Genomic DNA, 72,089 nt, shown 5'->3' on the forward strand with positions numbered 1-72,089 from the left:
TTGCATCAATGGCCTGGCCATTCATGATACATATTTAAAATACAGAAATGCTTTCTTTGGTGTTAAATGCAGGTAGGAAGGTAACTAAGATTGCAAAAAATTTCGTGAAGTATGTCAGCATTTTACTGTGTGTATATACATATTTCTCTACATCAATCATTTATCGATAACTAGTGACACAAGAGGTCAATGGGCCACATCGCTCAACTGTTGAGGAACAATAGGTATGATATAATCAGCTTACTGGAGTCATAATACAAACTATCTAGACAATGTGGTATAATACATGTAGATCCTGTATAAATAAAAATCAAAAATCAATAATTCTATGTTTATTAACTTTAGTCCCTTTTCTAAAAGGATGATTTTATAGTAACATCACATGAGCATTGTAGCTCTCAAAAAGATCTTAAACAATTGTTTATGTATGGAATATAAAGCTACATCAAATCTGAACCCCTTGTGAGACTCAATCGTCCAGGAATCATCCAGAAGCCAAAGTCTAAACAATATAAAAAATCATCTGGCTAATAAGTTTCTGAGAAGAAGATTATTAAAGATTTACTCTTAATATTCCTATATAAAAACTCCACACCCTTTGTTGTCCCACTCCATCCCCAGAAATTATGATTTTTACAAATTTGAATTTACACTACCTGAGGATGCTTCCAAACAAGCTTCAGCTTTCCTTGATGATTACTTTCTGAAAAAAAGATTTTAAGAGATTTACTCTATATATTTCTATTTAGAAATTCGATCCCCAATTGTGGCCCCACTCTAACCCTGGGGGTAATGATTTTTGCAACTTTAAATATAAACTACCTGAGAATGAATGCTTCCCCACAAGTTTCAGTTTTCCTGGCTGAGTAGTTTCTGAGAAGAAGATTTTTATTAAAGATTTACTGTATGTTAAAAGTCGACCCCCATTGTGGCCCCCTAACCCTGGTGGTTATGATTTTTACAAGTTTGAATTTACACTACCTGAGGATGCTTTCACATAAGTTTTGGCTTTCCTGGCCTAACAGTTTTTGATAAGAAGATTTTTAAAGATTTACTCTATATATTCCTATGTAATTAGTCGACCCCCTATTGTGGCCCCATCCTCCCACCGGGGGTCATGATTTTCACAACTTTGAATCAACATTACCTGAGGATGCTTTCAAACAAGTTTCAGTTTCCTGGCCAAATGGTTCTTGAAAAGAAGATTTTTGAAAATTTCTCGTACTTTTTAATTATTTCTTAATTATCTCCCCTTGTAAGAGGGCTTGGTCTCTAATTTTAACAACTTTGAAACCCCTTAGGCTAAGGATGCTGGGTGCAAAGTTTGGTTGAAATTGGCCCTGTGGTTCTTGAGAAGATGTTGAAAATGTGAAAAGTTTACAGACGGACAGACCGGCAGCCGGATGACAGACAAAATATGATCAGAATAGCTCACTTGAGCTTTCAGCTCAGGTGAGCTAAAAAAAGTAGGTAAATTTTGATTATTGTTTGGACGTTACAAATAATAAGCGGCACATCATACTTATACCTGAGGGTTACCATATAATGACTTCAACTAATTTTTCTAATCTACAATTAGTCCGTACAAGTCCGTTCAGTTTGTCCACTAAGTGTAGCCTTAGTTTCTATTTATGGAGAAATAACCAAGTAAAAGTAAACACAAACAGAAGTTAACGAACGATGTTAAAATCATTTTTTATGGATTTTTGAATTCAAGTTGACATTGTATTGCCAACAATGCATTTGAAAGCAGCTTTCAAGAATTAAAAGAATAAGTACATTTATACGTAAACAAGTCGTTTGGGTCTGTAGTTCAGACCTATATTAATCACAACCGATTTTCTTAAAACATCAATAAAAGAATATCCAGTTAATGTAAATACATTATCAAAGTTTTACATTGCTCGTTTAACCATTATTCAAACCATTTCAGAAAAAAACATCAGCAATGGTTTACACCAGAATTTGAGCCATAGCTTTCAGATGCTTGAGGAAATGAAAGTTTTTGAAGTAGTTCAATTACATGTATCTAGTAATAAACGATGAGCCTTGTCATTGCAAACTTACATGGTTGATTTAACAATGTATATGAATAATGGAGCTTTAAATAAGTTGTTTAATGTCAACTATCTGGATACTAGGGCAGATTTGTGCTTTTGCGGCTGTTTTAAGTGGGTCAGACTCTTATAGCTGGTAACACTATTACTGGTATTCACCCATGGTTTAATGTAACTATTGATGTGTAGCATAGAGGTTGCTTTAGATACGGACCTTGATCTTTTTTAGTTGTTCAAAGCAGATTTTAATGTTGTAACTGGTTACATAGTGAGTGGGATACAACACTTAAAGACCGGACCTTGGGTATAAATAGCAGCCAATCACGAAAATGGAGGAAATTTCAATTTTCTTGCCACCTTTCACTTCAGAGAAGACATTTTTGAATTTAAACTTTAATCAACAGAAAGCAATAAATAAATTTTGCTACAGAGCCAAAGTCCACTGAAAGGCATCTTTTGGCAGAAAAAAATAAACAATTGATGCTATATTCCTTCAGAAATTCCCATTTGAAATTATGAAGTGATCAAGAAATTCAAATTTCCTGAGAATGATTGACAGATGAGAGAACCGGCATTTTGTCTACATTTCTACCGGAAAAGCTCATTGCTATAGACGCGTATAAATGGCTGTCAGCATGTCTTACCTTAAATCTAAATACATGTACGCAAGATAATCCGTTTTATTGGTTTATTACTCTGATATCACTCTGCTGATCATAAATAAAGAGAACACGAGGAACATACACATGCTGCAATGATAGTTTTCCCTGCCATTTTACTCCTATAGTATATCAAGTTTCTTTCTCAACTATAAAAGCAGCCTGCCTTTGTTGATATCCACAGACAGACTATTAACTGCATGTAAAACACATAATTTAGAATAGAATCATTTTCAAAAAACACTGGGATTACTTCCAGTAATAACTGATCTATGCATGGCACGTTTATTTGGATTAGCAGGTCACAATCTTGCATGGTGTAAATAGTGGGCCATCCAATCACTGCTAATGCTATTCACTCAGTCTTGAAATTGGGTGTGAAAATCTTTTAAAGATTTAAACTGGCATTGGAAAACCCCTCTGTGGCACAGCATCGTTCAGACTTGCAATGTAGTGTCTGTGTAAACAATGGAGACATCCCTCAGCATTCCAGAGCTGACCTGTCTTGGAGTGAATATTTCTCCAAACCGTTCTTGCGTATCATCACTTTTTATAGGTTCATCAGAATGTCTTCTATATTCCAATCAAAATGTTGAAAACGTTGTAATTGCCTAATATCCTCAGTGAGCCTAATTACTCCTTTCGATGTTTTTCCGCCATAATTTAATTTTGGAGGGAACTTTATTGGGGCAGATGCGATTCAAAAGGAAACTCCTTATATACATAACTTTTGTACATCAATCATAAAATACAACAGTTATATCGTATTTCATTGAAAAATCTAATAAATAAATTGGATAAAGAAAACATCTCTATGCAAGTATAAAAATTCAGAGTAAATAATCATGATCAAGGTAAATAACATAAACTTCTATGGAACCTCTTTCACAAGTTCCCAGAGTTGGTGTCTGATTTATTGACATTTGGCGGGAGGGACTCCCCACAAACCCTGTGCAGCTAAAACTGACATAGGAGTGATTGATTGTAATGTTGACCCTAATGAAGTAAAAATGTGAACTAAATTTGATTTTGTAACACACCTTAAAATATTTTGATGTGAGAATGTTTTAAGCAATCAAAATTAAAACCATTAATTTACACTTCCTTTTGGCACCTTTGAAAAAAAAAGGTTTATACATATTATATAGATTATAGAGAGGGGATATATATGGAAGAGACAAATGGCTGTTCTACATTGAAAGAGACTTGACTGTACATCTGTACCCATAGTTCCATACATTAGAACTGTATGTGTATTCAAAAACTAACAAACTTTAAAAGTCTCTGTTTTTTCTTTACAATAATATGAATAATTGTAGAGTGTATTAAACAATCACTGCAGTGAAATCTTTTCAGTTTCGTCTGCTACAAAGGAGCACGTGTAGGATGCAAGCGAATGCTGATAACAAGTTCTAACTTTAAACTGCTTCTGAGTTAGCCCTGCCCCTCTTGCCATATCGGCTTAATTGCTGTAGGGGTGTAAAATTTTCTAGGTCACTCTCGGCCTTTAAGACGACTAAGAGAAAAAAATATAAAAGTCTAATTTCTATGTTTGGAACAGACAACACACACAAGTTCTCTGCCCTCAACACAGAGAGGACACTTCAAAGAACAACAACGTGCAAGTAATTGTCCATATTATTATTTGTTCTATTTATAGTACCAGAAAGCCTGTCAAAACAAAGTGAACATAGTCCCAGCTTTGTGCTTTTAATGCCCCGTAGTTAAGCACTCTGTTTACTCTTATGTCCAGCCTTTGTAAAACAGTTTTCTTGCTACAAAGGTACACTGAATATTAAACGTTTTGATTAATTATAATTAAAATGTACAGCACTTCTTAATTTGGATACATTTTATTTTCATCCTGTTTATGTATTTATTTGTTGAAGGAATGTTAATGAATTATGATCAAACCATTTAATTATCTTGTATTTATTCAGATAACCTTTTTAAATTTTTTATTTATTATATCACTTATTTCTTTGTTTATCTATTCATTAATTCATTCATTTCATCTATGCATAATTTGTGAAGAAATTCAATGAGACAGAAAAATTTGCAATATAATGCTTCAGGCTTTTAATGTAATTGCAGTTTTATCATTCTTTAGAACAGACAACACAAACGACTTCTCGTCCCTCGACGTATGGTGGGCACTTCAGTGTACCACATCTAGCCTCAACTGGATAAAATAGATATCCATTTTTATTAGCATGTCCTCCATGCACGGTGTCTGGATGACTGTCCACACAGGTGTAGGTAGATCCGGCTTTATAACCATGGTAACCAGCCATTAGGTAGCCTTGATACTCTAGCTTCCATCCCGCGTAGCACGTCTTTCTTGCTACAGGATATTTATATTTATATTGTTTATAAACTCGTATCCATAAAATGTGAAGCAAAAAATGTATTTGATTAATAATTAAAAGTCCCACAAGTTCCCAGTGAGAGCTACACTTTTAAGTTAATTTAATAGATTTTCGTTTCATTTTATGCGTTATAAATTACATTAAAGAAGCTTGGTTTTATTCCATAATATATTGACGTTTCATATATTAAACTAGAACAAGCAATCCGTCACATTTCGTGTTAGCTTTTTCTTTTTTTCTTTTTTTTTTTTTTTCTTTTTTTTTTTTTGCATATACATGAATATTTCTCACCTGGGAACATTTGAACAACGGACCGTTTACGAACCAAGCAAACCACACAAGGGACATCATGCTGATAAAGTGTCTTCATGTAGGCTGGGACTGTGTCTGTCTGGTACTCTCCACCATACATGTACGCTTTGTCTCCATCTGTTCCATCCTTGTAAATTCCCCACTCTGGATTCTTTGGTAGGCAAAGTGGATTTACAGCAGCCCCAGTGTGATCATACCATGACCCTCCGACATAACCTTTCAATATATAATTTTTGATAATATAATATTTAATTGTTTCAAATGTGTGATTTCATAGCTGCCAACATAATCAATAGAAAAGAATTATGAAGTGCTTTGTCCCTCACAACACGTTTCTCAACATCTGTAACAAGATGGCAATTTTAATAAAACTTTTGTAGAAATTTATATTACCCGAGATAACCTGTTCAGCATTTGAAGGGCATGTCTTTTTCCCCCATCTTGTGTAAACGATACTACTGTTCTGGATTTCTAAAATCACATACAAAAAAAGGGAAAAAAAATTTATATCAATTGCCAGACATAATATTATATACTTTTTATAATTACCTTTAAGAAATGACAAAATTTTACACACAAGAAAAAATTGAAAAACAAAAATCTTGCATTTAAATTCTACCTTGAATCGTTTTTATATCGGCCACTTGTTTTTCTTTTACTTCTTTTAAGGCTTTCCTAACATCATTAGAGAAGCCTTCAAAATCCCGCCTCAAAGACTTTACTTGATACATTCCTAGAGCAGACGACAGTTGTCCTGTCAGATAGCCCTGTAGCAGGTCTTTACAACTTTCTTTGTTAGTCTCAACATAGACTACGACACAGAAGACCAGCAATATTTGAAACACCATCCTGTCTACAATAGAGAAAGAGGAATGCCTTCAAAATGGACACGTCATTTAATTAATTTTAGTCAATCAAAATATAGTGGTAAATTAAAACTTTTGATCTTAAGATACGATTTTTTAAAAAAAGAATTAACTTCTGTCAGATTTGTGATCGCCGGCTTTAAAATAATATAAATAAGTTAACTTATATTCTCTATATAACGAAATCTTCATTTACTACTTTTGACTTCTTATATATTAAAAACAATGCATATCAGCACTCAGAGCCAAAGCGACAAAAGCTAAATCTATGCAAAAAATATGAACAAAAATTCATTAACTACGAACCTTGTGATAAAAGATGACCTAAACGCACATAAAACATGATTAATATGATTTTTACCGTATTTATATTATTTTAAAGCAGGTGTTCAGAAAACTGACTCTTCAAATCAACCCACGCGTTTTACCAAAGCAATTAAAATGATACTGTACACTTTTTCAAAAATTGTTAAATAAATGTGATATTGGTGTCTATTACAAAATAACACACGTTTGGGTGAATATTATCATTTAGACTAAAAAAGGGCTCCTTAAAATAGTGAAATCATCCAACATCGGATGCAAGATAAAATAAAGTACGAAATGTGATCTTCCCTGCACACAACTAAAATGAATAAATTATAGACAACATATGCATAAAATAAAATCGTAAATCAAATTAAGGGATTGTATTTTGTCCTGATCATGCTTTTAATTTAGTAAACATGTTGCCGTAATGAAATATTGCAGAGCATAAATCAGCTTATTTTACGAATGAGAATGATAATTATAATTTTGATTCTTACTGATCAGATACAAGCAATTGCAAAAATTTAATGTAGCAGTGAAAATGTGGAATGTGTTTGTTGGTTGGTTTCTTTTTTAGAAAATCAAAATTTTAGAGATCCTTTTTATTACGTCTATCGTTGTTTCTAATATTCTAACAAAGTATGTATCTCTCACAGCTGATATTTTATAGACAGTTCAGCGTTATTCATATTAGGAAATGGTACATTTATTATTCTAGCTATTACAATTGTTCAACATTTGATCAGCTTGTGAATAGTTTCAAACTAAAACTGTTCAAATATTCATGTTTGAAAAAAAAATAAAGCCTAATTGCTTTACCATAATTTCAAAAATATTTCAAACTTAAGAATCAATGACATTTATATAACAGATAATACTGCGCATTTTATCGCAGTTGGGGTCTTTTTCTGTCTTTATGCTAATTTAAGTCTTATATAGACAGGTATTAGAACTGCTTTTAATTTTTTTTTTTAAATTAAAAAATGATAGAGTGTGGCTTATGAATGATTATTTTAAAAAATTAAGAAAAATTATTTCTCCTGTCCTTTAAACATTTATACATGTCAAATCACAGTTGTTAGTATATAAAACCTATTATTTCTATCAAAAGTTTGCAAGAAAACATGGCAACAAAAAAAAGTCATTCAAACTGAATTATTTGCAGTCCATGTACCATGTTTCAGCTGTTTGTCGAATAAGATATCAAAAATCAAGAAGAAAATTATGATGAACATATTGTAGCATATTTTATACCTGATAAATATGAAAAAAAATTCCAAACACCACAATATTCTCTTGACATCATGGGGTCATGAACATTCTAGAAATTGTGTTCATATATTATCTATTAGAAGTATGGTGTATGTGCATATAAAAAAGAGTACTGTTTTCCCACACGATAAAATTATTATAATGGTTGAATCCAAAAATTAAAATCTAATGAACTTGGTTTCCAAAAACTTAAAAGATGTTATTGTATTGGTCACATATATAGGCGGGCATTGGGAATTAGATCTATACAAGAGAAAATTATTCCTAAGCATAGAAGAAGATCTCTGGCTTTTTTCTGACCATTCATTAATATTTTGATTGTGTGTACCAAATTTATCATTTTGTCTTGAGATGGAAGTTCTATTTTTTGTTTAAACAGAAACAAAGCTCTCAGATAAACAATTGAGTGACAGGGGTCTAGACAAAAAAAATTTGTTGATTATGAAACCTAGTGAAACCAGAAGATTCAAGTATATCTCTCGATCTTGAATCAAATTTTCTATGCATTGGTTTACCACCAACCAATTGTCCAAATATACTACAATGGGAATGTTGCGTGTTCTGAGGTAAGTAACTACCACTGATACCATTTTGATAAGCACTCTTGGTGTCGATGTCGAACCAAAACAGAGCGTTGTCCATTGGTAATACTTATTTTGTACACAAAGCCTTAAAAATTTTCGTGTTTTAAAAAATTAGTATGTGTAAAAAAGCATCTGTTAAATCGATTGAAATTGCCCATTGGTTTCACTACATTCAAAGCTTTGTTGAAGGTTTCTTGAAATACCGGTTGACAGGTCTCAAATTTATCATGGGTCTCATTTTTCCGCATTTCTTTAGTACAAGGAAACATATACTGTAAAAACTTGATAGCTTCTCTTGGTGTAATAAAATTCCAATTGCATTTTTGCTTAATAATTCTTCTACCTCTTTTATCAAAACATAATTTGTGCAGTTGCAATTGAGGTTTTTTTTTCATTCTTATAAACATAGGTTTCTAAAGAAATTCTAGTTTGTACCTTCTTTAATTACTGACAAGACCCAATTTAATTCAAATTTTCCCAGAAAAATTTGATACGACCTTCAACGGATATCTTGGGGAACATTGCTAATATGTTTACCTGTTCTAGACTGCAGTCAATTACTTGTCTTCTTTGGGATTCGAAAGGAATTCATTCTGTCAACAGATGTAGCCGCTGAAGTGGCTTAAGAATTGTCATCCCTTTGTTTATAATCATAAGATTGCGTGCTGAAATTTGATCTTTGAATAGTTTGTCCTCTATTATGGACAACAGATGTTTTTGGTATCTTGAAAGTTCTTGATTTCACTTGTAGTTTCTGAAAATTTTCTCTTTTGATTTCTTTCATTCCATTAAAGATGGAATTAAATCTGTGAAAGAGTCTTTCTGTTCTTTTCGTTTTTTTAGCTTTTCATCTGACTTCTTAACATATCAGCGGTAGACTCAAATGATTAAGGGCTCCAGTTCTGCCAATCTGACCTTTAGCTTTTGTGAACATTGAGAAAATATCTTTGATTGACTGTACTGTATCAATGTCTTGACTAGATATAGAGTTTAACAAAGTTCCACGAGTTTATTGCATATATGCTATGGCAATGTACTTATACCGGCAGCTATCTGTTCTTGATAAGCTAAAGTTACGAAGCTCTCCAAAGGTTGTGTAACTAAATTTCTGACCCACTGGAACTACCCCTTTGTCAAAAAATAGCATGTCCTCTGTCGTCATCAGGTGAACACCTCTTGCTTTTTTTCTTTGAAGAGTGGATTTGTACATCAGTGTACCCATAGTTTGTTGGCCGACTTGTTGAAATTCGTCTGGTAACAGTAATTAATCTCAGTTTCAATAAAAGGTTCTGGATGCTCACTATTATTGTCGACTTGATTTAACTTCCAATGGTATTTGAGAGACAACTTCAACAAAACACAGAAAAACAAACTACTCTGGCAGCATGCTCATCATGCTGTGCACAGACGTTAGCGGCGGAAATCTTTGTTTACACTGGTTTTGAAATATACCCGCACTGAATACATTTTAAAAATATATTTCAGCGTAAAAAAAATATGTCTATCATAAACAATTAAAATGAATTTACATGAATTATTTATTGTTATATTTATAGGAAATCTATTGCTTTTATTTTTTTTCTTAAGTTTTTATGCCTCCAAATATTCATTTGACAAGGAAGGTAACTGATATTATCAAAGATTGGAAGAATATACTTGTCTACAATTGTTTAACGCAAGCTTTCCCCACTGATTTTTTTTTATCAATAAAGATTAAAAATATTCTTTTTATTAATCAAAAGTACTAATTCTCACCAAAAACAATGTATTGGATGTTAAAGCTCATAGTTTGGTACATGGTTTCAATGATTTATATAAGCGGATGAAATATATATCTTCCCGTCCAAATAACCCCTTAAATAATTTTTTGAAAAAAAATCATCACCATTGTGGGTCAAAACGGAATGCAAGAAAATTATTATAATGGGAAAACAGAAAAATCGTGAAAATTGATGTGCGACGTATGCTTATTTGTAAGGAATGAAGTTACAATATGTAGTGTTACAAGATTTATATGCTTACACAAACTTTCTTTTCAGAGGAACTGAAATATTCTGTACTTCTTTACAATTTTCAACAGTTGTAAAATTGACATTATTTTTTAAAAAGAATGCTATGTGAATAAAACAATAAAATATTCATAATTCAATATATCCTTCATTCAATTTAATTCAAATTGAATTCTTTATTTCTTTAAGCTTTACAGCTTATTAGTATAACATATGTATAACATGAGGTGGTAGTGTATTTACAGGAGAACGTGTGTACGTACAAAGAATAACATATACTACCTCATGATTTAACTTATATAAAATTAACTATATCTTTTAAAAAAAAGTCATTGAGACAGTAAAACATTGGAGAAATATTGCTTCATGCTTTTAATGTAAATGCAATTTATCTATTCTTTAGAACAGACAACACAAACGACTTCTCGTCCCTCGACATATGGTGGGCACTTCAGTGTACCACACCTAGCCTCTACTGGATAAAATAGATATCCATTTTTATTAGCATGGCCTCCATGCACGGTGTCTGGATGACTGTCGACACAAGTGTAGGTAAATCCAGCTTTATAACCATGATAACCAGCCATGAGGTATCCATGGTACTCCAGCTTCCATCCTGTGTAGCACGATTTTCTTGCTGAAATATATTTTATTTAATTATACAAAATAACTTTCAAGATGTCTTAAAGGTCTTTCAAAGTGAGGTTAAACAATAAACCAAAGATTCACCATGCCTACTTTGTTTTGGTTTTCTTTTCCTTTCTGTGTCACTTATATTTATGTTTTTTTCTTACCGGGAAACATTTGCACAACAGATCGCCTGCGAACTAAACAAACAACGCATGGGACATCATGCTGATAAAGTGTCTTCATGTAGGATGGGACTGTGTTCGTCTCGTACTCCCCGCCAAAGATGTACGCTTTCCCTCCGTCGGTTCCATCTCTGTAAATACCCCACTCAGGATTTTTTGGTAGGCAAAGTGGATGAACCGCTGCGCCTGTGTGCGTGTACCATGATCCACCAACGTAACCTAATAATATCTCATTTTAATTTTGTTTTGAATCTGCTATTTTGCATGGGTTTTATTTCAAAAAGTCTTAATTTTCTCAAAAATAGTTCAATAATCGTAAACTTGACAAAATTGCTGAATGAAATTGCAGTTTAATCCAAACTTTTTTTTTTAAGTTTTGGTTTCCTTTAAATGAAGACCTAAAAAAAAAATGTTAACAATCTTTATTTTAGTTGACTTTAAGTATCAATTTGTGTTTTATTTTACTCACAGTATAAATAAAAAAGTCAACATTTCTTTTTAATTTTTTCCCAATAGAATAAATGCCAAACCATTTTTCTTCGATATTTTATTAAATGTTGATGACAAAGGATTATATTTGATATGGTCATAGAGGATATCTATATTTTGTGATTTTATATTTGCTTTATCCAACGAGTTGAAATGGTGTATATATTAGCGAGGCTTGTCGAGCGAATATAACCATTTCAATGAGTTGGAAAAAGCCAATATTAAATCACACAATCATAGATGTTCTATTTATCTCATAAAATTTGATTTATATTATAAAGTTTTTGAGACAGTCCCTCATATGACCCGAATTATGATGTTATTATGACCTTGCACAATACAATTTATTACGTCAATTCGGAGATAAATCTAACTGTTTTAATGCAGAGTTTCACTGAAATAAACCTTAAAATATATTATTAGCTCTACATAATTTTTCTTAGAGCTTAATCACCTGATAAAAATAGAAATACTGATCAGTCTCAGAAGACTCGAATAATCAAGTTTGTTGACATACACAAAGTTGCGAATGCTCGGTAGTTTGAATTGAGTCGATTTTAAACGAGGAACAGTTGTTTATGTTTTAAAAAACAAACGCTAGCCTAATGACTCGAAATTGAAAATATTGAATAAGGATACTTACTAATGGTTGAATAAAAGTCCTAAGAAACATTAATTCGGTAAGTTCTTGTATACAAACATAACTAAAGCGTTCTGTTTTCATCGCTTGTTCAGAATGAACTCCTTGATAGCTAACGTGATTTGCAGTTTTATAAAATACATAGTGGCGTTTGAAGCAAATTGAAAGGGGGGGGCTAACTTATCATTAATCTTCGCAAACTAAAAAAAAAGGTCTTCGGGTACGTTTTTGTTTTACTTTGCAAAAAAGGGGGGACCGACCTCCTCCCCCCGGTTCCGCCGCCTATACTACACAGTTTTGTGTTTTCCTTCATAGTTGTAATTTAAAGTTTTGACAAAATCTTATCAAAATGATATATCATTTTTGGTAGTAGGTATAGTTATGTTGAAAGTACTAGCAAATCTTCGAAAATAGGTCACTGAGGGGCTGTGTCAAAAATAGTTTCGACTGGAAGTTTTGATAAAGCAACACCCGTTTGATAAAGCATAGGTTTACCACACGGATAATATACACCACACGTATGAGATAAATGTATCTGCCCCAAATTTTAACCAATTTTTAAATGGCATTGTATAAAAATTAAATCTTCATTAAACATTATGCAGAGGATGCCTATTAATTTAGTCTTGATATCAGTCATCTGTAAGTCTATGACGTCACCTAAATGGGACGATTCCGCCAATACTGCTAACAAATGAAAATATTGTCATCTTTCCTTCATATTTTTCCGTTGGCAATATTGAGCACCGGTCTAATCAAGTAGTTTGCTCCAAAAACATAATATATCAAAATAAGACGATCTTTATGACGTCATTTCTACATAATGACGTCAATAGGGTGGTAACCTTTTGCATAATTTTTTCTATAGAATGAGTTTATGTTAACAATAATCCAAGTGGCAAGCGATGAGTGCGTGCTATGATCGTTGTGACGTCAGGGACCAGGCAAAATTTATAATTATGATGGGACCGGTACAAAACAAAATATTCATTTTAAAAATTGACATGTCCCATGGCTTTCACATTGAAAAAAATATGTGTACCATGCCTGTAGGCTTAAAAAAAGTTACTGCCCCATGAATATCCATCTTCATATTCATGAGACTGTAAGCTTAAATATTGGAGCGAGAAATGCATAATACAGCATGTAGTGCTATTCAGCAAAATAACAATAATTATAAAAGTTTAGTAGATTACCATATTACCCGATAAAACCTGTTCAGCATTTGAAGGACATGTCTTTTTCCCCCATCTAACGTAAACGATACTACTGTTTTGGACTTCTAAAATCACATGCAAAAAAGGAGAAAACGAATTTTAATCAATTATTAATTCAAAAGATGAAAAGGCTATTTATAATATAATTAATAGAAAATGACAAATTTAAAAATTAAATTGTAATAAATTATTACATCTCGTATTTGAATTTTACCTTGAATCAGTTGCATATCAGCCACTTGTTTTTCTTTAACCTCCTTTAAGGCTTTCTTAACTTCAATAGAGAAGCTTTCGAACTCCCGCCTCAAAGCCTCTACTTGGTATGCTCCTAGAGCAGACGACAGTTGCCCCGTCAAATAGCCTTGCAGCATATCTTTACAACTTTCCTTGCTAGTCTCAGCACTGACTACGACTGAGAGCGTTAGAAATATTAGAAAATCCATAGTCTGTCTACAATATAGAAAAAAGACTGCATTCTTACTGGACATTATGTCATATAATTGTTCGTTAATCGGACCTTTTATGAAGTTGCACATTCTATTGTATTTTATTCTTTGGATAACAAAAACGTTTCTGTAATGTTTGTTAACCAAAAACATTTTCTTTGTAAATCGTATTATATTGAGAAAAATTAAAATGTTCGATACTTGTCCTTATAGTTCCTTAATGAATTGCGGTAATGGTTTTATGTAATGTTTTATCAAAATGTTTAAGTAAGGTTGCTCTTCCAACTATCTTCAAAAGAAATTGCCTTTAAGCAGGTTGCATTAAAAACCGCGATATTTTGTTTTGGCTCAACTTTACAATGATCGTTCATTTATTGCAAAACAAATCAAAAGAGAAACAAAGGCACATTTATAAAAGGAAACTTTTTTCCTCAAGATACGATTAAAGATATTGTGATGAAATAAGCAACAGCTAAATCTTAATTATATTTACTTCTTTTATATAAATTATGGTTGTTTACTACTTTGTTTTATATCCGGAACATTTTCCTGTAAAGTAAAAAAAAAACATTCAGAAACAAAGCGATTAAAGCAAATCTATTCTAAAATAAGAATTGCATGCAATTCTTAAATCAGTTACTAATTGATAAAAAAAAAATTACTTTTAGCATCTCAAAATTGATTAAATACTATTTTAAGGACATAATTATATGATTTTTAGACGTGCAGTCAAACACTGATACCTCAATTCAATCTACACGTTTTAATAAAATAACTGAAATGATATTGTACACCATTTCTTACTATTTAGAGGGTATTATGCATGATAGTAATAAGATTCCTTAAATAACAATCATGTATTAAGGAGAATTGAACATTTTAAAACACACTGAATGTTTAGTACACTGTTTATGTTTTAGGGTAAATCAGTAATATTTTTACCTAAAGCGTTCTGGTCCCCTCAAATCCTTTTGATCATCCCAATCACAGCTGACATTTTATATACAGTTCCACACGGAGTGATGTGGGTTTTTTGTCATATTATTCAGTTTTGGAAGTGGTACATACATTAGTATAGCTGTTGCAGTTTGTTTTAACATTTTCAACAAGCTTTTGGGTGTTTTTAAAAAAAAGCTGTTCAAATAATGTTATTTGATAAAAAAAAAAAATATCATAAATCATAGCCTTATTGTTGTACCATAATTTCATATATATTCCAAACTTATGAATCTGTGGTATGGAACAGTTTGCACTGCACATACTAATAAGAGTTTTGATTTTTTTTTAATTCACAGTAAAGAAATTTAATGCATCAGTGTTTACCCCAATAAATTAATAGTTTGAAAATTTCGGAATAAAATAATGTGAAATTTTTCAACATTTCGTCTGATATGTCTTTTCAACAAGAGTACAGATAATTTTTTTAAAAAGCACTGATTGAAATTTTACCTGTGACAAAACCTCAAAACCATAGAATAGCGCTTTTCAGCTCAAGCTCCATATACTAGTAACTGAAAACTTTTTTGTGATTGACATTAGTGGTTGGTAATAGTCACGAATAAATACACTGAAAATGTGCAGAATTATCATTGCAGAACAAACCAGAGTCGTTGGAACGTTAGTGTCTGAATTGCTCTTACGACAGGTTGTACTGACTTTACATTCGCTATTCATTTTATCCTTAATATTGCTTTAAATCATTGGCAATCAGTATAAACAGTTATTTTAACATAATTTTTTAAATGCTATAAGTGTATCGTCATTTCCATCGACAATAGGTAACTCATTCTAAAGTAGAGAGTTGGAATATACATAAAACTTAAACCGTGAATTTTTGCAATGATTTGTTAAGAATTTTAACGGGGACTCAAGAAAACTTTGCTTTATCCAAGAATTCGCTATATCCGTGTTCGTACTAAACGAGTTTTACTGTACAGTATAGTAAACTAATATCATATTAGATATATAATGTTGACTTTATATCTCTTTGCCTCAAACAGAAGGAAAAGTTACCGACAAGAAATGAGTTGTTTTTGTGTAATATTGTTTTCTAAACATAATTTTATCAATAAAGGTATGAATGCAATATGAACATAAGGAACACACATTGTCAACGTCATTCTTTATTTTGGTGGAATATCAAAATAGATGATAAAAAACTAAAAATTCATATATAATTGTAGCCAAATGTTCGTTAATTATAAAATTGTTTCAATAATGGTCAGGATACTGACCACTCGTGCACTTTTATATCATAAGTGTAGGCCGTATCATTGATGATTACTACAACGCTTGAACAGACGAACATATGCTGTTTTATTTAATAACAGTAGATTATTTTAACGAGGCCGAGTACAATTTGAGTACGCATGCTTTCGTGCAGCGTTTTATTTGCATTGTGCAGTCATCTTTTTGCTTGGCTGGCGCCATGGCGTTATGGTTTAAACTGCATATATTTAGCGAATTTTTTCGAAAATAATTCGTTTGAGGTGTGAATTGACATTATAATGTAGAATAACCATAAATGCCTTGAAGCATAGGATATATTTGGGCTCGGGTCGAAAACGTAAAGAGGGTTCTGTCGCGTTTTCTTGGACCGGCTAAATATAGCTGAATACGGTATTTCAAGACAATAACCACATATTCTATATCTATGACCCTTAATATGTAATGTTTTATAGATTTTTGGGAGTTGATTTTAATCAACTCTCCTATGCAGTTACTCTGGCAAACCGAAAGTGAAACATTGTTTGGACCTAAGCACAAATCATCACCGCTGACAAGATTTAGTTCTTGAAAATAATCGATAAATTCGATGTAATGTATATTGAAGCATTGGTTTTTAAGAAACTTATTTATGAATGCCTTGAAAATAGTCAGATGTTAAATAGTACGAACAATTTAGATATTTTTTGCAGTCGTTTGTATTCATACGCCAAAGTTCAATAAAGTCTCGTTCAACCATCGGCTGTCTACGTAAATTTAGATAATTTTTGCAGTGGTATGTATTCATACGCCAGAGTTCAATAAAGTCTCGTTCAACCATCGGCTGTCTACGTAAATCTCCGACAAGCAGAGATTCATTCTATATTTAGATGTCGCTTCGTCAAGCTATCTCGTGACCTGGTGTACACTATTCTCTTGCTTGTTGGAGATAAACGGAGACAGCCGAGCAAATGGTTGAACGAGACTAGAGTTCATTATTGCTTGGATCCATACAATTTTTTGAATATTTCATTTACTTATACATAGTTTGATGGAATCCATTCTATCTTTCATACGGGGTTTCTCTTAAAATTCTAGTCGGAAAAGTCCGAGAATTCATATTATAAAAATGTGCATAATTCAAACACAGATTATTAACTACTTGCCAAGCAAAGTAAAATGTCGTTGATTTTAAAATGAATAATAATCGATAAAATCAACTCCCGTCAGTACTTCAGTACTTTGATTATTATTATTAATAAATGGCTTAATGTTTAATAATACTATAAAGATCACCTTTTCCAACTTTCCCAAATAAAAATAGCCATTGTCTGACAAATCGGGCTTGGGCATACACGAAAGACCCCTAGAACAAACCAAGAGGTTAATGGGTTTTTTTTTAATTTGATCATATCATTTGATGCCTTTTAGCAATAAATTTCAAATGTGGAACGGAGAAAAAATCCTAGGGGAGAAGTTTAAATAAAAAAATGTGCTAAATTGATACCCTTTAAAGCCAAATCCCATAGGGTCTTATGTTAATCATCAACAAACTTTGAGGTGACCCCCTTAACAAGCGCTATGGTAAATCTGAAAATATTAATTATATCAACAGAAGTTCCGGTAAAAAAATCATTTAAAAATCTAGGATAGAACAAATTAGACCCGGTCTCGTTAAGGGATATTTATTGGTTGTGATTAGCTTTAAACTAACAATTTTCTTATTAATATGTTTATGCAAAAATTATGCTTATACATAGACACTTTTTGTCTTTGTTTATTGCTCTATCATTGTAATATGCCATATTTTCATCTTGTTAAAGCATAAGCTACTTTAAAGTACATTTTATGAATACACAATAACTATCCAGCAGAGAAGAAAATCGTTTCATAAAATGTACTATGCTTCAAAAGGCCACGCAGTACACCATATGCTACAGTAGACTAATATTAAAATACAACGAGTATTGATCAAATCTTCATTAAACGCGATGGTGAAAGTTTTTTATATCACAAATGTGACCATTTTTGGTCACTACTTTTTTGCACGTTAGATTATAGTAGATATTACAAAATTTTACTCATCTTACTCATCAATTATCAATATAACAACTTAACAATTTATTTAAAGTAAACTATGTATATTATGATTATTGTCGATCTGAACGTTACAGAAAGGTACAACAAGCGGTCCTGTCAAAGAGACTTTTGAGAATAAAGGGGATGCACGAACTTATACGTAAAGATCTTGTTTAACTCGATTGCTTAGAGTTTTGCTTGTAGTTTATAACTGTATAAATTACAACTGATTTTCTTGAAAAATAGAGGAAATCAATATTCGGCGAATGTAAATATATTATTAAATAATTACATAACTCGTTTGTACATTATTTATACAATTTCAGATAAACATCATTTTAATCAACATCTTTTAATGACGCCAAATAAAAAAGGAACGTTGACATTAAAGGAAATACATTGTCTTGATGCTATAGATTATGGGCATGCACTCCATAGTAATAAAACTAAGGAAAATTGCACGCAAATTATTTATATACTTTTGTCTCTGTCATATTTACGTTAACAAAGTGTGAATTGAAACCTTTTTTAATTTTGTGAACTTGGAATGGTAAATTTAGAGGAATGTAAATTTAAGCCAAAGGTTTCGGATACTGCAAGAGGTTTAAGTTTTTGGAGCAGTTATCCAGTGAATTTGAAAGAGCCATAGTTTCCAGATACTTGTTGAGGTTGTTGAAATCATGTTTTTTGTGCAATTGATCTTTTTTTTTTAAATCTTGCAATGATGATTTAACACTGCATAAAAGGTGAAGGACTAGCTACACATATGCAGTTTGATCTCAATTATCAGGATGCTATGGCAGGTTTATGTTTTTGCAGCAGTTGTTAAAGGATTAGAGTCTTATGGATGTAAATATTGGTCATGGCTTATTCAATCCTGAACGATTAATTTAACTATGAATGAATCACATAACCATAGTTTTAGATACAGCGCTTGATCTCGATCATCCAGCTTCTAAGGCAAATTAAAGTTTTTGGAGCTGTACAAAGCTGGTTGAATATTTGAATTGGTTAAATTTATCCTAGCAATTGGGATAAAACACTAGTGACGACTGAGGGAACGGATAAAAAATAGTTATTTATTGTTTGAAACGGACAGTATACACGAGTTCTCGTCCCTAGCTTTACATATGTTATATTACATAGTGACACATGATCATTTGTTGTATGAAAAACGACAATAACAAGGTTAACTGTCAACCATCTCGAATATCCATAAAGCGAAATACAAATTCAAAGCGGAGCAATGTATGTTTATTGTTTGGAACACACAGCACAAACAATTTCTCTTCCTTCGACATAAGGTGGACACTTCAGAGAACCACATCGAGCCTCTACCTGGTACACCAGGTAACCGTCCATATTATTACCAGATCCATTAATAGTGTCTGGAACACTGTCAAAACAAGTGTAAGTAGTCCCAGCTTTGTGTTTATGATACCCTGCCATTAGGTATCCCGTATACTCTAATATCCAGCCCTTGTAACAGGTTTTTCTTGCTGCAACGGTACAAGAAATATTAAACATATTGATTTAATTTACAATATTTAATTTTTTTGTAAATACAAAAATTTACAAGGGGTTGCAGGAGGTTATTTTGATTTGTTTTGGAGTGGGGTTTGTTCAGGGTTTTTTTCTCGTTTTCTTTCTTTTTTTATAAGTTGGTTGGTTGGGATTTCCTGTGTCTGTGTACCTCCACTTATTAACCACTGAGTACAATAACCAGAATTTTTGCAGTCAATAAGGAAAAAATACGTAGATGTGCATGCTACATGTAGTAGTATATTCTGATTTTTATCATTTTTTTTTCCTATAGGGTTGATTAATTATTAAGTTTATCTTGTTTAACGTTGGGACCTCACCTGAGGCCTGTTCAACAGAGAGAGCGCTCGCGAGCGCTCGCCAAAATTCCCTATACCCGCAACACAAATTTTGGCGAGCGCTCGCAAGCGCTCGCTCTGTTGAACTCGCCTCTGGAAACATCTTAACTACAGATCTATTCTGCGTCAAACACACGGCACAGGGGACATCGTAATTGTGGACTGATCCCATGCTGCTGCCAGCTGTTTCAAATTCCGCGCCAAATATATACGATTTATATTCACTGACTCCATCCTGATAAATCCCCCACTCTGGGTCTCTGGCCAAACAGAGAGGATTGACGACAGCTCCGGGATTGTCAAACCATGACCCACCGACATAACCTTTCAGACATGTTGTTTTCTCATTATGTCGTTTACCGAGTTTATTTTATCAAATCAAACTTAATAAATATGCACGATTTTATTTGATAAAATAAAACTCAGTAAACCACAATTATATATATTAAGCAATTTCTTTTTGAAGTACTTCAATTGTCGAGATTCTTTGTTCATCATAGCAAGACTAGCGTCAAAAAACGTATCAAACCGCCTGAATTACGTTTAAATTTTGTACAATTCGATGTCATTTTAATAGTCAAATGATTGTTTTTATCTAAAATTAATTGTAAAAAATTAATTTATAAGCAACGAATTCAATTTATATTAGTTTTATACGATATAAAATGGCTTTTCTAAAAACTGCTTCGCGGTTCATAAACCGTAAAATGTCCCGAACAACTGTATATTGTATAAAACTGATAAATATTGAATTCATTCCTTAAATAATGTCATCATTTGCTAATTGTCAAAAAATGGACGGTTTTGAACAATTAAGGCTTTTCTAAAAACTGCTTCGCGGTTCATAAACCGTAAAATGTCCCGAACAACTGTATATTGTATAGAACTGATAAATATTGAATTCATTCCTTAAATAATGTCATCATTTGCTAATTGTCAAAAAATGGACGTCATGCGCGGATCCAGAAAAATTTTCCAGGGGGGGTCCGAAGGATAATTGTGTTTGCCAGGGGGGGTCCGAGGCATATTTTCGCGATAATTTTACTATGTAAATTTAATAAATTTTCATTTTCCAGGGGGGGTCGGGACCCCCCCGACCCCCCCCCCCCCCCTCTAGATCCGCGCATGGACGTGTTCATTGCTTTGCATCGCGTAGTAATAAACAGTCTGCATTACTTGAAAAGTTGGTATGTGTCAAATTATTGAATAACGTACTCTGTTTAGACACAAAGGGGTTTTGCACATAATGTTAAAATATCAATGATTTGAATTTTACTTGCAATAATTTAATACAAAATGTAAATACACGTATAAGTAATACGGGATCATTCTTTGACTTTTACTGAAGAGATGAAGAAGCAAATGTTAGCTCTGCATCTTTAAATGCAAATACATTATAATTATCTGAAGCGTTTAGTAATTAGTAATGTATAGGTTGCTTAAATTACCTGAATAAACCTGTTCTGCATCAGACGGACAAGTCTTCTTACCCCATCTTGTGTACACAGCACCACTTTTTCCATAAGTACTGATTAGGATATCTAAATAGATGACAGTCAAGTATAACGATACATTATTTTAATTCATTGTTGCCAATCATCTTGCATTGTTGTTTATTCTTAGACGGTTATGGGTCAACCTTTTACATTTGAAATAATTTTTATTTGTTGAATTCAAATGTAATGATATGATATGGTACAATAAAATATATTCACATTCATAATGAGTATTTTTATGTTCTGTTGATCGAAAAGCAATTTAATTTTAGCAACAAAAAAAGGTAACATATTTTTCAGGTGTATTATTAAAAAGAATTGTCAATTATTAAAGAATAAGCATCTAGTAAGAAGTTTCACTGGAATATGAACTTGGTTGGTAACGTGATCACGTGAAGCCCGAAGTGCTTCTCAGAAGATTTGTTGACGTACCAAATGAATGTTTTTATTGTATGCAACCGTCAAACGATGAGCGCGCGCGGGATATAAAGAACATTGTTATACTTTCATGTTAAATACTGAAATCTGATTGGTTAAGACGCAGTTAATAATATTTACTATTACCCTCAGCATTAGCAACGCACTTGGCAACGGGTAACATTAAAAAATATTACATGCGCGAAAATTATGCGCGTACGGTTCGCTGTATAGTTCACGTTATTCCTATATAAAAGCAGTAAAATTTTCTTCAAAATTTTAAAAAAGACATTCAGTATAACAAAATAAATAGTGCCTGTTTGGGAGGATAACAGTTGAAATTGACACCCCTCGAAAACCATTGTCAACCTCCGCTTCGCGTCGGTTGACAATGGTTTTCTCGGGGTGTCAATTTCAACTGTTACCCTCCCAAACAGGCACTATTTATATATTGTATGTTAGCGGGTTATGTAATTTTTCTCTGCAATGAACGCTACCTTTATAACCGCATGAATCATCAAAGAAAGAATTTTATTATTTATATTAACATCTTTCTTTAAACTAATTAATAAATTAATTATGAAAAGTTAGTAAAATTCACTAAATTACTGTTAATGTACATAAGTACGTTAGCTAAAAGAAACAGCTAAGTTGTCTCCTGTGAGACTTTGAGTCTGACATCATCATCATTATTTCGTGCAGTCCGTGATTTTTCCTAGGTCGCAGTTACCTCCGACCAATCGATAAACAGGGCCTGTCAATTTCAGGCCTGGCAATTTCTTGTCAGTTTCAGCCGCTGTAGATTTCGACCAATCATAAACGGGCGTGTAGATTTCAATCTGGCTGTTGGCTTCGACCAATCGATAAACAGGGCCTGTCAATTTCAATCCTGGTAATATCTTGTCAGTTTCAGCCGCTGTAGATTTCGACCAATCGATAAACGGGGCGTGTAGATTTCAATCTGACTGTATCTATAGAGCTATAAATTAACTATAAGTTTAATTTCCATAAGAAAAAGAGGGAATAATATTTGGTAGATGTAAATATTAGTAGTTGAGTCAGTGATGTCCTGGCGAGCAATGTAATCAAAAAACCATGTGTTGATTGTGGAATAATTTATTTTTATTAATATAAATATGCTATGTATTTTAAGAAATGAAAACCTATACTTGTTGGAATACTTTGAAAAGAACATGCTCTTTTTATAAACTATCGAAAATATGAAAATTAACGTACATGCCAATTGAACTCATCTTTTTTTTCAGATTGTCAAGCTCCTCCATTTTTATAAGATGTCATGTGCTTTTCTTTCTTTATGTTCTTCATGGAATTCCTACCTTGCTTCTTTTTATAATCAGCTTCCGTTTTTTCTTTGAAATCGTCCATAGATTTCTCGATTACGTCAGCAAAACTTTTGAATTCCCGCCTCAGAGCCTCCACTTGGCACGCTCCTAGAGCAGACGACAGTTGTCCGGACAGATAACTCTGTAATAATTCCTTATAACTCCCAGTGGTTATATCCGCCTGTGCCTCGACCAATAACATCAAAAGGAAAATGAAACTCATTCTTCGTCTACAAATTTGTTAAGTTTACTTATTTGAAAACAGTTACACTGCATTTTTATCAAATATAAAAGTATACTAAATAGAGGGGGAAAAGTAAAGTGTACAAATTGTGTAAAATGTCGCTTTATAAGGTAGATGAGCACATTTCATTTGATAAAAAAAAAAATAACTGTTGAAATGCTGTTTTATTCAATGAAAGTGTAGGAAACATTTGTTTTTCAAAATAATGCATTCCAGTGGGTTTCCAAACAATACAGTAAAGCTAAAATATTGTTTTCTAGGAAAAAAAACAATCAAAAAAGGCTCTTCTTCAGAATAGATTTAATAAAAACTAATGAATAATCAATCATATCAGACAGCAAATTTGATTTAACATAAAGATGTGTCATTGCTACAATTAAGTTGACTTACCTTTCTTGAAATGATTCAAATAAAAGCCTCCAATAGCTTTCCGTTCAAATATATTTATATCATTTGGTGCGTGCTCCGAAATAACAGCGTAAAGTTAATTTTCATACCATGTTATAATTAAAAAACGACATGAACATATTACATCAAAACGATATTTTGTATCATATTTTATTTTAATCTCTCGACATTGCGTGCAATATAAGAGTGCAACTCTGGCAAATAAAAACGTGTGACTAAGACAACTCGAATTTTTACAATGTTCTGATGATTCCAGACGAGCAGGGACGGAGGTGAGTTCAGTACTTTGATCAACTACTACGGTGTATTTCCCAGTCAATACAGTCAAAAATAAGAACTGAATTCCTTGATGTTAAAACGTTATATTAATGTTGGTTGGGATTTTTTTTTGTCTTAACAGAGGTACAACTTTTTAAAAGTAAATGCTTTTACCAAAACAATAAGGAAAAGATCATCTGAACAATAGATTAGTACACATATATATTTATTTCTTTTCAATCTATTTAAAATGTGACAAAATGCTTTCATATTCATATTGCACCATCTAAAACAATAAAATAAAGCTGAAAAACTTTCGTGGCTTAAACAACATAAAATCAATGGCACCAACCACACATACACTGAATGATTAAGAAACACTGGTACAGCTGTACATGCAATGGAATAAGACTTCACATCGTACCAGATCTTCTCCTTTACAATTGTCTTGATACGTTTGATTGATTTACATGTAATAAACAATATCAAAATACTGAATGCTTATGCTTCACCAATATTTTACAAACAATATCACATAGGTGTATAGCAGGTTATTTAAAAGTCTGTGCAATTTAACAATTCCAAGAGTTAAACACATAAAAGTAAATAAGTTATAAGTTTAGGGACTTCAATATTGCCAAATCAGTTTTCAATGCCAAAATAGTCAAAATATAGCAACCAGCAAAAATAACTCGCTGCACCATTCACAAGGGTTTCCTTTTTATGAAAGCCCCAGGTTAAAATCACCTGCACAACAAAACAACATTATTTAAAGAGGGGGTTTTAAAAGAAAATGTCTAATCATTATAGACTCCCTAAATATTGTACAATAAATTATAACTTCCATTCACTATGTATATTTATCAAGTGCAGGTTTATCATCTTTATACACTAATTTCTCCATTGCTGTTTTCTGGTTAAACATTAATTTAATGCTTGGAAGTTGAAATAATGTACAGGGCTTAAAACTTTGGCCCATGTAGTATTGTCCTTACATAGAAAAAAACATCACAGATAAACAAATAAACGGATGTCTACCTTGTACCAACTAAATTGTTACCAGAACCCTATTCAACAAATATCATGCCTAGTGAATTATGTTAAAATACACAACAAATAGATTTTATGTGTTTGTTTGACACAACTGGTGATACTATATCAGTTTCTTAAGAAAAATAAAAATGAACTTATCAGAATGCTACATGAACAATTAGAAATAAATATCATTTTAAAAATGAACTTTACATTTTATAAAATGCAGTAAATAGCAACACACCAATGATATGTTTACATTCAAACATGTTGTAACGATGAATATCATAAAAATCAAGTCCAAGAAATTTCAGATCACATTGTTGAATGCTCCAGCCCTCCAATCTAGAGTCAGACAGCAGTTAGCTCCCCTTTACACTTCTCACAACAGTTGAAAGTCAGATTGTCAAAGTTGGCATAGGGATGGTAACGGTTGGCCATGGCTGAGGTCAAGGTCATTTGATTGGTTTCCTTCTCTGTTTCTCGAGACAAAAGCTGTAAATAATAATTGTACACATCAATTTCTTTTCTATTACCAGTAAGATTTCAAAATACAATTGGTTTTTTGATAACAATCATTTTTTAATGTATTAATTTGCCTTCAATGTTGCATAATTTTACATTGCAAATTGGTTTGTTTTTTTCATATTTCAAAAACTACAATGCTATTTTGAAGAAAAAAAAAACTGATCTTGATTGTTCTTATTGAATTTAATTTTTCAGCTTATGTATGCATCAAACTTTTCTTTTTCAATCATCAAAATTTGTATTGAATGCAAATCAAAACCATTTGAAAAGAAAATTTAGGAATCTGAGAGCACTGACCTGGTGGGCGTAAGATTCGGCTAGAGTCAGATTGTCTTCCCAGGCCGGTCCAGCCTCTATCTGGATCACGTTGTCGTGGGGGAGGAGGCGGTACCGAATGTTCTCGGTCAGTCGCTGGTTCATACGGGCAAGGTCAAGGGCATTGGTGGAGGGCGGCTTGGTGGTTCTCTGAGAGGTCAACGGGTCAAAGGCAGATCTAATTTGTTCTAAAGACCTAAAATTGAATTAAAATCTTATAAAAACATATTCTGTCATGATGGGATGTTTCCCCTTGGTGGATCTCTTGCTAATACAATTACGATTTAATACACCCTTCACTATTCTAAATGTTTACTCTTTATCATTATGTCTCCCCTTTCAAAGGGGAAACATATTGTTTTTCTTCACTCTTTTTCCAATAAGTTGCCACAATGCATATAGACACACACATACATATACACTGTAGAACTTTTCTAAAAATTTAAACAAAATGCTAAAATAGCTGTACTGAATAAGCGATAAAAGATCAAACAAATTAACTGATAATTTACCCGGTACCTAATAAATGACAGTAAAGGAGTCTACATGTATAAAGGATGTACAACTGATGACTTACTTGTAGGTCTCAAACAGGTTTCTCCTGAGTTCATGTCTCTCGTTCAACATCTGCTGCAGTGCATTATGGGATTCCTGACAGTTCATGGCTAGGTAAGCTTTATCCGCGGCCAGTTCGTCAATCATCAGTCTACAGAGCAAATACATTTAGTACATAGATAAAGACACAAAATGACTGCATAAGAAGAAATTCCGATCTTACATTCTGATACAGTTTCTTTATTTACAGTTATAGTTAACTCTTTTACCTAATTGACCAAGCCCTACAACTAAGGACTGATATTCCATATCCATGTACCTACCGACTTGCCAGGAACTTGCTGCGCCACATGTCAGCCTGAATGGAGATCTTGTCCAAATGTTCGTAGTCTTCTGAATGTTTCTTGGAAAAGTGGCCCAGCTCCTTAGACAGCTGAGCTTTGTCTCTGTAAGAGACAACGGAATTAGTGCAATAACATGTATCAGTATGTTTACAAGTGAAAAATGCTAAACAATTGTTTAAAAATTTGTAAAAAAAAATTACTTTTGAAGTTGGAGACCCTAGACCATGCAGTAAAGATTTTTTGAGGAGCATGGCCCTTCTATGATTTTTACACATTCAGATATCAGAAGTGGTTTTGTAAATACATGTACATGACTGTATTTATTTTAATCCTCTTACCTCACGAGGTGTTCCATTGTAAAATGTAGGTCATCACCAACTGATGCCACCAACAGTTTCTTCAACTCAGTGTTTACCTGAATTATATAGAAATCTTTTTAATTCATACATTCATTTTATCAACAATAAACATTTATTAATATATATAAAGGAAAAAACAGGAGCTATTCTAACAGTTCATCATGACAGTTCATGAACTTGAAGACTGAAAAATTGAATTGAAACAATAATTATTTATAAACATAACACATAGATGCAATGTCTCCTCTCAAAGTAAAGCTTACTTTGAGCCATGTGTCTAACATATTTCATCACAACCTTCTTTATTGATGCTATCGGAAAATACTTTAGAGTTTTATGGATGCCCCTTTAATTACCTGGTGTTGTACATCCAGCTGCTTGGTGAGGCTGGTTATCTGCGTGTCCAGCTGGTTCTTCAGGGCCGCGTTCTCCTCCCTCAGTCTCCTGATCTCCTCGGACTCCGACCCTCCACTGGTAATCCCCGTGCTGTCTTTGCTGTCGGTCTGTACTAACTCTGGTGTCATCCTCACAGCAGCAGCCTCCTTCACTCCGACACTCTGTCTACCAGTCTCTGTGTCCCCTGCTTTAAGGGGGCTGACTTTGGACACAATTTTACCTCCATTTTCTGAAGAGCTCCCCCTAGGGTAGGGTTCCACATTTGCCACAGGTTGGGTATATTTGGTCTCTACACTGGGCTTTCGAGTCTGTGTTTGGAAGCTGTATTTTGGCAATGGTTGCCTTACAAGGACTGTACCTTTGTCTTCTAATGCTGCTTTGCTTTTCCTTCCATCTTTGCGTTTGTTGTGGGCCTCACTGGAGGTCTCCCGAATCACCTGGGGATTGGCTATGATAGTCTTAGGCCTGACCGAGGGCTCGGCCATTGTGATTGTGCTAAAATTCTATAAAAAATAAAGTACATTAATCATATGCCTTGGGTTATATAGCGTGTATACATGTACATAAGATATTTAAATATTGTTATTCGTTGTATAACAATCTTTTTGTAGTTCATACATGTACGCATATAAATTCGGCCATTTTATCTAAAGGTAAAACTACATATATCTGCACTTAAACAAATATACTTTCATTTAGAAAACTTTCTCTCAAATTCATGATAAATGTATAACCTACCTCTGGTCTACCAAATTTTTACACAGTAATCCTAAAACATATATGCCTCTATATTCCTAGTTTACTTGATAAATCCCATAAAATCTGTTAGGAAAGTAACAGCTAGTCAGAGTTGATTGTCACACAAACGTCATGTTTCTGTTCACGCATGAGATCCCTAACCACTTACACCTATAACGTACAGTTCTGTACAAGCCTCTCTCTGTTGACATGGTTAAGTGACCTTTGGTAACATTAAATCTGTCAGAACAATGCTTTTTCTCCAGGGTTACTCAATAAAACCTCCATTATCAATCACTCCCTCTCAAATCAGTCAATTTTTCCACTAGTCCTCTTACTCTTAGTGATCATATGTACTTGATAATATAAAATTAGCAACTGAATATTCAATAACTCATAGAAAAGAAATGTTGTTATGAAATATATAACTATGAGACTTTGGTTCACTGTTAATTGATGGAGGGTAATGGAGATCATTGTTTAACTTTGTAAACACAGCAGACTTCCATATTAAAGTTCCTTATAACAGTGTACTTTTAATTAACAGACATATGAGTGTTTAAATCATAATTTTGAAAGACTCACATCATTAGGAAGATTTTAACAAATTTTAACTTAGTGGGCTGGGGATAGGATATATTATTCAGATCCTAAGCATTTATTCATCATTGCATACATCATCTTTTTTTTTTCATCTTCACAACATCAAGAGCTCCACAAAATCACAAGATGCTTTTTATGCAGCATTGCAGTGAAAATCAGGAAATATAAATGAAACTAAACTAAGTAATAAATACTATTATATTACAGTAGCATATATTATAATAGTTTATTATAATACATGATTGTATGTTGTATGCATTGTTGGAAAAAAGTGATTTATAATCACAAATTGCAAGTTTTTTAAATAATTACATTTTGTGTTTGCATTTTAATAAACAGAGGAGAGACTCAAAGTCTTGCAGGTTCCGAGTCTTGGTACCTTGTATGGTACTAGTACTAAAATGAAATCAATACAAAGGAAAAAATTCTAAATTTATTCAATGATATTTCATCCATTTTTACCCGGAGAAATTAAAATGAATGAAAACAAATTTCTTACAGAGATTTTAAATGGGAAATGTTTACATCTTTTCTCCCTTCGGAAGTACTCAAGATACCTTGCACAATTTTTCAACGTTATCATGCAGGTACTTTTCATGTCTTCTGCAATGCTTTATATTTTTTTATTGTGTATTGAAACCTGAAGCAGTAAAGGGGGTGTATCAAAACAGATAATCTGTACTTTTTTTTCATTCTAGAGGATGAACATAGTTTGGGCACAAAAATATTCATGATTATTGAAACATTAAGCAAAAAGTGGTGGAAGCAGAATCTTGGGACAGAGTATGGTACATGTATAATTGTATCTGTAGATAATCAATACACAAAGATTCTGCACCTTGTCAAGTTGAAATAAAACGTGATGATGTGAAATCTGATAATGATGCAGCACACTGAAATATGAGAATGTGTTTCACCAGCTGTTCAACAAAAGCCCACGATTTTACTGTTTTAGTTCACTTGAGTTTGACCAGACCAGCCAGATTTTGATAGATAAATCAAAGCAATTGTGTGAAAATGCCCCCAAGTCAGTAACATGACATAGGGATAATGTACAAACTTACACCAAAGAAATTCTATTTGTGATATATATGTCAGAGAGCATTGTACCTCAAAGAAGGATTTAACATTCATTTCAACTAATTATTAATGTAGACTAGTCTTTTTTAACCAGTATATAAACTACAATACTATTCATAGAATATTACAGTAAAATTACAATCAAAATTGTCAATCCAGATATTTCAATTTTGTTTCAGGAATACAGATCAAAATCAAAATGGTACTGCCTAGCCGGTGAATAAGTCTAAATAATCACTGAATGACTAGGAATAGATGAGCACATAATATATGTACGCTGTGATAATGCTGACTGTGAGTAGCACCATGTGCTACTGCTGTGATTTTGTTACAGAACCTAAGTATGATTGGTTATGTCTGGTTAATTTAATATTCAATATTAAATATAAAACTATATAATAATCCATATCTTCATTTGGATTTGATCTATTTATAAATTTGAACATGTTGAACACACTCTATCTTTCTGAGAGAGCTGATCTAAACATATTGATTTTATTCGCAACTTCTAAGATGCATTTAATCTATTCAAATATTATTTTACATGCCAGACATCTTCGCTAGCCAAGCGTTGGATTCGTTTTTCTCACAAATTGGACACTTGGCTATAGAGAAGATGCATGCCAGAGAGCGAAAATCGATCAATATTTGATTTTTGAAAAGAATGTTTATTTAAAAAGTTGTAACTGGATGAGAGAAATAATCTGGCATTGGTATTTGTACTGGTCTGACTGTCACAAAGTATGAATAGAGGCAGGAGTACTTAATCAGGTGGAAAACATAATATCAATTGCGTAAACTTAAAGCGTAATTAAAACTCAACAAAATTTTAAGCTTGATCACTGGATGATTAAATCAGGAGGCAATAAAAGCATTTGACCACCAGCCGTGATTATAACTACCAATCAGTGGGCTGTGCCCAATACCCAGTCTGAAAATGTGTTACAGCCCTATCAAATTGCACATTAATAATTTACGACTTATCATTTTCATCATCCATAAAGTTAAATAAAGACTTCTTACATTGTCAAAAAAATCTATAAAAATATATTTATTAATTTTCAAAAAATATACATTTTACAACTGTATAAATAAATACTAAATCAAGAAGTGGAGTGTCGAATCATTATCATTGTTATATTCAGTAGTATATTCTCACCATATAACTCTATATAGACGAATAGTCAATAAATGTACTATTAGCTCGTCGGAAAAATATTGACCGGTCAATATTTTTTTGATATTGACTGGCTAGGAATAATATCTAGAGAACATTCCCTCTATCTAAAATAATCGCCTCTGATTTGTTGATTCGTAAACAATGACGTAAATAACTATTCGCAACTCCAAAACAAGGTAACGTCATAATAGACGTCAGTCAAGGCAAGTAAACAACGGACGCGCAATGCGACGGTTTTCTATCATAACGGATATATAAGGATTTGCGAATTACTGTGAAGTAAAATCAGGTAGAACATCTGTATGTTAATTCTTACTGTCGGCGGAATGTCACCAGTGACCTTTTGATGCTGAGGATATTTTGGAAATGAACTTTGCACAAAATTGAATTCGTGAATTCTTTGTTGAGCTCAGAAAATTACGGCGATTTGTTTTCAATTACTTTCTTAAATTTTGGTTTGTTTCTTCATATAACAAAACAAATGTTGACTGTGTTTTCGGGCAACATTGATTATATTAGCCCCCTTGGGACGAAAATATTGCCCTCCGCTTCGCGTCGGGCAATATTTCGTCCCTCGGGGGCTAATATAATCAATGTTGCCCTCAGCCCCAGTCAATATTTGTATAGTATTCCATCAAACCCGAATTACCTCCAAGATAACAGCGTAATTTTATTCAGAAAAAGGATTAAATATGCCTCAAACATATGTACGATGATACATACCTTTGCCAAATTCTGTTGAAATGTTACATTTTAACGTATCTTCAGTTCTTTTACCAAAATTCGGCAATAAACAATATTTACTCTATATTCCGGAAATAACTAAAACCTAATGGAAAGGAACTCATAATTTTATCCAATCAGAGCGAGGCTTTCAAAATACCTTGTCTAATGTTGCCAGGAACAACAACAGACTCAAGTTAGAAACTGCATGTGGACACTTGTGTGATTGTAAATTAACAAAGATGGTAAGTCTTTTAGGAGCTTTACATTGTTAATATTTTGGGGTATAATAGCATTCAAAGTATACACCATCCTTTTTCTACTGTTTGCGATGGAAGATTTGAATTTTTGAATATTGTTTTGTGATCATTGAATGAAGAACTTGATATGTCACTGTTATATTGGAATTTGATTTACAGCACATAGTTAAACTTACAAAAAAAATCTTCTGTAAATTTACCGACACTATGATCCATTGGTTGTTTTTGTACGTAGGCCTATATGTTTGAAATAAAGATGATATGTTTATATTAAATACAGTCAATATAGTGGTCAATGACAGTGCATGCATTTTACATCAACATGACGGTAAACATGACCATTGTTGGTAGATCTAGTATGTGGACAATTTTTTTTTTATAGCATGCATAAGGGGTATGCTTTGTATACAAAACATTGCATCAAAGAGTTGATTACTTTGGTTCCAATATGATGAAGCATGCATGCAGTTAAGATGTGCATGATTGTGATGAAATTATTAAATTGACGACCTAAATTGGTCATGCACTCGGACATATTTACTTTAATTAAATCAAACAAATCAAAGCTGTGATGATTGCATAAATATATATTCCGCCACACTGATTTAGTTTAGTTTGGTTTACCAGCACAAAACCATATAATTTACTCATGGTATATTGAATATGAACAATGTTTTAAATCAGTTTTCATTAAATTTTAAGGAAAGAGAAGGAGAGGAACGGTTCTGCTTTATAGCCGAGTGGTACGACCCTCACGCTGCCTTCATCAGGCGGTACCAGTTTATGTACTATGTCAAAGATGGCACAGTAGAGATGGTAAGTACATGTATTAAAACTCAATCAGTTGTAGACTTATCATTCCAGTACTATCAATGCTATTTAATTCCTAAATTTCACCTAATGGATGTTTGGTATCCTCCTCTTGGTCATGCACTATTATTATAATGAATTAGAAAATCTTGCACTGAATATCTGCAAAGACCACTGGTACATACTTAACAATGTTAACATTTGTTTTGTATCAGTACTTATTTTGTAAATGTATCATACTATTAGATTTTTAAACATACATGCATATGAAGTGAATCATTAATGATAAACCAATATACAGTACATGTACCTAGTGTATGTAACTTAATTCTTGTCTTTTCTTTTTAGACATGCTGAAATCTTCATTACAGTACCTAAGCTAATTTATGATTATACTCTTTTACAGTTTGACATAAAAAATCACAGAATGTTCCTGAAGAAGACACGGATTGAGACTATTCGCCCAGAAGACTTGTACATCGGGAACACCGTCAACATTCTATCGCGTCAGATGAACTTTGTGGATTATGGAGATGACTTCACCAGAGCCAGACTCTCACATAAAAAAGAAAGGTATCCTCAAAGAAAAGATGCTTCATTTTATCCAAACTGTATTAATTTCATACGGTTATTACTAAATATTCTTGTATAACTGTTACGGCATTGTTATTTTGAGCATATTTGCATTTTGTTTAAATTAAAAATGCTGACATTAAAGAAAATGAAAAATAATATTAATGTAAAAGAGATAGCTTTATATATGAATTAATTTTAAAGCAAGTTGCATGTTTTGTGTCTGTTTTGTGTTTTGTGTTCAAATTCTTATGATACTATTTTAAAGACACACATTCATTTCATATGTTTTTTTCCAGTACTCTGGGGATACATTCATTTCATTTTTTTTTTTTCCAGAACTCTGGGGATGATCAAACCAGATGCAATGTCTAAGATGGGACAGATCATTGACCTGATTTGTCAGAAGGGTTTCCTGATTACAAAATTAAAAATGTGCCAGCTGAACCGGAACGAGGCCTTCCAGTTTTACCAGGAGCACCAGGGAAAACCTTTCTTAGAGTAAGAGACCCCAACAAAAATTGTTACAGATCGTATATTGATGATCAATGAAATAAGGCCAGTTTTCAAAAACTGAAACTTGAAAATTAACAAAATGTACCCAACTTGAAATATTTTTAAATACAATCTAAGTGGGTTATTTTTTTTTAATGCCAATCATTTTGTTGATATTTTTTTAATTTATGAACTTTTGCGTTACTTTAAAAATAAATATACCTGTATGTTTTCTACGTCCTACTAATTTAATGTTTATAAAACATTGAATCAAGAGAGAGCATTTGAACATTTTGTTGATTTTGTTGATTGGCTGCATGATGGAAATTTTGATGGATTTTTTTTCTTCATTAAATTTAATATTTGCCTTTAAAAATCAAATTGTTGTCAGCCTCTGTTACTAAAAATCAAATTAAAACTAAAAATTGTATTGTATCAGCCCATATTGAAGATTTCAGGCTGTATGTATATAAATACATGTACTTAAAATGACTTGCAGAAAAGATTCAAATTTTATGTAATTTTGATCTTTGGTTTTTTTTTAAGTACCCTCCTGAACTTTGTGACCAGTGGTCCAGTGATTGCGTTTGAGTTGATGGGAGAGAACTGTGTATCCCAGTGGAGGGAGGCCCTCGGCCCCACCGACTCCGCTATCGCCCGCTCAGAGGCTCCTCAGTCCATCCGCGCCCGGTTTGGTAAAAGTGAGTGGATGTATTCACTGGCTATAAATGTCAACAATAACATAGGCCTGCAGATTGAAGAGGCATTTTCCTACCGTAATAATAAACTGAGTTCTATTTTTCTATCGTAGATAAAACAGAGAATGCCTGTCATGGCTCAGACAGTAGTTCATCGGCTGCCCGGGAGCTTGAGTTCTTCTTCCCGAGTAACGGTCCATCTAGACAGAACACCGCCAAGTTCACGGACTGCACATGTTGTGTGGTGAAGCCCCACGCCGTCAAATCAGGTATGGACTATCAATCCAACATGTATACGTTAACAATCAGCAATTCATTCGTTTATATCTTGGTAAAGCCAGAATAGTAAAAAAATTCACTATTTTAAAGCACTCTTACTAAATTCTTTTATTTCACAGTCAGTTATTAACTGTATTTATGAGTTGGATGATTAATACTAAATACACCTTAGTCAAACACATATTTTTTGTCAGTGTTTTTGTTCCCTGAAAAGATCTGATTTTTAATGGATTTAAGTTTATTTTTTCCACATAGTATAAATGTTTCAATGAAAATAATTATATGTATTTGTTATGCATGTATTTACTTATTCTGCTATGTACATGTATTTCTCTTCATTGTACTTGTACACGCTGTTCAATATTTGGATGATGTATATACAGTGTATAGCAACATTCTGATTGACCATTTAAACGATAAATTCCGTACACTTCCAGGTTTAGCTGGAAAAATCATCAGCAGCATTTTGGAGGCTGGATTTGAAATCTCAATGCTGGAAATGTTTAACATGGAGAAGGCCAATGCGGAGGAGTTTTACGAGGTTTACAAGGGGGTAGTCCAGGAATATGGGTCAATGGTCGCTGAGCTGACCTCTGGGCCGTGCCTCGCCATGGAGATCCGTGCACAGAACGCTCCCCAGGCATTCCGGGAAATGGTCGGCCCCTCGGACCCGGTAAGAATCAGTGTCCTCTAGTCCATTCAGCTCTGTTGTTAGTAAAAGAATCTGAATATAATAAATGAATTTAAGTCCAACTGTTAATATAGTATATAATATATCAACCAGTGTTTTGGTGAACTTTTTTTTCTGTTTATATTCTGTATAGAAATTAAGGTAGACTTCTAAACAGTGAATGGACTATGTTCACAAATAAAGCATGGTTTATTGTATACCCCTTTGTCCCTACAGGAGATAGCCCGCCACCTCCGCCCCCGCACACTGAGAGCTCTCTTTGGAGTCGACAAAGTCCGGAACGCGGTCCACAGCACCGATCTCCCAGAGGACGGATTATTAGAGGTTGGTGTACAGTCTTTTTCAATAATTTAGCCTCCAATCTATAAGTTTCAGAATATCTATATGAGAATTCTTTTTTTTATGGTGAAACCCATTTTGACTGTGAAGAACATGTGACATTAAAGTATTTCTCAATAATTGGAGATAATTCTACTAATTTGTACATGTATTGCAAAAATTAATTGTCATTAATGATGAGGAAAAAGCTGAATGTACCTGTAATATCTGGCAATTATTTTTTGTCCTTCTTGTATGTTAAAAGGGAGACAACTTGTCTATATTTTGCTCATATATTGATTTAATACTTACAAGTACATGTTGAATGTCACTGAAATACTAACTCTTATTTTAGTAAATTTTTATATGATTGTAAAAAAAAATTCTTATCATTTTCCAGGTTGAATATTTCTTTAAAATTCTTGGACGTTGAAGAAGAACATTGTTTTGTGAACATCAGTGTACACACTCCTATACAGACTTGTGAGGAAGGACGATGATTTGTGCTACTGACAGCTAGAGATGGGAATTAACTGATCTGTGATAGTTTCTATGGCAATGTGACCATTCTCATTTCATTTGTTTAAATTAATAAAATATCCATGTATTATATTAAAACAATTCTTATACTCACTTTTTTGTGGTGTTTTTTGTTTTCATTCATTGATTAATTCATCAAATGTAAGCTTCCAACTGAACCTAAAAACATGACAATTAGTGTATCATACCCATCCATAGGTATATGTAAAGCTTTGGATGTACATTACTAGTTAGTTTTAGTCGCATAAAAAATGTTTATTGCAGTGTAATAGGATAATAGGAATGAACATAATTATACACAGAATGAAAATATATGGCTCGACAGCGAATCAAACCTGGACCCCTGCAACTCTCGTCAGGAGCTCTTCCACTGAGCTACCCTAGCCGCACATCACTATCCAAAGTCCATATACATGCAAGTCCCAATAATTACAGCAGCTATTCATGTTGGATTAGGAAATACTAAATCAACTTTACCCCCCTGTCAAATGGTGGTTTATGATGGTTACCTACACTTAGTAACTTGGTCATAGTTAGGCACCTTAATTCAAAGATACATCTTTGCATTTTAATTTCTTTTTAATAGTTTTTAATAAGACACAACATAGCACCTTTGGTCTAGTAGGTCGCAACTTTTGACGTTTGACATAACATGGTATTTATGTATTTCACCATCATTATCTTGAATCCTTGGATATCTCTGCTGCATCTAGTTCAAATTAGCTGGTCCAAAATTGACTGCAGAATATTATTACACAAGAATACCCATCCAACTTCAACAGTTTTCTGAAATGGTAATCTCTGTTACTATATATGCATGTTGTTTTCAGTACTTCCAAGACACACTGAAAATTTCTTTTTACATGCTGTTCAACTGTTTGAAATTAACTAGATACTAGTATAGACCATGCAGGGCCTAGATCAATACAAGTGTGATATTCTATATATACTACTTGTATCTAGATGAAAGAATGTTCAAGTGGTGATATAAATAACAACAATAGATCAACATTGAGATATTTTATTTGAACAACCACATTCAACTTGTTTTCAATAGTCTGAGCTGCTGGATTGTAGGTTTGTATCCCCCCAAAATATACAGCACAGCACAAAAAAAGAAAAAAGAGACGAGAAATATACCGTAACTAATACAAAATATGCCGTCCTATTATGTAAGCACTCTCTCTTGGAGTATCTTCCCCCCCCCCCCTCGCTTCCTGTTGGGTTTATAACATCAACATACATGACATGCCAATTAGTTGTACGCGATTATTTGCTGTGAAAAAGGTCTATAAATAACACCTGGCTGGATGAAACAGAATTAAATACATGGGTATACAATGTACTGTCATCAATTTTCTTCACTCAAAATACCTTGTGAATAGCGTTATAATTACACAATGAACAAAAAAGAGAAACAAGATTTTCCTATGGTCAAACAGTTCACAATACAATCCCTTCATTACAATATTTGTTCCCCTTTTCCCCATCTCCAAAAAAAAATGAAAAAGTGTGAGATCAATACCCAGCAATATTGGATTACATGTAATTCATCAACTCGCTGTCAAAAACTTAATTTGCTCACTTAAAAACTTTGCGCAAGGAACAAATCAAGCGTGACTGTTTGAACCATGGAAAGTTCCGTTTACATGAGTTTGATTTGGACCCTGTCCCTCTAGATATCAGTCACACAGGTCAAAGACTCTTTACTGTCAAGCAAACCATTTACAAGGCCTTCTTTGAAGTCCGTTTTAACAAAATTCACCCTCTGCCAATATTCCCCCACACTCATCAAAACCATGTACACAGTATGCATTTACTCCTTATTTTCATGATCATTCACACTCCACTCTCTAAAGTAAAAAATAAAAAAAATAATAATAGGAATAAATTAATTTGTATATATAGTATAAAAAAAGATTGCCATTTCAATATGTGAATGTTAAACGTCCTCTGTGAAATATACTTGTATATTAATAGGAATTGCACATATCTTTTTAAAACAATTTGATCACAGACAACGAGCTAAGTTTGCAACATGAATGATGCGACAAGGAGGATGCAATGTGCACCAAATTTCATTTCTTCCATTTACTGTTTGGAAGCACCAGGTCATTCAGTAACAATATACGCAGCACCAAAAGTCTTTTATATATAGACGTTTCTCTAAAGTCAGAATACATGTACATCTTTGATGTTTTCTAATGCGGGCACAAAAATGATTATGAGGAAACCTTCATGGCAGAGGATGAAAAACCCTGGGTCATAAAATAAAAAAGGCCCCGCAAATACTGCCTGCTTCTTATCAATACTGTGTGAACATTCAATGGAAATATATTACGTGTAGTTGTATATAAAACACAAAACACAAACACCAAAAAAAAAAAAAAAAAAACTTGTGACAGGGAAATAGAATGTTCTATCAAAATCAATGGCAGAGATAATCTGAGTGAAAAATATGAGACCCAATGATATACACAGGAACTTGAACACAGTTTGGAATGTCTTGAACAGTAAAGATTTGTGGGTGTATATACCATATAAAACTCTGGATCCCTAACTCTACGTTAATATGCGTTACATTTCTTCTGTTAAACAATTGTTTTTGGCACACTGAAAAAGACACATGGATATAATCAATACATATTAAAGGGAGCTTTTTTCCCCTGGGCATAAAAATTGATTGTGTAAATTATCATACACATTAAAACTCAGTTCAATGAGAAGAAATCCCCTCCTGAACAGGAACTAGCTTTGATATCGGTGATCCATGTGCTCACCTTAAATAAAACTGGCACGGCTCCTCGATAAGATCCTAAACTGTTCACAGTGTAACATAATACACTCCAAACATTGACCCGGGCACCTTCACGGTCGCTCTCATGCATTCTAAATAAATCTCTTTACACATAAAAGCAAGCCCCCTTCATTTGAACAAGAAAATATCGAGAGCCATAGTTATTTTCATCATGAGAATATATAAATACATGTAACGATACAGAAAACATGTAACAGAATTTGAAAAACAAGGGATCCAGAGCAATCGAAAAACTATTCTTTAAAATTTTGTTCCTTTTGAACAAAGTTTGAAAAAAAAAATGTGAATTTACACATAATAACAAATAATTTCCATCATTAACATTCAGGAAAAATAAAAACCGACAACAAAGCCTGACAGCTTCCTGTTTGTTCTGGGACTATCAAGAGCAAAGGTCAAGGTCATCACATAGAAAGAATAAGATCGAGTGTCTGGGTATTACAGTTACCTCACCAAAAAAATCAAAAGAAAAAATCATCCACAACAAATAGTTAAACAAAAAACTGGCACATGACATGTTCTGTCCCGGAGTAGGTGACCTGATGAAAGACAATGTGGCTCAATCATTAAAATAAGGATATACAATGAGGCTTTGTGACACTAGTCCGAGAAGTAAATCAATGAAAGCTTTAAAAATGCCCCCGCAATAAACATATTGGCTTCATGCAAAAATATAAAGGCAAGTATTTTCACATTGTTCTGTTTTGTCAATACAATGTATATGCATTGGCAACTTTATGTACATGAACTATTGCGATTATTCAATAACTCTGAAACTTATTATCCATGATCAAAACCTTCTAAATATAAAAAATGGAACAAAATTGTTTCAAGTATAAAACATCTAGTGACATTTTAAAAAGTGTTAATTTTAATTTCTGATATATTCTTTCATTTTCAGTGAATACAGTCAATTTGTGTTTTCAGATGTGTCAAAAATTAAATCCTTAAAACAATTGCAATGTCTTTGGTAGGAGAGATTGGATTAAACTTAGCACACACTATAAAATATGAAGTCCATAAATATACACTATCACCCTTTTAGGGTCATGTTATTGGAATCTTAACAATCTTGAAAGCGGGGCAAGAAATTTGATCTTAACTGACTAGCATCACAAACTTGATATTATTACATGTACATTAAAAAACCCATTTTCCCTCCTCCCAGCATTAGATTTTGTTAGTGATTCAGACCAACAAGTCGGAACCAATGACACAGCCGTGTCTGTCAAGTTGCTCATCATTCACAGAAAAGCAATAAGTTTGATCTACACACCAGTTTCCAAATAATGAATAACAATTATTCATAATATACAGGGAACCTTTATATTAGATTCCAAATTTGAACCAAACAAAATAAAGTAATTAGATCTTGCCCAGAATTTCTACATTTGGAAACAGGACGGCATCATAGCAAAAAAAAAATTTAAAACTCTTAACTACAATACTACAATATTCAGAAAAAAATCTTACACAATAGCTTCTTGGCAATACACAATAGAACCAGCAAATATTACTAATACTCCATTTCTGATCACTTTTTCGTAGCTTCTAATGCAAACTCTTATCAGTCCTGATACACCATACAGATTGAAAAAATAGATACGAAGTTTAACATGCATGTACATTTATATTCACACCACTAGAGCGTTGTGTTGGGTTTATTGTACGAGTACACAGTCAGCATTCTGTGTGTCATTGCTATTTTTCCCAAAGAATTGACAATATTAACATAATTATTCTAAAAGTCATGTCAACATTATGCAGGTACAAACATTTCCCATAACTCATTGTCAAATACAGGAAAATACACATGTACACTGATATTCCTACATAAAATTTCAACAATATATTCTGTTCCAAAAATATTGGAAACAACAAAAATACTGGGATCCAAAGTCTTATGATTTTGCTTCAACATACTCAGTTCAAGTGTATACAGTTTCATAATGGCAGCTTCATTTTCTCTGCCATCTTTAAAACAGAAAATGACACAGCAATTCATGATATGTACTCGTTTTCAACTGCCGACATTACTTAAATATTAAAATGACTAATCTTTATCCATTACATAGTTAAACGAGGGCTCTCCTAACACAGTTCTCTTCCGCAAAGTCTGTCTTTTCCACGTCTTGTACCACGCAAGCTCTCGTTTCACTGCAGTGTTTTTTTTTAAGGAATTCACCTGAAAGAAGGCAACCAGGCTGCCTTCTGAAGCCAGAAGTTTTAACATACAGGGGCTGGTTCTACCATATTGTCAGCCTGCAAACTGTACAACAGTTAAGATAAACAAAATGTGGTTGCTGCTTGCCGCTGGGCTTCCCCTCAGTTGCCCCACCAGTCTGGAGCTGCATTGTTGCCACCACCAGAGTAGGCCCCGCCATAGGAGCCGCCGTAGTTGCTGTACTGGCCGTACTGATTGGCCATCGGGTTGTTGAAGTTGCTGTTGTAGCCACCTCCCGCCCCGCCCTGTTGCTGCTGCTGCTGCTGCTTAGGTTTGGTCTGCTGACGATAATCTCTGGATCCAAAGCCAGAATTTCCAAATCTGCAAGACAAACCAAGGAATTTATTTTTAACTCTGAAAAGCTAATGTTTTTTATAACCATCTTCCTTCTTATAATTACATTCTTCTTCAAGATAACACCAAGCTCTTTTCTTCAATATGGCTAATGACCAAATTAATTCAAATTTATAAAATATAACAAGAATTTCCCTACTCCCTAAATCTGTAATCTTTCAAGAAGCTTGCATGCAACAAATATCATATACACAATACATGTTTATAGTAACAAAATTAGTGATAATCAAAGCACTGAGTCTTTGGTTTAGTTGAGAGAAATATTACTGTGTGTCTGTGGAATTTTTCTGTGGAGGTTTAGCACAGAGTGAAAAAGAAATCTCTCTAAACATTAAACAATGAGTTCACTGAACCTATTCTGAAGTCTGAACCTTCCTAAAATATAGTACAGAGTTCAAAGAATCCATCATTCAGAACTTCTCTTGGGTTAAGCAGCAAGCTCACAGAGCCCAATATTCAGAACCTCTCTGGAGTTTAGCCCTAACTCACCTTCTTCCGCCACCTCTTCTTGATCCCCCTGCTGGGCGGGCCTCATAGGCCATGGACTCGAGCCAGGAAGGCACCTCTTGGTGGGCCTCCACCAGTAGGTCCATTAGGTCACGCACAATGTTTTTGTTCTTCTCGTTGAAGAAGGATGTGGCCAGACCTAAAAATTCAATCAGTCAGGTACAAGGCTCGCATAAATCACACAAACTACAACTAAAACTTACAGTAGTATGTTGTTTTCTTCCTCCAACTTTACACATTACAGATCTTTTATACCAATCAAAATTTGTAACTCACCCAGGTTTCCCACACGTCCAGTTCTACCGATTCTATGTACATACTCCTCAATGTCACTTGGCAGATCAAAGTTCACTACGTGTCGGACATTTTGAATATCCAATCCTCTTGCAGCCACCTGTAAATATACAATATGTTTACCAGCTTAACATCCTGATTTTCAATTAAACTATTGGTTAATTCATTGCTATTAAACTCCTGAGTAAAACACCCCCCATGATGCCCCACTTACAGCAGTAGCTACAATGATGGGTCTATCTCCACTCCTGAACAGTCTGAGGGCCTCCTCTCGCTCCTTCTGAGAGCGATCGCCATGGATACTGGTGGCGGGGTACCCCTCCCTGATTAGAAAATCCTCAAGCGAGTCAGCGCCCTTCTTGGTCTCCACGAATACCAGGGTGAGGGAGTCGGGCCCCGCGGCGGCATTCAGGAGATCCAGCAAGAAAGAGCGCTTCTCCATCTCCTCCACCCACACAACCTTCTGGGTGATGTTCTCGCTTGTGCTGCCCACACGACCAACTGCCAAGAAGATGTAGTTGTCCAGGAAATCTCTAGCTAGCATCTGAAGTTCAAAGGTCAAGAGTGTTATCAACTTGTCATATGTCTATGAATAGCACATACATGCAACAGTCCCTGGCAATTTTCTCAGATATGATCAGTCCTCTCAACCAATAAGCTTTAGGATAAATCACACACTTGTTTTTTTTATTGTGACACCTGCTCATAAAAGTGTAGGGTTTTGCTTTGTTTATTAACTGCCATAGATCAGGATAAGTAACATGCAATTACTATATTTCTGTATTTCGGGGCTAGACCAATCAAAACAGTAAACTTTCATGGGAATAAAAGACCTTATTTCTAATAATTACCCCATGTATAGTTCTAACTGTCATCTATGTATATACAAGTAAATCTATACTTGGATAAGGACTACATTTTATAAAATTCCAGTTACATGTATAATGTACAGCCATACAGAAGCTTGACAAAACTCCGAGGTTAATACAGCCAACTAGAGGTGTACCTGAATTTCCTTAGGGAATGTGGCACTGAACATAAGAGTCTGCCTCACTCCACTTGGAGGCATGTTGTCTTTCTCCACGATGCGACGGATCTGTGGCTCAAATCCCATGTCCAACATTCTGTCAGCCTCGTCCAAACACAGGAACCTTGAAAACAAATCAAAATGTCAGTAAACCACTAGTGTGTGCATTGTGTACACCAATCTGGACCATTCTGGAGTGCAAGAAATATTGCCATAATAAAGATAACTTCTCATGGTAATCATTCTTTTAAAATTGGACATAAAAACAGTTTTTTTTTTCTTATTAGAGTATTTGAATAAACTAGTGTGTTATACATGTTTTCAAAAATACATATTTTCAATATACATGAATTACTGCTTAAATGAACAGGAAAGCAAACAAAAGCAAATCTTTCTTCTTAACATAAATTTTAGATCAATCTTTTTTTATCACTATTGTCAAATCCTAATAGAAAATCAGCAAATGAATCAAGTTTGCCTATGACATTATGTTATTGTATGAGCTTGACCTACTTGCAGTGCTCCAGTCCAATCTTGCCCCTCTCAAGCATGTCGACTAGACGCCCAGGGGTGGCCACCAGAAGATGACAGCCACGGTCCAGGTCCCGCATCTGGGCACCGATGTCGGCACCACCGTACACCACACAGGGTCTCACTCGCGACCGGTAGGCAAACTGTGAGTAAGAGAAAATGGATTAGGCTATAACAATGAAATAGAGACCCAACTCAACATAATCAACAAGACCAATAAGAGAAGCAAATTCCTTCCATACATGTGAATTATTTAAATATTGTCTGTTCATATCTAGTTGAAAAAAGGTCCAACAAAAAATTGCCCCAATGGTCCTCCCTTGGTGGGTATATATTGACCAAGTTCAGCACAAAGAAAGCTTTAACTTCTAGCTCACATATATCTAAGTGAAGCGACTTCATACCTTTCTTGCTTCATCGTAGATCTGATAGGCCAATTCTCTTGTTGGGGCAAGTACAAGGGCCAGGGGGTACTGCTTCCTCCGCCCGTATTGTCTGGACTGTGCTACATTCTACAAGGTCAACAAAATATCTTAATGAACAGATTTGTATAATTATCATTAAACAATTGCTACAATGGGTTTTGTATTCATTGTTATCTTTAGAGGCTTTGGAAGTAGCAGTACTTACAGCAGATTCCTCAGGTCCATTTTCATACACTCTGTTCAACACAGGGACCAGGAAAGCAGCAGTCTTACCAGATCCTGTAAAACAAACAATGTAAAACAGACAGTCAACAATGGCATCACAATGGGCAAGGTATGTCAAGGCCCATTTTGGTACAAGGATTGGGTCTTTCTCATTTAGAGAAATGTCATATTAGGAAAATTGAAATAAACAATATCGTAAAAATTATATCTACTTTCATAATGATGGCCATTTTTTACTTATTATTTACTGCACAAATACTTCGATATTCTTTTTATTTTATTTTTAACTTGTAAAATATCTGAATTAAGACGCTGAATAGTAATGTCCATTTTTAGACTATAATAGCCTCATCAGACGAAGACTTCTGTATGAGGATATTGCAAAATTATATTTAAAAATTCAATCTAATCGATATGGATTTTTTCATAAACTACATGATAGTTTATAACTTAACAAATCTTATCTGAAAATATAGGTAAGATCTGATGGGTAATTAGTGACAACCCATCCTTCTTACATTATTGACAACCCATCCTCCTTACATTATTGACAACCCATCCACCTTACATTAGTGACAACCCATCCTCCTTACATTATTGACAACCCATCCACCTTACATTATTGACAACCCATCCTTCTTACATTATTGACAACCCATCCTTCTTACATTATTGACAACCCATCCTCCTTACATTATTGACAACCCATCCTTCTTACATTATTGACAACCCATCCTCCTTACATTATTGACAACCCATCCACCTTACATTAGTGACAACCCATCCTCCTTACATTATTGACAACCCATCCTTCTTACATTATTGACAACCCATCCTTCTTACATTATTGACAACCCATCCTTCTTACATTATTGACAACCCATCCTTCTTACATTATTGACAACCCATCCTCCTTACATTATTGACAACCCATCCTCCTTACATTATTGACAACCCATCCTCCTTACATTATTGACAACCCATCCTTCTTACATTATTGACAACCCATCCTTCTTACATTATTGACAACCCATCCTCCTTACATTATTGACAACCCATCCTCCTTACATTATTGACAACCCATCCTCCTTACATAATTGACAACCCATCCTCCTTACATTATTGACAACCCATCCTCCTTACATTAGTGAAAACCCATCCACCTTACATTATTGACAACCCATCCTCCTTACATTATTGACAACCCATCCTCCTTACATTATTGACAACCCATCCTCCTTACATTATTGACAACCCATCCTCCTTACATTATTGACAACCCATCCTCCTTACATTATTGACAACCCATCCTCCTTACATTATTGACAACCCATCCTTCTTACATTATTGACAACCCATCCTTCTTACATTATTGACAACCCATCCTCCTTACATTATTGACAACCCATCCTCCTTACATTATTGACAACCCATCCTCCTTACATTATTGACAACCCATCCTCCTTACATAATTGACAACCCATCCTCCTTACATTATTGACAACCCATCCTCCTTACATTAGTGACAACCTATCCACCTTACATTATTGACAACCCATCCTCCTTACATTATTGACAACCTATCCTCCTTACATTATTGACAACCCATCCTCCTTACATTATTGACAACCCATCCACCTTACATTATTGACAACCCATCCTTCTTACATTATTGACAACCCATCCTCCTCGCATTTCATTGAAAAATGCAGTTAAGAATTATGATTGATTGAACTACTGTTTTGTCATTGGGATGGGTCCAATAATCAGTTTGAATTTCAGGAGAGTGATGGCACCCATAGTGAATATTGTCCCTCCCAGGGGTAGGGAGGGTCCACTCTGGACTGAGTACCCACCTGTCTGAGCACAGGCCATTAGATCTCTCTTATTCAGCACGATCGGGATGGCGTACTTCTGTACGGGGGTCGGCTTGGAGTAGCGACTCAGCGTTATGTTGTTTCTGATGATCTCTCCCAGGCTACAATCCTCAAACTGAAAACAACAACAGGCTCAACTAACTTTACTGTGTACAGAAACACACAAGTCTTCGTACAATTGATCATCAAGTCCTAATCTATGCCGAAGCATTGTGCTTTCCTCACAATGATTTCCGAACGCTGGATCTAATAAAGTGTTTTAGATAGAGTTGATATGAAACCCAGCTGTTTTTAGACCTTCTTTTGTTATGTTTATCTGTAACACCCCCAATATAATGATGACATCTGAATCAAGTCTATCATCTTCAGTTATAGCATCACTTACTGTCTCAATGTTTTTAGGGCAGTTCTCTCCTGTTGCCTCTACAGGAATATCTTCATACTTGTCAAAATTGATACCAGTGTTTCCAGTGCCAAATAGCTCTCTACAATTTGTACAACAAACTTTTAATAAGATGAAGCACAGAGCATCTCAAAGCAGAAATCAAACATGTAACTATCAAAATTTCTATGTAGACTTAGTCTTTATAAATAAGGTTTAGTTCTCTCCTGTTGCATCTACAGGAATATCTTCATACTTGTCAGAATTGATACCAGTGTTTCCACTGCCAAATAGCTCTCTACAATTTGTGCAACAAACTTTTAATAAGATGAAGCACAGATCAATCTCATATTAGCATCTAAAAACAGAAATCAAACATGTAACTATCAAAACTTCTAAGTGGACTTAGTCTTTATAAATAAGGTTTAATTAATCTACATTCCATCATAACACAACATGAAAAACATCATTATCCCCTAAAGAGCCCCCTCCTCTTTTTTCAAATGAAACAGATGATCTTCCTCTGAAGATAACTTCCCTCTTTTCCTCAATAGAGGATTCACTAAGTAAAACACCCCTGTAAGGACCCCCCTCCCCTATTCACTAAGTGAAACCCCTGTAAGGACCCCCCTCCCCTATTCTCTGTTCAGTGTACTCACTCCTCCAGCCTTTGATTGGCTGGCAGTGGGACGGTCCAATTCTCCTTGGTGGTTTCCTGTGGGTACTTGCCCCCGGCGTTGTTGTCAGTGCGGTTGTCCCAGCGGTTGTTGTTGCCCCAGTCACCGCCATCTTGCTGTCCACCGCCACGGCGAGCGCTGAAACTGCGGTCCTCGTCCAGGTTATCCCAGCGACCCCCAGCATTGGGTGGGGCACTGCCTTGTCTCTGGTAGCGGTCCCCATCACCAAAGTTGTTGTAGCGATCACCGCCGCCACCACCGCCATATCTAACAACGACAATCATTACAACTAAAATCTTAATCTTAATATTTTATCTACTCTTTAATTTGTTCTGTCCTATAATCAGATCTGTTTTCCCCCTTTTGGATGTATAATTTTGCTTAAGCTAATGTTTGTGTTGATATCTTACCTTCCTGGAGCATTATTCTGGTAGCCGCCGCCGCCGCCACGGCGGTTCTGGTAATTGTATCCACCACGATTACCCCCTCCCTGGTTGTAACCACCACGATTGTAGCTATTGTAACCTCCACGGTCACTCATGTCTGAAACAAAAACCACAGAATTGTACACAAGTGTATTTAGTGGAAGCTACAGACAGATTAAATTTTATTTCGTCAGTATTAGCCAAGTGAAGCAGATGACAATTTTAAAAAACATAGAATAGCACAATTATTCCAGAGCTAAATCATTTGTAAATTGTTGTTCACTTTCAAGACAATAATACTATCCAACAGTCAAAGATCATTTTTTGCAAAAAAAAGTAACTTATAAGAATAGAATGATCAATTTCATGACAAGACTCATGTCATGGGACTCCAGATGTACCCTTCAGTTTTTATATACAGGTGACTCTTGATAACTCAAACTTCAGGGGAACTTGATTAAACTTCCAAGAGTTAAAAAAATAATACAGAATTTTTTGTTCCTATCATTTTGGTTGAACAATTATAGTATCCAGAATTTTACATTCAAAACATGGTATAACCATAGTTTCGTTCGTATTTTCAATTTTTACCTAATCATAATGACATAGAAAATTTCAAATTGAGAGCAATTTAGTTTACCAGTAATTTGGCAAATTACTGTATTTCATCATTTACAAATTAACTATGAAGCCTTTGAAGGATATAACGGGGTAGTGTCAATTCATGAATCAACTAACACCAACACGCTAGCCCCATCAATAGATGGAAGTTGGAGCCATCAAGTGTCACGCGTACGTACTGGGCTGACTGAAGCTTTGAGGAGGCCCTCCATTCATGTAGCCTCCACGTCCCTGGTTGTATCCTCCTCGGCTAAATCCTCCATCTGCAAACAACGACAATAATCAAATGATCATTGAGCCCCTAGATCATTCATTTCTCATTCTACTCTAACAGCTGTCATGACTGCTTTACGAATGGTGACTCCGATTTGCAACTTGCAAAATACAAAATATACTATGAACATTTTTTTTTTACCTCTACCCCCTCTGTTCTCGGGCAATGGGGGTGGGGGGAAGTTGGGCACAATCCCCATTGGGGGAGGGGCAGGTCCTCCTGCATTTCTCATATGAGGCGGCACATATCTTGTTCCTTGGTTACCCTGTCCTGTTAAGGAAAAACACAGTGCAGGATTTAAAACTTAGGTCATGCGACCGTAGACAGTAAACAGACATGGGTAATTCTTATTGGTTAACATGACAACAAGCATGCAGAGAGAACAACATTGCTAACAGATCCCAGCAGAACTGGACATAGTCCTATCCAAATTCTTAACTGGTCCAATTAGATGCTACATTGTATTTCTTGTTTGCATCAACAAAAATAAGCAAAAAACAAGTTGAAAGTATATAAGTTCAAAAATCAAAAACTTAAAATATTCTAAACACGTATGTATGTATAAAGTCTTGGTGTTTTAGATGTTGTGTACCTACATGTATATATTCTCGTCAAACCCTAAAATTGTTTTAAGAAGTTTACACATCAAGCTGCCAAGATGAAGATAATGATAAATTAATCTCAAAAATCATGTACACATACATGCCAACTGAATAGAATCAATGTATCATGTCTAATGGTCACTACTTTCAGGGGACACTTGAACTTTTTCTCAAAAAATGAATCAAATAAGAACATGGATCATGCTAAGGCTAAGTGAGCAACAGTATGAGTCAGGATAAAATGTTCATCTCGTCAGTCCAGACACAGTCACTAGTTAACATTCTACTTTTTCAATTGTAATTCTTTGTTTTTTCTTTACCTTCTACTTTCAGCAGTACGACCCTTGTTGTTTAATGTTTTAGTTGTTAGGGGACCTAGGGACAATTGGTAGTGAAGGGGGATAAAATATGTAATCTTTAGTTTCTTGATGCTGTCTATAATTTTTTTCTGTAACAATTTTTTTTTCAAATGCAAACCAATCAGTATCTTAAAATTACAGAGATTTTTTTACAGGGCAGTATCTATTAATACTTTATAAGCAAACCATTTTTTCTGATATAAACATTAAATCATTCATTTACCTAAACAATATTGGTATTCATTTCAGAACTATTTATATTCTTTACTATTTCTTTACAATATTTTATCCTATTAGAGCTGAGAAAACTTATATTTCTTGAGAACAAGACAATGAGAAAATATTCCAGTATGCAGGATTTCCATTTATCAAAACTATTTAATAGTTATTTGCATTCACCCAGCATTATCATGAGACCAGATAAATCAGTTAAGTACATTTGAATTTCTCCCCAAAAGCAGACTTTTTTGGCATTTTACTTGTCTATTCAATTGATTAAAGTAAACACTGGGACGGACGAGTGAACTGTTATGATCCCGAGCATACTGCCGGCCGTACTGAGAAAGATACGACACCTGTCATGAAGAACATTTGTTCCTGAAATCTGGGGTTTGCGTTGTTTGGCCGATAATTTCGTCCATCTACAAATCAAAGTTTACCATAAACAGTTTCTCTGATAAGTTTGGATTTGTAAATATTTTAAAAAAGAAAAAAAAAGAGGCGAGAAATCATTATTAACACGAGTCAATGTTGGTGGTATGAATCAATTTGTAGATATGTTCAAGAATGGCCTACAGGTTTCAATTATAAAACCTTTAAAAACATTGTTATCAAGTTACTTATGTATGTTGTCATGTGGAATGTGCGAACAACCAAAAAATAACTAATGACTAAATGCTTTTATTCTCAAATTCACAGATCTGACAATTCTGTATATCAGAACCATATCTGACAGTATGATCCAGAGTTACCAATTCACACTTTACACACTGACTTTTTCCACTGGCCAGTGGTCACACTTTACACACTGACTTTGTCCACTGGCCAGTGGTCACACTTTACACACTGACTTTTTCCACTGGCCAGTGGTCACACTTTACACACCGACTTTTTCCACTGGCCAGTGGTCATACAGCCATGTTTATCTAGCTCCCCTGATTCACTCGTGATTTCTCTGACCTTGACCCTTGGTACTATGTGATAGTTAAGTGTAAAGGACAGGACAAGGATAAATTCCTGGGAGACATTCAATATTCTGTTGGAGACACATTATTTTTAAAGCTGCTGGTCTCCCTACATTTTTTTTCCTAATCCTACTTTAACAGTTGTCTGTCTCCTTTCTGACTTGACTGCACACTATGGCAAGAAACTCACATTGAAAATATTAAGAATCTATAAATTGTAGGTTGTGGATCCCAAACCTATTAAGAAATACTTACTAATCAAAGAATGCTTTGGTCAAATCATATACAGGGACAAAGGCATTACACAACCATCAGGGTCTTGAAATTATTATCCAGCATTAATTACCAAGGCTCTAGATCTCTGTCAGTCAATAGTGTACAGCAGATACCAACTAACAGATCAACGACCGTGGATTTCCAAATTTCTTGTCATGTTGTATCATAATACAACGAAAAAAAAAATTCCAATTTTTGGAATAATTGAATAAAATAATCCTTTTCATGTATATTTACATTATATCAAACAACAGTGAACAGGGTCACACGTAATCAAGAAACTTTCAGTAAAAAATCCCTCAATTGCTAAAATACACTTCAGAATGTCTTAAAAAACTGAAATAATATTCTGAATAATTCGCATAAAAAAGATCTGAATATCAAGCAATGCTGCAGTTAAACAAATTTGGATTTCTTGAAGACATGTATGTGGGATCTAACTGATTTGAGTATGTGTTGTGTGCTACATTTCATTTCTCCTTCTCTCACCAAGTCTACATGTGTTTTATCATGGCATTCAAAACATTTGTTCAAAGTATTTCCAAAGCACATCTTTGCTGCTAAGCTACAGTTTATTTTAACTACTACATGTAATATCCCAGCAATGAAACTGACGAAGAAAAAATACTAATAAAAACACCTCTACAGTTGACCTTCATTAATATACCCAACACCATCACCTTTGTGGTTGTATCATTACTAATCTTAGAGTCTAGACTATGACAGCACAGCATTAAACACACACACGTCTGTATTATGATGCTGGTGCGGTTCTTATGCTCACTAACTCACCTTTACCGTTGTATGGTCTGCCACCAGACCCCAAGTCTAAACCAGCAAACTAGAAAAGGAAAATTCAAGCACAATTTTAATGAAGTTCCTACAACATAAAAATATGCTTTAAAATAACTGTTACACATGCATATCTGTGATGAAATTTTTGCCAAAGTTTTTAATGTTATATAATAAATTCAATTTAATTATCTTAAAAACAGAATGATTTTTTTTTAATTTTCTATGGTAAATTATGTTTGCATCTGGTTAAATTTATTTTAAAGCAAGTAGGATCTTTGAGAAGAAGTAAATTCCTGTGATACTTTTGTCTCATTTGGGTGACTAATGTCTCATTCTGAGTCAATATGCAAGAATGAGTTACTGTTCCTGATCAGCTGATTTCGCTTTCTACAGAGGTTACCATTGGAACATATTTAATTCAATAGTGTTTCGAAAAAGGCTTTTATGAACAAATAGCTCGCTTCTTCCGCACTTATCCATGTCCTCCTGCGGACATTTCAGACAGAACGTGTTATTTCACAGTGGTCGTCGCCATCTTGGATTTTGGCCGGGGAAGAATGAAATACAAGGGATTCTAGCGTCATTAAATGCCTTAAAATAACGTTAAATTCTGTCAAAAACGTTTCATAGTAGTATGTTCAACAACACTAACCTGCTGCTCTAGACCTTGACCATTTTGATTATGAACATTTGACATTATAAGTCCACTCTTTCTTCCACAAGAAAACTGTGTTGGGAGAGCCAATCAACGAGAGCGATGTCTGCTTATATATCAGAATACGGTCACGTGGTACCCCTTTTTCGTAAAGGGTAGTCGATCCTAATAAAGCTGAAAAAGTTAGACTAATTTATCGAGGATGCGAAAATTTAAAGATAAAATGTGATAGTCAAATTGTAATTTACAAACTAATATAATGCAATGAAAAATAATTATGTAACCAATATTGGGAGGGGGGGGTAACTTTTTTTGTTAAAAAGACTTATATTTAATTGACTTCCTTATATACTGATTGGGAGGAGTGCTGAAATTAAACTACATGTTTATGTATATATGTGCAGGCCAAACAAGCAAAAATAAAGCCGTATACTTAATGTTTATGCAGAAGATTAAGATAGTACATTAGGAGGAACACCACCCCTCTCGGCAGATATCCCTCGATCGCCATTACGTACCTCGGGCTGCATCCCCGTGCAGTTTGTAGGCTTCTTCCGCGGAAATTCCATCCCCATGCATCCAACTGATGCACCCACACCACCTCGAATAATTATAACCATACCGGTTATACACATGGAAAATTATAGAATACAAATGAAAATTACAGAATACAAATGGAAAATTAAACAATACAAATGAAATTTATACAATGCAAATGGAAAATTATGCAATACAAATGAATATTTATACAATACAGGCACGTAGCATCGGGGGGGGGGGGGGTTAAGATTTGTTTTTCTCGCAGCAACAATTTTTTTTAGCCCCCCCCCCCTCCCCCCCCCCCCCCCACCCTCACGGATTAGGATTTTGAAGATTTTGGAAAACTTAAAATTTTCCCTCTTTTTTTTGCTTGTCAACATTTTTTGGATGAGTCTGCCCCCCCCCCCCCCCCCCACACACACTTTCAAAAACGATGCTACGTGCCTGCAATACAAATGGAAAAGGTCGAATATTGCAACGTTTGACATGCCATAATAATAATACCCTTGATATTTAGATGCAAAGCAGTGGGCTATACCGCGCAATATGAATATCATATGACGTATGTACATGCATGTACCTACTCGCTCCCCGGCCCTGTCACAGGCACCCGAGACATGGACCGCCTTAATGCATACATCTCCATTTCAAAGTTTCAAATTTTGAAAAATCTGAGACCGACACTCACTTTCTTCTCATGAAAACATTGTAAATTGCAAATTATTTCTAGGAAAATGAAACTTTAAAAATCGCATCTTTCGACCGACGTTTTTATTCTCTTTTACCTTATCCGTTTTAAATCAAAGATGCACCACTGATTTTAAAAATATTAGTAGTCCCTGCTTTTTTCCCTTTCCTTGTCAAGACAAAATTTCTGATAAGCCAAGCCCCCCCCCCCCCCCCCATTTTCAAATTGCTTCCGACGCCGCCAATCATGACTGTAATCTATGCACACCGAACAAGTTAATTTCTGGGGGGTTATATAGTTGGTGGGTGACCTAAATTTACATGTACCTACACTTGCGTGACAAAAGTATATCACCCCCCCCCCCCTTTCCCTATAATTATATTTCATTGAAAACAAGACTTATTTTTAAAAAGTTTTCTGTTATTATTTTTTTTATTTTTTTTAGGTCAGATTTTGACGAAATTTAAACTGATTAAAGTAGATTCAATTTGCATTTTTGACATACATTGAAACAGTTTTTTTGACAACTCATTTGTACAATTTGATATTTGAAACATGACACAAAGATATTTTTAAGAGCTATACTATATATCTATTGCCCAATAATGCAAGCCGAAAAATTTTCCTTTGGATTGTGAATGTCAAATCTCAGGAGCTGGAGGTTGGAAAAAAATATTTAAATACATGTATGGTACAAAAAAGCTAGAGCAATTCTGAATTTATCGATCCAAGTCTTTAAACATCGGTCCATTGGTTACATAATGTACCTTTTTACGATTCTTTGCAAAAGGTTGGTTTTCAATTTTAAAAATATAGAGTGAAATTCAGAAACTGAAGAAAAAAATTGACATACTTCTGAGACTTTAGTGTAAAGATTGCATGAACCGTCCATCCCATTCGCGGATCCAGACAAAAAATTCTGGGGAGGGGGTTCGAGGAAAAACATTGTTTGCAGAGTGTATGTGTGTGCGTGTGTGTGTGTGTGTGTGTGTGTGTGTGTGTGTGTGTTGGGGAGGGGGTCAGAGGCCTACATGTACGTGACAGCCCCCCACCCCCCCCCCACCCCACCCCTTTTAGATATTTTTGAGCATCCACACTTAAATCGGTACCTGAAAAAATTGCAATAACGAAGTAAATGATGATTAACGTTATTACACCTAGAATTTTCTCAACTTTTGAAGAAAGTTGAAATATTAACCAAGGGTTGTCTTTTTCTGATCCTGCCAGATCGGGATCGGAATACATATTTGCCCTGTACTTCCTTTTCCTATCGGTAGCCATTGATAGTGAGTTTCACGTTGTATATGATAGTAAATCCGGCGATATCTGAATAAATATGAGCCATCTCTCCATTACATTTACTTTTGTTCGACATATGATTATTCATGCTTAAGATATACTTAATGACTGAGTGTATATTTAAGCCTGAATAGGTTTATATCGATTTTAATGACGGTCTCCCAACTCGATTGACAACTGTTTTCTTTTCCCATTGAAGCAGCAAATAACCTTTGTGTTTTCCACCCGTCTTGCTACATAACTTATATATTAATGGAATTTAATATGTTGAAATAGATGCTTATTTTTTAATACAGTAAAAGTAATCGACCTCACTGATTTCAATACGAGTTTGTTTTGGATCAGATTGATGGACAATGTGTACCCAATGAATGAATGATCATGTCATTATTTTTATCGAAATCACCATGATGCGATTGATAAAAATCTAGCAACTATTCGTGTCGAGATTGTCTAACCATTGTACATTGGCTCTATGTTGCACTGATATGTCCACTGTATACAAAACCAAAGCCGAGATTCACGTTATTTGTGCAACTCATTATATTATAAATTCATGAAAAAACTATTCGTATATACTTCTTATTTTGCATGATATATGCAGTTTTGCTGTTTGAAAGAAATATTTTGAGTCCAGATGTATGTTCGGATAAATAGAATATTTGTGTATTGTAGAAAAATGGGCCGAGTTATCAGAACTCAGAGAAAGGGTCCTGGAGGGATCTTCAAGGCCCGCACCAAGAACAGGAAGGGCAAGGCAGCCCTGAGGGCTGTGGACTTTGCCGAGAGACATGGATACATTAAGGGAGTAGTCAAGGTGCCTAAATAAATCAGTTATCACCAGCACAATAAATGGTCCTGCTTTTTTTGATGGCAATATGATAAGTTTTTTGGTTTCGAACCCGGGCCCCCTGAATCTCTAGTCAGGTGCTCTACCAACTGAGCTATCTGGCGCCGGTATTCGAACCGGTCTGACCGTCACATTCCTCCCCCCTTAAATGATCTTCGTCCCCGAAGATCACCCCAGGCTCTTCCCCTGGCAGGAGTTCACCTGTCAGTTCCAGGGGTTGGTCACGGCACCAAATGTAACGGGATGGGAGAAATAATGACGGACCAGACCGGGTTTCGAACCCGGGCCCCCTGAATCTCTAGTCAGGTGCTCTACCAACTGAGCTATCTGGCGCCGGTATTCGAACCGGTCTGACCGTCACACATTAAAAGGAATTAAAAAAAACCAGTGCTTTAATTAATGATACATGCCAATATGATAAGTTTTTGGCATATGATTAAAAGGAATTTTTAAAATACAGTGCTTTAATTAATATTTCTTGAAACTTAATTGCTTTGCTTTTCAAAAGAACAGTGCCACGGTTATCAGAAAGAGTCCATTCACATATTCTTGTTTATAAAGTTACTCAATTTAAAAATGTACATGAACAGTGTGCGCCCAAAGACTAGCCTAAATGGACCAGAGGAATTTTCATTGCTTTTTGTTCATTTCTTTAAATTATGATACATATTTTGTTGAGATTCTGGGGGAAAATAACCAGTTTTGTGAACAACTTCAAACCTGAGCAGTTTGAATTGGTTATAACAGTTTGTACCTTTAATTTTCATCAAACATTTGAGACAGCATCTAAGATTTATACTTTATCTAAGATTTATACTTTAAAAGTTGCCTTTTTATTGACAGGACATTATTCACGATCCAGGTCGTGGTGCTCCTCTGGCAAAGGTTGTGTTCCGTGATCCATACAGGTTCCGCCTGCGCACGGAAACCTTCGTCGCCTCCGAGGGAATGTACACTGGTCAGTTCCTGTACTGTGGAAAGAAAGGTAGGCGAAACAGTACATACAACCTCCTGGTATATTGTTTCAGGCTTCTCTTGAGCTTACATATGGAATGATGATTTACAATTTCTTCACTTTGACCTGAGATTCATTGATGTGAAGCAAATAAATCTGACCTCAATGTTGATTTATGGAAAATTATTGCTGCACAATTGAATACTTGTTGATACTTTGTTGAAGAAAAAAGAAGCAAAAATTTACATATTTGCATATTAAAGAAGTTGATTTGTTTACATATCCTTGAAATGATATGACAGATACATGTATCAATAATTCTCATAGATTTGTCCTAAAAAAATGCGAAAATATTAAGGAAACACTGAAATTGAAATTTCATTTCATTCTGATTCCAACAGCTAACCTCCAGATTGGAAACATTTTGCCCGTTGGCACCATGCCTGAGGGTACCATCGTGTGCTGCTTGGAGGAGAAAATGGGAGACAGAGGCAAGATCGCCAGGGCCTCTGGGGATTATGCCACCATCATCTCCCACAACCCAGACACCAAGAAGTCGAGGGTGAAGCTGCCCTCAGGGGCCAAGAAACTCATCCCCTCTGCCAACAGGGCCATGGTCGGTGGGTATTGCCTCTGTTCCTGACTAACTGTAGTTCCTGTACCTGTCCGACTATAGTTACAGACTATGGGTCGATGGGTATTACCTCTGTTCTTGTCTGACTATAGTTACAGACTACGGGTCGGTGGGTATTACCTCTGTACCTGTCTGACTATAGTTACAGACTATGGGTCGGTGGGTATTACCTCTGTACTTGTCTGACTATAGTTACAGACTATGGGTCGATGGGTATTACCTCTGTACCTGTTTGACTATAGTTACAGACTATGGGTCTGTGGGTGTTACCTCTGTACTTACAGAAGTATGGGTTGGCAGGTTTCTTCATGACACTTTTACTTGTGTATGATGTCAAGAATAATTGTTTATCATTCAGGATTGAGCTCACCTAGATCTATGTCAAAATAACTATAGACCTAGTGAAAATCCATATAATCTTGTCTTGTCCTTTACACAATTTTTCCTTTAAAAAAAAATATGTGCATTTTCAAACTCCATGTTAGAATGTGACAAGGTATTGTTGATTGTATTGTTTATTTCTTTGACAGGTATTGTTGCTGGGGGTGGACGTATTGACAAGCCCATGCTTAAGGCTGGCAGGGCTTACTTCAAATACAAGGCAAAGAGGAACTGCTGGCCCAAAGTCAGAGGAGTAGCCATGAACGTAAGTACAGCGTCTCACAGCTTAGCTGATAGACAAATCAGTGCAACTAGCATTTTCTATTAGTGTTTTTAAAGGCATAGAAAATGTTCATGAAATATCATTGTACATCTTGTACTGGTACAACATTAAATATACATGTACAGTCAAAACATGCAATATTTCTTGTTGTCTTGTGTAGAACAAAATGAGAAATTTGTATAATACACTTGAGATCAAATAGCAATATTTATTTCACGTCTTCTCTTTATGATAATGATACCGTTGAAACTGTGAAATACAGGGTTGTCTCTTAGACCCGGGAGGCAGGGAATTTCCCCACTTATAATGCCTTAATTACCCGGCTATTTTTGCATTTCAAACACAATGTAGCTATAAGCAAAACACCCAGACCCCCTTCTACTTTTTCATTTCCTCCTTCTACTTTAATTTTTAGAGACAACCCTGGAAATATGTTTCATAAGCATAACTTTGTTTAAAGGGGCATGGTCACGATTTTGGTCCAAAAAAAATTGTCCGATTTTAAAGTTTACAGTGCTTCAGTAAGCCATTTTTAATAGGCAACTAAAATTTTAGTATCAACCGTTGAGTTAAAAGCGAGTTGCAGAGCTTACAATTCTTTGCTATGTAAACAAAGCTTTTGTTTACATTTTGAATGTTGAAGTGAAAATTCCAGTTATAGACCTGAAATGATTGTGTTAAACATTAAGAACTGTTTATTTATGCTTAAAATGAATAAAAAGATAGATAAATCAGCTTGAAAAAGATTTTTTACTGGTATATTTAATCTACGTAAACAAAGACAGGGCACGAGCCTTGTTTACATGACAAAGAATTGTCGGCCTTGGATCAGGCTCAAAACTCTACAGCTGACTCTTAAATTTCACATGATCATTAGAAATACATTCCTAAAGCATTGTAAATAATAAAAACAGTAAATTGAATTTGACCAAAATCGTGACCATACCCCTTTAGAAAGCAATTTTAGATAGCAAAAAAACCTGTAGAAAGTTTTTATTTGTGGAATATTGAGATAAGAGATTCTATCATGAATGTTGAGTTGTGCAGCAGTAATGATACTAATCCTGATTTGCCTGATTTTGATTCCAGCCTGTTGAGCATCCCCACGGAGGAGGTAACCATCAACATATTGGTAAAGCATCCACGGTCAGGAGAGACACGTCAGCCGGTAGAAAGGTAGGTCAAGCTGGAATATATCAATGTCAAGGCCATAGTCAGCAATCAATTATCATCATGGTCCTAGTCAGCAGTAAACATCTGTCAAAGCCAATGTTAGCATTTAGACTTGCCAATGTCGAAGCAATAGTTGGCCATTGTTGGTAAGGGAGGGGGGTGGTTATCCATCTGTGTGCAGCAATTGGTATCATTGTATCTAGTACGTTTCAATTGATAGACTGTTGACAGAGTCATAGAAATTGTTATTTCTATTAAATAGACCCTATACTTGACTAGAAAATGTATCAAACAGATTTTGTTTTGTGAAATAGTGATTTTGGTGAAGTGTATGAATAGTTATGACGGGGAGTATTAACATCGTGTGTGTGTGTTACAGGTCGGTCTTATTGCTGCCAGACGTACAGGTCGTCTACGTGGAACAAAACAACAGAAGCCAACCGAGAAAGAGTAAAATCTGTTGTTATCTGTACAAAGACATTAAAAAAAATAGTACAGCTACAGTGTTACAGTTCATTAATGTGGAAATTATGTGTACCTAGTTACAAAGTTTGCAAACAGCATGTGCATTCTATGAAGGTCAGCTCTTCAAACAAAATGAGAATGACAGCTTAGTGTGTAGCTCCCACTCGCATACCTCGGTACATATAATACATGGTTATTGTCTTGATATAAAAGTGATATTCAGAAGGATGTAGGAAATGTTAGGATACCAGTAAAGTGAGCAAAGAAATCCAAACCAAACTAAATCAATGAAAACAAAAAATCGAACTGAAACGGAACTAAACAAAACCAACTAAAGTCAAACTATTAGATAAGTTACTGTGGAATCATTAGAATTCGTGGTGGCTCAATTTTCGTGGCATTCGTGGGAAGCCCTTCCCCACGAATTTACATCCTCAACGAAAAAAAAATTAGAAAGAGTATTCCTTCTTACTGAATCTGAAAACTGACGCACCAACGAAATAACATCCCCACAAATAAACAAAAAACCAACAATCCACGAAAATTGACCCCCACGAATTTAAATGATTCCACAGTATGTGGTGTGCCTGATCTGCCCAGTCTGTTTTAATGAAACCAATCAGAAGCAGAAAAAGTATTAAAACGTTCGTAAGTTATTTACAGTATATAAATAGTGCCTGTTTTGGAGGGTAACTGTTGAAATTGACATGGTCTGTTTTAATGAAACCAATCGGAAGCAGAAAAAGTATTATAACGTTCATCAGTTATTTACAGTAATATATAGTTTTTGCAAGCAGCTCAAGAATTTAAAACGGCTATCTTGAATATGAAGGTTGTTATATTCATGGTTAAAAATTGTATTTCAATAAAAAAAACTTAAATATAAATAGCTTTTATTGATTTTCAGTATTGTTTGATTTTTTTAGTTCAGTATTATTGGTTTGGTTTGGATTTTAGGTTTCATTTCGCACTTTACGGGTACCTGAAAAGTTAAAGCTGAACACTTCTTGTCCGTCACATTATTCTTTCATCACAGCTATCCCTACAACTTCTATATAAGCTGCAGACCTCTAACAGTTCAAAGTATTTTGCTGTAGAATTCTCGCCTCTCTCACTGCAATGTCATGTCATAACTGACACTCTAAACGAGCTACAAATTTTATTAAGATAAGGTGGTGTTGTGCAATGAACTGCACATTGTCAGGTGTGATATAGAGAATTTATATATTGTAACATATTGTCAGGTGTCATATAGAGATAACAATAAAACATATTGTCAGGTGTCATATAGAGATAACAATAAAACACATTGTATGGTGTCATATAGAGATAACAATGTAACACATTGTCTTGTGTCATATAGAGATAACAACGTAACACGTTGTCTGGTGTCAAAAAGAGAATACAATGAACACGTTGTCTGGTATCATTTAAAGATTACAATGTAACACATTGTCTGGTGTCAAATAGAGATTACAATGTAACACATTGTCTGGTGTCATACAGAAATTACAATGCAACACATTGTCAGATGTCATATAGAGATAACATTGTAGCACATTGGCTTGTGTCATATAAAGATTGCAATGTAACACATTGTCAGCTGTCATATAGAGAATACAAAAAAATCATTGACTGGTGTCATATAGAGATTACAATATAACACTATGTCTGGTGTCATTTAGAGATACATTAAAACACATTGTCTGGTGTCATGTGGAGATTACAATGTAACACATTGTCTGGTGCCATACAGATATTACAAAGTATCACATTGTCTGGTGTCGTAAAGAGATACCAAAGTATCACATTTTCTGTGTTACATTTGTCTGCTGTCATAATTTTAGAAATTACAATACAACACATTGTCTGCTGTCATAAAGAGATTACAATGTAACACATTGTCTGGTGCCTTAATGAGATATAACATGGTGTCATATAGAGATAACAATTAAACACATTGTTTTGTGTCATAAAGAGATAACAGTTTAGCACATTCTCTGGTGTCATATAGAGATCACAATGTAACACATTGTCTGGTGTCATATAGAGAATACAATGTAACACATTGTCTTGTGTCATATAGAGATTACATTAAAACACATCAGCTGGTGTCATACAGAGATTACAATACAACACATTGTATGGTTTCATATAGAGATAGCAATGTAACAGATTGTCTGTTGTCATATAAAGATAACATTGTATCACCTTGTCTGTGTTTCATTGTCTGGTGTCATAATCATAGAAATTACAATACCACACATTGGCTGGTGTCATAAAGAGATAACAATATAACACATTGTCTGGTGTCATACAGAGATAGCAATTAATAATACACATTGTCTGGTGCCATATAGAGATTACAATGTAACGCATTGTCTTGTGTCATTAAGAGATAACAATGTAACACATTGGCTGTTGTGATATTGCGATATTACATGGTGTTATATAGAGATTACAATGTAACACATTTTCTGGTGTCATATAGAGATTACAATATAACACTTTGTCTGGTTCCATATTGAGATATTGCCTGGTGTCATATAGAGATAACTATGTCGCACATTGGCTGGTGACATATAGAGATTACAATATAATACATTGTATGGTGTCAAATAGAGATTACAATTTAACAGGTTGTCTGGTGTCATATAGAGATTACAATTGAACTCATTGTCTCGTGTCATAAAGATAATACAATAAAACATGTGTCATATAGAGATAACTATGTCGCACATTGGCTCTTGTCATATATAGATTACAACGTAACACATTGTCAGGTGTCATAAAAAGAATTCAATGTAACACATTGGCTGGTGTCATATAGAGATTCCAATATAACACACTGTCTGCTGTCATAATGATAGAAATTACAATACAACATATTGTATGGTGTCATATAGAGATGACAATATAACACATTGTCTGGTGTCATATTGAGATATTAAATGCTGTCATATAGAAGTAACAATTAAACACATTGTCTGGTGTTATATAGAGATTACAATGTTAGACATTGGCTGATGTCATATACAGATTACAATAAAACACATTGTCTAGTGTCATCAAGAGATTACAATGTAACACATTGTCTGGAGTCATACAGAGATAGCATTGTATCACATTGTCTTTGTTACATTGTCTGGTGTTATAATTAGACAAATTACAATACAACACATTGTCTGGTGTCATGCTGAGATATTACATAGTGTCATATAGAGATTACAATGTAACACATTTTCTGGTGTCATATAGAGATCACAAAGTAACACATTGTCTGGTGTCATATAGAGAATACAATGTAACATATTGTCTGGTATCATATAGAGATATCGTTATATCACATTGTCTGTGTTACATTGTCTGGTGTCATAATCATAGAAATTACAATACAACACATTGTCTGGTGTCATGAAGAGATTACAAAATAACATATTGCCTGGTGTCATAATATTACTTATTAGGTTTGTTACTGACTGTTTAAAGACATTTGTGGGGTCGGTAAAGTCCATAGAAGGCGAGGCGGAGCCGAGCCTTCTATGGACTTTACCGACCCCACAAATTTCTTTAAACAGTCAGTAACAAACCTAATAAGTGTTTTTTTTGTCGAGGACCTAAAGTTTGATATGTAAACAAACGTTTGTGTAGAAAATCAGTTCAAATAACGTTACGTCCGCCATGTTGCGCTATAAATTTTGACGCTTGCCTTTTAAAGAAATTTGTAAGGCAGCCACGTGACGCGTTTCATCCAATGACGTCGCGACATTCTAGTCCGAGGCAAAACAAAGAGATTACAATAAACCACCTTGGCTGGTGTCATATAGATATTACAATAAAACACATTGTCTGGTGTCATAAAGAGATTACAAAAAACGACATTGGCTGGTGTCATATAGAGATTACAATAAAACACATTGTCTGGTGTCATATAGAGAATACAATGTAACAAATTGTCTGTTGTCATATAGAGATAGCGTTGTATCACATTGTGTGTGTTACATTGTCTGGTGTCATAATCATAGAAATTACAATACAACACATTGTCTGGTGTCATGAAGAGATTACAAAATAACACATTGGCTGGTGTCATATACAGATTACAATAAAACACATTGGCTGGTGTCATATAGAGAATACAATGTAACACGTTGTCTAGTGTCATATAGAGATAGAATTGTATCACATTGTCTATGTTACATTGTCTGGTGTCATAATTATAGAAATTACAATACAACACATTGTCTGGTGTCATGAAGAGATTACACTGTAACACATTGGCTGGTGTCATATAGAGATTACAATAAAACACATTAACTGTTGTCATATAGAGAATACTATGTAACATGTTGTCTGGTGTCATATAGAGATAGCATTGTATTACATTGTTTGTGTTACATTGTCTGGTGTCATAATTAAAGAAATTACAATACAACACATTGTCTGGTGTCATAATGAGATATTACATGGTGTTATATAGAGATTACAATGTAACACATTTTCTGGTGTCATAAAGAGATTACAATATAACACATTGTCTGGTTCTATATTGAGATATTGCTTGGTGTCATGTAGAGAAAAACAATTAAACACATTGTCTGGTGTCATATAGAGAATAAAATGTAACACGCTGTCTGGCGTCATTCAGAGATAGCATTGTATCGCATTGTCTGTGGTACATTGTCTGGTGTCATAATCATAGAAATTACAAAACAACACATTGTCTGGTGTCATACTGAGATATTGCTTGGTGTCATGTAGAGATTACAATGTAACATATTGGCTGGTGTCATAAAGAGATTACAATAAAACACATTGTCTGGTGTCATATAGAGATAACATTGTATTACATTGTCTGCGTTACATTGTCTGGCTTCATAATTATAGAAATTACAATGCAACACATTGTCTGGTGTCATAAAGAGATTACAATGTAACACATTGTCTGGTGTCATATAGAAATTACAATGCAACACATTGTCTGGTGTCATAAAGAGATAACAATGTAACGTGTTGTCATGTGTCATAAAGAGAATACAATGTAACATATTGTCTGGTGTCATATAGAGATTACAATTTAACATATTGTCTGGTGTCAAAAAGAGATTACAATTTAACATATTGTCTGGTGCCATATTGAGAATACAATTAAACACATTGTCTGGTGCCATATAGAGATTACAATACAACACATTGTCTGGTGCCATATAGAGATTACAATACAACACATTGTCTGGTGTCATATAGATATTACAATGTAACACGTTGTCTGGTGTCATATAGAGAATACAATGTAACATATTGTCTGGTGTCATATAAAAATTACAATGTAACACATTGTCTGGTTTTACAACGAGATTACAATGCAACACATTGTCTGGTGTCATATAGAGATAACATTATAACACAATGCCTGGTGTCGTATAGCAAAGTCAAATAAACCACAGTATATGTGTATGTTGTCACAAATTCATTGCAATGTAACACTTTGTCTGGTGCCATTAGGGTAGCTTTTTACAATTTGATACAATGTCTTATGTCATCTAGAGATTACAACATAATACATTGTCTGATGCGATATAGGGATTACATTATAACAGACCCTTTAGAGTGATATATAGACTGTACAATTTAACACAATATATGGTGTTAAATAGAGGTTTTTGTATAACAAAATGTCTTCTCATATATATATCACACATTGTGTTGTGACATTTTAAAACAGTACACTGTTTTGTATTATAAATGAATAGCAATGCCGGTAAAACGTATTGTTTAATGTTACTTAAAGATAGCCACATAACACATTGTCTGGTTTCACTAAGACTGAGTAACAAAATAACACAAAGTCACGAATAGTTAACAATAAAACACTTTCTGATGTCACTAACAAATTACAATATAACACATTGCTTGGTGTCATTCAGAGACTAAAGTATAACATATTGCATAGTATTACATACAGAGAACAATGTCACACTATGTTTTACGTGCCCGGTGAAATAGAGAAATAACAATACAACAGTCTGGTGTCAATCAAAGATTTTCATAAAGCACATCACTGGTGCAACCAAGAAATACGAATGTCGCATATTATCTGATGCCACTAAATATCAATAATCAACAAATTGTGTTGTGTTTCTAAAGGTAGCAACATGGAACACATTGTATGTCTGCTGATTTAAGACATTAAAGTGATAAACATTGTCTAGTGCCACCAAGAGATTACAAGATACTATAGTACCACAGGTCCTGAGTTCGAATACACCAGGGACTAAATTTCATGAAGAGCGGTAAAAAAATTTAAAATGATTTTTCCCCCCAAAATTTAATTTTTCATTTTCAAGTCAAAACATGCTAAAAATCCATATCTTTAGGTAATTTAGAAGAATAGGCGTGCATGCAGAACTTTTTCAAGGTGTGTTGAGGACACATATTACATTATCCTGTGCTTATAATCCTAGTTATGAATCATTTGTAAAACGCAAATAATGTTGTGAAGAGTTCATGAGTTATTCCTCTTGGTACGTGCATTGCCGTCTTATTCCAAAAAGGTTGAAATGGGTCATACAATTCAAAACCGTACATAGAAACCAAATTGTCTTTCACCATTATGTATCTTCTTGTAATTGTCATAAAGTGCATTCTATGTCCGATAGAATTTAAATACCGAATGTCAAAAGAGAGAAAAATGAATTAAATGTAGTAACTAAATAAAGGTAAATGAACAAGGTCATGAACTCGTTCTTATTTAACCATTTTGGGACTTGGGCCTTTAAGTCAAGTTACAAGCGAGATATACTGGGGTAATAATTGATACTTATGTAAACAAAGCTCGAGTCTTATAGTTGCTTACTAAAAATGTAATGTAGAAAATTACCTTTTCTTAGACAAAATGACATGTAAAAAACAATTTGACCTAATTTAATATCTTCTTTAATACTATTATCAACAAAAGAAAGTTACATTTGATTGAAATTTACACCAATACAACGAATATGAAAAAATGACAATATTCGAGCTTTGTTTACAAAACAAATAATTATGAACTCTTTATCTTGCTTATAACTTGGTATTTGAGTTTCAGATTTTGACATAGCATTATAAACTTTTATATTTATCAGTATAAACATTGAAAATGGGAAAAAAAATTGAAAATTTTAAGTCAAATCGTGTCAAAGTCCCTTTAAAGCGACAAAAGAATATGAAGTAATCAACTATATCAGGCATAGAGAAAAAAAGACGACTATTATCTGTCCCAAGTTATTGCTTCCATCACTTTTTGATGATTTTTAATTAAATTACACATACCGGTGAAGGAAGTACAGTTGAAACCGATAAAAGGGAACATATCCCAGATCTCTTCATTAAACAATTATCATTTTTCACTCATAAAAGTTCACAGGAATGAAAACAAATTTCTTACGGAGATTTATAATGGGAAATGTTTACCTCTTTTCTCCATTCGGAGTTTTTTTTTTGGATGTGTATTGAAACCTGAAGCGGTAGAGGGGGCGTTTCAAAACAGATAATCTGGACATTTTTCATATTAGTGGATGAAAGTAGTTTGAGCACAAAGATAATTATGGTTATCGAAATATCAAACAAAAAGTTGTGGAAGCAAAAACTCGGGACAGAGTATAGAAGGATGTATAGTCCACGAATGCATTTTCCATATGCGGTAATGTTAACGTTAGGGTTCATAGCTCCAGCCCTTATTTTCGTTCAGCAACGAGGGACCTCTTCAATGAAAGCTCATTAAATTTGTCTCTTTCCTACACATGCTTCTGTATTGAGAAACTCTGAAAAGGAAAGTAAAAGCAGGGAATTTCACAGTTTTGGAAAGGATGTACATCAAACAATTTCAAATCTTTTCTTCAAATGATAATTCAATTTTATCTGACATGTGTCCAACATTCTGATTTAAAATGTCCCAATAAATGTATATACACTCTGCAAGTATAGGAACTGTTTTGCTTAAAGGCACTGCTTTGTAGTCCTACCGATTCTAAACATAGTTAGAGGGATATACCCAGAAATAGGTTGTTTGCTTGATTTTCTTTACGTCTTTTAGTTCTAAAAAAAAACGCAACTCATGTGTATTCATTTCAAAACGATCTAACATAAAGTTGCGTCACCACATAAAACAGTTAAAGTAACTTTAAAACCAAAACGTTTAGGTCAACATGTTTATTTTTTATTGGCCATGGTATTTTTTTAAAGCTAAATATACTCCCTGAACAAAGAAAAGATTGGTAAATTCCCTGTTTCAAGAATTTTAAACTTTATCTATGACAATAATTTAACGGTGTCACTAATAGATTACAACAACACACTGTTTAGTGTCATATAGATATTATTTTAAAACACATTGTCTGGTGCCACATTGATATTACAATAAAACACATTGCCTGGTGTCAAAAAGAGATTACAATGTAACAAATTGCCTGGTGTTATATATAGATTATAATATAACACATTTTCTGGTGTCATATAGAGATTGAAATGTAACACATTTTCTTTTGTCATATAAAGACTGCAATATAACACATTGTCTGGTGTCATATATAGATTATAATATAACACATTGTCTGGTGTAATATAGAGACTGCAGTATAACACATTGTCTGGTGTCATATAGAGATTAGAATGTAACACATTGTCTGGTGTAATATAGAGATTGCAATATAACACATTGTCTGGTGTCATATAGAGATTGCAATATAACACATTGTCTGGTGTAATATAGAGATAACAATATAACACATTGTCTTGTGTAATATAGAGATAACAATATAACACATTGTCTGGTGCCATATAGAGATAATAATTTCTCGCATTATCACCGGTGTGAGATCGTTTTATCCGGTGTGAGACAGCAGTGTGAGATTTTTCTGTCTTACACTGTGTATTACTACGCCGTTTTAAAACGTAAACAAACGTTGTCTGCTGTAGAGAAATGCAAAATAGTGCATTGAGATTATCCATTAAGTAATTGTGTTGCTTAATTAATTACAATTTTTCATATTTTAATTGAAAAAACTGCCGTATTCTTTCATTTAACTTGCACTATTTGAAGCACGCGGAGGGATAAACCGAAAGTAATCTTTTGAACGTCATAACAGAAAGTTGTCAAACATCATTTTTTAAACTAATATAATGCGAGAAAAATAATCATTCATTATATACTCGTGTAGGATAGTGAAATTCCACCTCGGTGAAGCCTCGTCCTAGACCGTGAATCTTGTCCCCTCGGTGGAATTTCACTATCCCACATTCGTAACAATGAATGATTCTATTAATAACACATTGTCTGGTGACATATAGAGATTACAATGTAACACATTTTCTGGTGTTATATAAAAATAACAATGTAACACATTGTCTGGTGACATGTAGAGATTGCAATGTAGCACAATGTCTGGTGTCATATAGAGATAACAATGTAACACATTGGCTTGTGTCTTATAGAGAATACAATGTAACACATTGTCTAGTGTCATATAGAGATTAGAATCTAACACATTGTCTGGTGTGATATAGAGATTACAATAACACATTGGCTGGTGTGATATAGATATTACAATATAACACATTGTCTGGTGTCATATAGATATAACAATGTAACACGTTGTCTGGTGTCATATAGAGATAATAATGTAACACATTGGCTTGTGTCTTATAAAGAATACAATGTAACACATTGTCTGGTGTCATATAGAAAATACAATATAACACATTGTCTGGTGACATATAGAGATTACAATGTAACATATTGTCCGGTGTCAAATAGAGATTACAATATAACACAGTGTATGGTGTCATATAGAAATAACAATATAACACATTGTCTGGTGCTATATTGAGATTACAATGTAGCACATTGTCTGGTGACATATAGAGATTGAAATGTAACACATTGTCTGGTGTCATAAAGAGACTGCAGTATAACATGTTGTCTGGTGTCATATAGAGATTAGAATGTAACACATTGGCTGGTGTAATATAGAGACTGCAGTATAACACATTGTCTGGTGTCATATAGAGATTTCAATATAACACATTGTCTGGTGTCATAAAGATATTACAATGTAACACATTGTCTAGTGTCAGATAGAGATAACAATATAACACATTGTCTGGTGTCAGATAGAGATAACAATATAACACATTGTCTGGGGTCATATAGAGATTAGAATGTAACACAATGGCTGGTGTTATATAGAGATTGCAATAAAACACATTGGCTGGTGTCATGTAGAGATATTACAATGTAACACATTGTCTAGTGTCAGATAGAGATAACAATATAACACATTGTCTGGTGTCAGGTAGAGATAACAATATAATATATTGTCTAGTGTCATATAGAGATTAGAATGTAACACATTGGCTGGTGTCATATAGAGATTACAATAAAACACATTGTCTGGTGTCATATAGAGAATACAATGTAACACATTGTCGGTTGTCATATAGGGATAACAATGTAACACATTGTCTGGTGTCATATAGAGAATACAATATAACACATTGTCTTGTGTAATATAGAGATAACAATATAACACATTGTCTGGTGTCATATAGAGAATACAATATAACACTTTGTCTGGTGTCGTATAGAGAATACAATGTAACACATTGTCGGGTGACATATAAAGATCTCAATGTAACACATTGTCTTGTGTCAGATAGAGATAACAATATAACATATTGTCTAGTGTCATATAGAGATTAGAATGTAACACATTGTCTAGTGTCGGATAGAGATAACAATATAACACATTGTCTGGTGTCAGGTAGAGATAACAATATAACATATTGTCTAGTGTCATATAGAGATTACAATTAAACACATTGTCTGGTGTCATATAGAGAATACAATATAACACATTGTCTGGTGTCATATAGAGAATACAATACAACACATTGTCTGGTGTCATATAGAGAATACAATATAAAACATTGTCGGGTGACATAAAAAGATCTCAATGTAACACATTGTCTGGTGTCATATAGAAATTACAATATAACACTTTGTTTGGTGTCATATAGAGAATACAATGTAACACATTGTCGGGTGACATATAAAGATCTCAATGTAACACATTTGATGGTGTCATATAGAGATTACAATATAACACATTGGCTCGTGTCATATAGAGAATACAATAAAACAAATTGTCTGGTTTGATATAGAGATTACAATGTTACACATTGTCTGGTGTCCATTAAGATTACAGTAGAATACATTGCCTGATGTCATTAGTTTTCAATATTTCACAATGTGTGCTATCATCTAGATAATTGGGATATTACAATATTTAAATAAAAATTTGACTGGTATCACTCATCCTTATTAAACCCTTTGCTAGCAAAGATGCGTATCACCAAGAGATTA

General features: G+C 34.2%; 6 protein-coding genes across 14 annotated transcripts; 2 read left to right on the plus strand and 4 right to left on the minus strand.

Moving 5' to 3' along the window:
* Positions 1-4,780: 4,780 nt before the first annotated feature.
* Positions 4,781-14,057, minus strand: LOC128179483 (short-chain collagen C4-like). Of its 2 annotated transcripts, XM_052846918.1 has the most exons (9): positions 13,810-14,057; positions 13,583-13,660; positions 11,232-11,468; positions 10,857-11,074; positions 7,182-7,183; positions 6,164-6,246; positions 5,791-5,868; positions 5,377-5,613; positions 4,781-5,060 (listed from the first exon to the last, which is right to left on the minus strand). In XM_052846918.1, the coding sequence occupies exons 1-9, from the start codon at positions 14,036-14,038 to the stop codon at positions 4,816-4,818; spliced, it is 1,407 nt and encodes a 468-aa protein (XP_052702878.1). In that variant the 5' UTR covers positions 14,039-14,057; the 3' UTR covers positions 4,781-4,815. The 2 variants fall into 2 exon arrangements, with proteins under 2 accessions (XP_052702878.1, XP_052702877.1); XM_052846917.1 differs by lacking the exons at positions 7,182-7,183; positions 10,857-11,074; positions 11,232-11,468; positions 13,583-13,660; positions 13,810-14,057 and adding an exon at positions 6,570-6,606 and having other exon boundaries at positions 6,017-6,250.
* A 5,522-nt stretch (positions 14,058-19,579) lies between these two features.
* LOC128180548 (uncharacterized) lies at positions 19,580-23,684 on the minus strand. The gene is made up of 4 exons (XM_052848664.1): positions 23,456-23,684; positions 21,654-21,746; positions 20,338-20,529; positions 19,580-19,824 (listed from the first exon to the last, which is right to left on the minus strand). The coding sequence occupies exons 1-4, from the start codon at positions 23,682-23,684 to the stop codon at positions 19,580-19,582; spliced, it is 759 nt and encodes a 252-aa protein (XP_052704624.1).
* An 896-nt stretch (positions 23,685-24,580) lies between these two features.
* Positions 24,581-32,352, minus strand: LOC128180997 (golgin-45-like). 2 transcript variants are annotated; one of them, XM_052849231.1, is made up of 7 exons: positions 32,225-32,352; positions 27,861-28,403; positions 27,484-27,560; positions 27,125-27,247; positions 26,824-26,952; positions 26,229-26,442; positions 24,581-25,898 (listed from the first exon to the last, which is right to left on the minus strand). In XM_052849231.1, exons 2-7 carry the CDS (start codon positions 28,383-28,385, stop codon positions 25,755-25,757), a joined length of 1,212 nt encoding a protein of 403 aa, XP_052705191.1. In that variant the 5' UTR covers positions 28,386-28,403; positions 32,225-32,352; the 3' UTR covers positions 24,581-25,754. The 2 variants fall into 2 exon arrangements, with proteins under 2 accessions (XP_052705191.1, XP_052705192.1); XM_052849232.1 differs by lacking the exon at positions 32,225-32,352 and adding an exon at positions 28,639-28,805.
* LOC128180998 (nucleoside diphosphate kinase 7-like) lies at positions 32,352-36,981 on the plus strand. The gene is made up of 9 exons (XM_052849233.1): positions 32,352-32,469; positions 33,187-33,300; positions 33,701-33,867; positions 34,207-34,368; positions 34,909-35,063; positions 35,174-35,329; positions 35,777-36,012; positions 36,247-36,354; positions 36,749-36,981. The coding sequence occupies exons 1-9, from the start codon at positions 32,467-32,469 to the stop codon at positions 36,779-36,781; spliced, it is 1,134 nt and encodes a 377-aa protein (XP_052705193.1). The 5' UTR covers positions 32,352-32,466; the 3' UTR covers positions 36,782-36,981.
* A 914-nt stretch (positions 36,982-37,895) lies between these two features.
* On the minus strand, positions 37,896-53,541 carry LOC128180035 (ATP-dependent RNA helicase DDX3Y-like). 6 transcript variants are annotated; one of them, XM_052847817.1, is made up of 18 exons: positions 53,418-53,541; positions 52,763-52,811; positions 51,086-51,151; positions 49,691-49,819; positions 49,455-49,538; positions 48,640-48,772; positions 48,212-48,496; positions 47,809-47,850; positions 47,556-47,655; positions 47,150-47,285; positions 45,274-45,347; positions 45,048-45,155; positions 44,626-44,786; positions 44,092-44,236; positions 43,300-43,629; positions 43,068-43,185; positions 42,774-42,930; positions 37,896-42,251 (listed from the first exon to the last, which is right to left on the minus strand). In XM_052847817.1, the coding sequence occupies exons 1-18, from the start codon at positions 53,460-53,462 to the stop codon at positions 42,032-42,034; spliced, it is 2,382 nt and encodes a 793-aa protein (XP_052703777.1). In that variant the 5' UTR covers positions 53,463-53,541; the 3' UTR covers positions 37,896-42,031. The 6 variants fall into 6 exon arrangements, with proteins under 6 accessions (XP_052703777.1, XP_052703779.1, XP_052703780.1 ...); XM_052847819.1 differs by lacking the exon at positions 51,086-51,151 and having other exon boundaries at positions 53,418-53,527; XM_052847820.1 differs by lacking the exon at positions 49,455-49,538 and having other exon boundaries at positions 53,418-53,527.
* A 2,320-nt stretch (positions 53,542-55,861) lies between these two features.
* LOC128181796 (60S ribosomal protein L8-like) lies at positions 55,862-60,720 on the plus strand. Of its 2 annotated transcripts, XM_052850329.1 has the most exons (7): positions 55,862-55,934; positions 56,623-56,764; positions 57,641-57,782; positions 58,154-58,372; positions 58,917-59,032; positions 60,140-60,226; positions 60,603-60,720. In XM_052850329.1, the coding sequence occupies exons 2-7, from the start codon at positions 56,627-56,629 to the stop codon at positions 60,675-60,677; spliced, it is 777 nt and encodes a 258-aa protein (XP_052706289.1). In that variant the 5' UTR covers positions 55,862-55,934; positions 56,623-56,626; the 3' UTR covers positions 60,678-60,720. The 2 variants fall into 2 exon arrangements, with proteins under 2 accessions (XP_052706289.1, XP_052706288.1); XM_052850328.1 differs by lacking the exon at positions 55,862-55,934 and having other exon boundaries at positions 56,570-56,764.
* The last annotated feature ends 11,369 nt before the right edge of the window (positions 60,721-72,089 follow it).

Source organism: Crassostrea angulata, chromosome 4, assembly GCF_025612915.1.
Source record: "Crassostrea angulata isolate pt1a10 chromosome 4, ASM2561291v2, whole genome shotgun sequence".
NCBI lineage: Eukaryota > Metazoa > Mollusca > Bivalvia > Ostreida > Ostreidae > Magallana > Magallana angulata.

Coding starts and splice junctions, on each gene's coding strand:
- LOC128180998 (XM_052849233.1), top strand. Junction 34,369..34,908: donor CAGGGAAAACCTTTCTTAGA/GTAAGAGACCCC, acceptor TTTTTTTTTAAG/TACCCTCCTGAACTTTGTGA. Junction 35,064..35,173: donor CCGCGCCCGGTTTGGTAAAA/GTGAGTGGATGT, acceptor TTTCTATCGTAG/ATAAAACAGAGAATGCCTGT.
- LOC128181796 (XM_052850328.1), top strand. CDS start 56,585: ATGTATGTTCGGATAAATAGAATATTTGTGTATTGTAGAAAAATGGGC. Junction 57,783..58,153: donor CCTGTACTGTGGAAAGAAAG/GTAGGCGAAACA, acceptor TGATTCCAACAG/CTAACCTCCAGATTGGAAAC. Junction 60,227..60,602: donor ACACGTCAGCCGGTAGAAAG/GTAGGTCAAGCT, acceptor TGTGTGTTACAG/GTCGGTCTTATTGCTGCCAG.
- LOC128180997 (XM_052849231.1), bottom strand. CDS start 28,385: ATGGCCGAGCCCTCGGTCAGGCCTAAGACTATCATAGCCAATCCCCAG. Junction 26,953..27,124: donor AGCAAGTTCCTGGCAAGTCG/GTAGGTACATGG, acceptor TTTGCTCTGTAG/ACTGATGATTGACGAACTGG. Junction 25,899..26,228: donor CCGAATCTTACGCCCACCAG/GTCAGTGCTCTC, acceptor TATTATTTACAG/CTTTTGTCTCGAGAAACAGA.
- LOC128180548 (XM_052848664.1), bottom strand. CDS start 23,684: ATGAGTTTCATTTTCCTTTTGATGTTATTGGTCGAGGCACAGGCGGAT. Junction 21,747..23,455: donor TGATTATAAAAAGAAGCAAG/GTAGGAATTCCA, acceptor TCATCTATTTAG/ATATCCTAATCAGTACTTAT. Junction 20,530..21,653: donor TGCAGAACAGGTTTATTCAG/GTAATTTAAGCA, acceptor CATGTCTGAAAG/GTTATGTCGGTGGGTCATGG.
- LOC128179483 (XM_052846918.1), bottom strand. CDS start 14,038: ATGGATTTTCTAATATTTCTAACGCTCTCAGTCGTAGTCAGTGCTGAG. Junction 13,661..13,809: donor TGATATGCAACTGATTCAAG/GTAAAATTCAAA, acceptor ATGTGATTTTAG/AAGTCCAAAACAGTAGTATC. Junction 11,469..13,582: donor TGCTGAACAGGTTTTATCGG/GTAATATGGTAA, acceptor AGATATTATTAG/GTTACGTTGGTGGATCATGG.
- LOC128180035 (XM_052847817.1), bottom strand. CDS start 53,462: ATGTCAAATGTTCATAATCAAAATGGTCAAGGTCTAGAGCAGCAG. Junction 51,152..52,762: donor CAGACCATACAACGGTAAAG/GTGAGTTAGTGA, acceptor TTTGATTTGTAG/ATGGACGAAATTATCGGCCA. Junction 49,820..51,085: donor ACAAATGTTCTTCATGACAG/GTGTCGTATCTT, acceptor TTTCCTTAACAG/GACAGGGTAACCAAGGAACA.